A 69,569-nucleotide genomic window follows, 5' to 3' on the forward strand; every position below is an offset into this window, starting at 1 on the left:
TAGTTGAATGTATATTAGTAATTCACTTGACAAATGTCAGAACTTGGCAATAGTTCTACATATCATACACTTACAGCACTCTTTCCACAATATTTTCCCTTTATTCCAGATCAAATGGTATAATCCCCCACAGTAATTATTCCTGTTATAGTATAGTACAGTATGGTTGCTGGGGACGTCTTTAATGAAAAGAGAGGGAACATCTAATGTGTCTCCTTATGGGTAAAATACTTGCAAGCTAAGTGCTATGAATAGCATCAGCATGTAGATAAATGCTGAGTGTTAGGTGAGTAATGCAGATAAATAGGGATATCTAATAATTCTATAGAATAGTGGGTGAATTATTAGATATCCCTATTTATCTGCACCTCTAAGCACACTATTTGACTGTCCACACCCTGCTGTGCCTATTACCCATCTCCTCCACCACCCTCAACACTGACCCACACATCATTCACCCACAAAGATACAATAAAGGTAGTTTGGATAAATTAGCTAAATGAAATGGATTTAACCAATTTATCTAAATGACCATTTTTGGATGTTTTCCAGTGTTTGGGAGCAAATGGTCAATTGTCATTTGCTGCCACATATTAGCATAATTTTGTTTCAACTAGAAAAAATAAATGGACAGATAATCTAAGTGTGGATCCAGTTTAATGCTGATTTCAGAGCCAACTATAGACTTGATTGAGGTACTGTGTCCTCGGTACCAAATACCAATTAAAATAATATTGTGAGGTGTGAGGTGTTCAAAAAAGACTGAAAATGAGTGGAAATTATGGTTATTGAGGTTAATAATACTATGGGATCAAAATGACCCCCAAATTCTATGATTTAAGCTGTTTTTTAGGGTTTTTTGAAAAAAACACCCGAATCCAAAACACACCCGAATCCGACAAAAAAATTTCGGTGAGGTTTTGCCAAAACGCGTCCGAACCCAAAACACGGCCGCGGAACCGAACCCAAAACCAAAACACAAAACCCGAAAAATTTCCGGTGCACATCACTACTTAATTAGAACTTCGGTCAATGTGAATTAACCATTGGACTCAACCATGGTTATCCTTAAAACCCAGGGGTCTATTTAAGATCGATCTTAATCGATGTTGGGCTTCCAGGTTGAAAAAAACACACATTTACTAACATTTTAAAATTTATATAAAAAATCATCTGTTCGTAAATGCAGTGCACATGGTTTTGCCCAACTGCTAACAAAAATCCTGCTGCGATCAACTCAGAATTACCCCCCATGTGCACTGCAGGGAAGGCAGATTTAACATGTGCAGAGAGAGGCCCTCATTCCGAGTTGATCGCTCGCAAGCTGCTTTTAGCATCATTGCACACGCTAAGCCGCCGCCTACTGGGAGTGAATCTTAGGATCTTAAAATTGCGAAAGAAAGATTCGCAATATTGCGAAAAGACATCTCTGTGCAGTTTCTGAATAGCTCGAGACTTACTCTGCCAGTGCGATCAGTTCAGTGCTTGTCGTTCCTGGTTTGACGTCACAAACACACCCAGCGTTCGCCCAGACACTCCTCCGTTTCTCCAGCCACTCCCGCGTTTTTCCCAGAAACGGTAGCGTTTTTTCCCACACGCCCATAAAATGACCAGTTTCCGCCCAGAAACACCCACTTCCTGTCAATCACACTCCGATCACCAGAACGAAGAAAAAACCTCGTAATGCCGTGAGTAAAATTCCTAACTGTATAGCAAATTTACTTGGCGCAGTCACAGTGCGAACATTGCGCATGCGCAATAATCGGAAAATCGCTGCGATGCGAAGAAAATTACCGAGCGAACAACTCGGAATGACCACCAGAGTTAGATTTGGGTGTGGTGTGTTCAATCTGCAATCTGATTTGCAGTGTAAAAATAAAGCAGTCAGTATTTACCATGCACAGAAACAAATTAACTCACCCAAATCTAACTCTTTCAGCACATGTTATATCTGCCTCCCCTGCAGTACACATGGTTTTGCCCAACTGCTAACAAAATTCCTGCTGCGATCAACTTGGAATTACCCCCATCGATTGATGTTTTCACACTGCTCGTTCCAACCGCAAAAACTATGAAGAGGATGGGGGCATATACGCAGGGTCCATCCTGTGCATGTGCCTACATTTTCTCCGGGTGCCCCGCAGAAAATGCGAATGCCTCTGCCTGTCAATCAGTAGAGGGCGTACCTTCGCAGGTATATCGCGATCATGAGCCATGTCTCCCATTTTTGTCATTATAGGTGCTCTGTGAGCTGCTGACCATGCCCCAGCCCCTCTGTCTCCCGTGAATAGACATTGTGGCTTATTCAGACCAGATCGCTTCAATTTATTTTCACTCAGCGGGCAATCAGGTCTGCACTGCACATGCGTATGCGCCACAATGCGTAGGTGCGACGGTCCGGAGATCACAAGAAGATTGAGAAGAAGAGGGTGTTTGTGTGGGTGGCAACTGAATGTTTCTAGGGAGTGTCCGGAAAAACACTGGAGGGACCCGGCGTTTTGTGGGAGGATTTGTGACGTCACCTCAATGGCTGAGTAAGTGCTGAGCTGTGCAGCTCTTGTGCACATGTGATCACACACCTGCACAGCAAATTTTCCCTTCCGCTGTAGGCGTCAACTACCTGAGCACAGGGATGCAAAAAACACACCCTAGCGATCAGGTCTGAATTACCCACAATGTGCATATTTGCAGAGCAACAAGCTACAGGGAGCCTTCCACCCCCCCCTTCCCCATGACTATGGGACACTGGGGGGGGGGGGGTTGTTTGGGTTAGCTGGACATTCCCAAAAAAGTGACTGTCCTGCAAAAATTGGGTTAGTTGGGAGGTATGTGCAAATACATTTATTGTTTTGCATGCAGGGTAAATACTGGCTTCTTTGACATTTAGCCACAAATGCTGCACAGTTGAATTACAGTATTACACTGCAATTAACAGTTATGCTAGGACATTCCTTCTCCCAAAATCTACCTCTCTCTGCATGTTACATCTGTCCCACAGTGGCGTGCGGTGAGGTCAGTGGCTAGTGAGGCACTACAGCCATAATGTCCGCTGAATTCTGCCGATGACCCTTAGCCAATGCCCGCTACTGCCTCTGAGCCGATACCCACTGCCACCGCCAATGGCTTACAAACTCTCCCACAATCAACTGACCCAGCCCTCCACCACTAATTTCTATCTCAGTCCGATGCCGCCAATGCCCTGCTCATTGTTCTTGTGATATATTGTAAATTTTTAAAGAAAAAAAAAATGAGTGTTTGGGACTGGGAAGGGTGAGGGAGGAGGACATGAATGCACTTTTGTTGTCCAGGGCTTCCATTAACTTAAAGGAGAAGGGTCTGAATGGGTTAAAAAAAAATGTGTGAGGTCCCCCCTCCTTAGTATAACCAGCCTCTTTGAGCCGGTCCTGGTTATTTAAATACTGGGGGGAAAAATGGACAGAGGTTCCCCGTATTTAGACAACCAGCACCGGGCTCTTAGACGGGTCCTGGTTCCAAAAATACGTGGGACAAAAGATGTAGGGGTCCCCCATATTTTTAAAACCAGCACCGGGCTCCACTAGCCAGAGAGATAATGCCACAGACGGGGGACACTTTTATGTAGGTCCCTGCGGCCCTGGCATTACCCCTCCAACTAGTCACCCCTGGCCGGGGTTCCCTGGAGGAGTGGGGACCCCTTAAATCAAGAGGTTCCTCCCCTCGAGGCACCCAAGGGCCAGGGGTGAAGCCCGAGGCTGTCCCCAGCACCCCTGGGTGGTGGGTGCCGGGCTGATAGCCATAAGTGTAAAAAAAGAACATTGTTTTTTTTGTTGTGGAAGTACAAGGCCCAGCAAGCCTCCCCCACTTGCTGGTACTTGGAGAACCTCAAGTACCAGCAGGCGGGGAAATAACGGGCTCGCTGGTACCTGTAGTTCTACAACAACAAAAAAATACCCAAATAAAAACACAAACACACACACCGTGACAGTAAAATTATTGAGACAGGCTGTAGCATGTGGATGCATGTAACCCTATAAAAGTGATGGATTGGGTGACTATTACAATACCCACTGTTGCTGTCTGAAAAATGATGGATTTATAGATTGCTCTGCCGAGATATGTTTTTTTTCTAAAATGCACCACAGGTATGGATGGATAGTATACTTGATGACACAGAGGTAGGTAGAGCAGTGGCCTACTGTACCGTACTGCTATATATTATATTATTTATTATTATTATTATCCTTTATTTATATGGCGCCACAAGGGTTCCGCAGCACCCAATTACAGAGTACATAAACAAATAATCAAACAGGAAAACAGCAACTTACAGTTGATGACAATATAGGACAAGTACAGGGTAAATAAACATAGCTACATCAGCAGATGACACTGGAATAAGTATCAGGTGGCAGAAGACTGCTGGATTTGGTGCAGCTGAAGATTATTAAAGTAAGAAAAGAGTAAGCACATGAGGGAAGAGGGCCCTGCTCGTGAGAGCTTACATTCTAAAGGGGAGGGGTAGACAGACAGGGGTGAGACAGATGGGGTACATAGAGAGCGTGGAACAGAGGTTTAGGATGAGATTTGGCTGGGTTTGGTGAAGAAGTGGGTCTTGAGAGCCCATTTGAAGTTTTGTAGAGAGGTGGAGAGTCTGAGGGGGAGAGGTAGGGAATTCCAGAGAAGTGGTGCAGCACGTGAAAAATCTTGGAGGTAGGAGTGGGAGGAAGTAATCCGTAGGCAGGAGAGTCGGCGTGCATTAGCAGAGCGAAGAGGACGGGTGGGAGTGTAAAGCGAGATAAGATCAGAGATGTAGATGGGAGAGGAGTGGTTAGGGGCTTTGTAAGCAAGTGTGAGAAGCTTGAAATGGATTCTGAAAGGGAAGGGGAGCCAGGGAAGGACTAGTAAGAGAGGAGAGGTGGACGTAGTGCATTTGGTGAGGAAAATGAGCCGGGCAGCAGCATTGACGATATATTGGAGTGGAGAGAGGTATTTGTCAGGAATGCCAGTCAGGAGGAGATTACAGTAGTCCAGTCTGGAGATGACCAGTGAGTGGATAAGAGTCTTAGTAGCATCCTGGGTCAGAAAGGGTCTGATCCTGGAAATATTTTTTAGATGAAAACGGCAGGTTTGTAAGAGGTGCTGAATGTGTGGTTTGAAGGAGAGGGAGGAGTCAAGGATTACTCCAAGACAGCGCACTTGGGGGGTAGAGGAGATAGTAGTGCCATCAATAGATAATGAGATTGTAGGAGGTGAGGTTATGCGGGAGGGAGGGAAGATGATCAGCTCGATCTTAGACATGTTAAGTTTAAGAAAGCGCTGGGACATCCAGGAAGAGATAGCAGAGAGACAGTTGGAGATACGAGTGAGGAGAGTAGGGGAGTGGTCTGGAGAGGAAAGATAGATTTGAGTGTCATCAGCATAGAGATGATATTGGAAACCAAAAGAACTAATGAGCTTACCTAGTGAGGACGTATAGAGAGAGAAGAGGACCAAGGACAGAACCTTGGGGTACCCCTACAGTTAGTGGAAGTGAGGGGGAGGTGGAGTCATGAGAGGAGACAGAGAATGAACGGTCAGAAAGGTAGGACGACAACCAAGAGAGGGCAGTGTTACGCAGACCAATGGAGTGAAGGATTTGCAGTAGGAGAGGATGGTCCACAGTGTCAAAAGCAGCAGAGAGATCAAGTAGAATAAGTAGAGAGTAGTGTCCCTTAGATTTAGCAGCATGGAGGTCATTGCATACTTTTGTAAGGGCAGTTTCAGTGGAGTGGAGAGGACGGAAGCCAGACTGGAATGGGTCAAGCAGTGAGTGTGAGGAAAGAAAGGAAGTAAGGCGGTTGTAGACAATACGCTCAAGGAGTTTGGAGGCAAAAGGGAGAAGAGAGATGGGTCGGTAGTTGGAGAGAGTGTTTGGATCAAGGGTAGGTTTTTTAAGAATAGGAGAGATGAGAGCGTGGTTGAAGGCAGAGGGGACAGTGCCTGATGAGAGGGAGAGATTGAGAAGGTGGGAAAGATGGGAACAAGCAGAAGAAGAGATGTGGCAGAGGAGGCGGGAGGGGATAGGGTCAAGTGGGGAGGTGGTGAGGGGACAGGAACGAATGAGGGCCATGACTTCCTCTCCAGATGCATGGGAGAAAGATGACAGAGTTGGTGCGAGGGATGGGGAGGGTTGGTAAGGGATGGGAGAAGGCTGGTTACTGATAGTCTGGTGTGATGTGATGTCAGCTCTGGTAAAAGTCAGATTTCTTTGTCTCAGATCTTCCTCTAGCCTTGTTCTTATTTCGAGAGTTCCCTTGTGCTGCCTCAGTTGGATCTCCTTCACTTGACAGGGGGGTGCCCGAGCAGCGACCCTCCCCAGCTCTAGCCCAACTCCTACTAACCTGCCAGGTGAGATACTATAATCACGAAGGTGCTTCTCCCAGGGCAAGGCTCACCCATTGCACTCTGGGTGTGCTGCTCCTGCGATTTCCCCAAATGTGGGAAACTTGACTGCATAATTTGTGTTTCCCCTGGTCGGCTCTCGTATAATTCAGATCTCTTTGTCTCAGGTCTCTCTCCAGCCTAGTTTGCTGTCTGTTTCCACTTCTCTTTTCTTGAGCTGCTCCCTTCTATGCCCTTGCGCACTATCCTGACTTCTCCCGTCTGCTTACTTTGTGCCTTCCAACGCACAATGCGAACTACAGGTAGTGCTGCAGGTCCCACACCCTTTTATTTGCCTTACAGAGCAGCTCTGGAGCTGTTACAGTGCCCAGCTGCTGCAAGAAATCAGCTTGAATGCTTCGGGGCTGGGGCATAGCCAACATGAGCCCCACACCGAAGGAGGGTGGAGGTGTTTAATGCGAACTAGGGGTCATCCAAGCGCCGAAAAATGCTGCCATGCCCTGCACGCCCCTTTTCTCTTTTCATATGCAGACGAGGGTTGAAGCCAACTTTGACCCACTGCTTGGATGACATCACCATATGCAAATCCATCTGCTGCAGGCCTTCCCCCAGGAATGCTTGCACTAGTTGTTGCATTTGGTTTGTTGTTTGGGGGTGCTTCAGTATTAGGTAGCCTTCTGCCCTCCCATGTTCATCTGAAAATATGTGTTCTCCCTGCAGTTGTTGTCCCCAGATGAGAGTTCCCTTGTGCTGCCTCAGTTGAATCTCCTTTACTTGACAGAGATGTGCCTGAGCAGCGGCCCTCCCAAGCCCTATCCCAAATCATACTTATTTTGCATAGGAGATACCATGGTCATGAAGATTGTTCTCCCAGGGTGAGGTTCATTCATTGTATTCTGGGTATGCTGACCCGTATGATTTCCCCAAATGTGGGAAACTCGACTGCATTATTTGTGGTAGTGGGGGACTGTGTTTGTTCTTTCCTCTGGTCAGCTCTGGTAAAAGTCAGATTTATTTGTCTCAGATCTTCCTCTAGCCTTGTTCTTCTTTCGAGAGATTCCTTGTGCTGCCTCAGTTGGATCTCCTTCACTTGACAGGGGGGTGCCCGAGCAGCGACCCTCCCCAGCTCTAGCCCAACTCCTACTTACCTGCCAGGTGATATACTATGATCATGAAGGTGCTTCTCCCAGGGCAAGGCTCACTCATTGCACTCTGGGTGTGCTGCTCCTGTGATTTTTCCAAATGTGGGAAACTTGACTGCATAATTTGTTTTTCCCCTGGTCGGCTCTCGTATAATTCAGATCTCTTTGTCTCAGGTCTCTCTCCAGCCTAGTTTGCTGTCTGTTTCCACTTCTCTTTTCTTGAGCCGCTCCCTTCTATGCCCTTGCGCACTATCCTGACTTCTCCCGTCTGCTTAATTTGACTACAACCACCAATATATTCTGCTGCACTATATATATGCAAAGCTAATTCTGCTGGGTAATTACAACTGACTAAAACCACCAATATATTCTGCTGCACTATATCTATATTTGCAAAGCTAATTCTGCTGGGTAATTACAATTGACTACAACCACCAATATATTCTGCTGCACTATATCTATATATGCAAAGCTAATTCTGCTGAGTAATTACAATTGACTACAACCACCAATATATTCTGCTGCACTATATCTATATATGCAAAGCTAATTCTGCTGGGTAATGCAAATTGAAACATTATTGCATAGTATGTGATTTTGAAGTACTTTTTTAAAGTTTTGAATGATATAGACCCAGTTTAATCTTTGTGGAATGCCTGGTTGTTGTTTTTAAGGTAATTTATTGCCTGGCATTTGAGGGGGTGGGGTGTGGTTACAGATTTCAATTATTGGTTTCACTTGTAATAGTCTTCTACTTAAGTCCAATGGTGTAGGCTGTGCAAAGCCGTTTGGCTGTGCATTTATTGATCTAAGCATGCATTTTTATCAAAGCGTGATAAAATTGACACATAACAGCAGTGTTCAATCAGCATTAATTTATCTTCAGCTGATATCGATTGTGAATTGACGTTTCTTCTCTTCTTGTCACCTACAGGTAATTACAATTGACTACAACCACCAATATATTCTGCTGCACTATATCTATATATGCAAAGCTAATTCTGCTGGGTAATGCAAATTGAAACATTATTGCATAGTATGTGATTTTGAAGTACTTTTTTAAAGTTTTGAATGATATAGACCCAGTTTAGTCTTTGTGGAATGCCTGGTTGTTGTTTTTAAGGTAATTTATTGCCTGGCATTTGAGGGGGTGGGGTGTGGTTACAGATTTCAATTATTGGTTTCACTTGTAATAGTCTTCTACTTAAGTCCAATGGTGTAGGCTGTGCAAAGCCATTTGGCTGTGCATTTATTGATCTAAGCGTGCATTTTTATCAAACCGTGATAAAATTGACACATAACAGCAGTGTTCAATCAGCGTTCAATCGAAGTGAAAAAGAAGGAAAACAGAAGCACACCAATCTAACAAAACAAAGAAAACTGAAGAACTAATAACAAATGTGAGTCACTTACTCCTCAGATCACTCACCTCCTGATTGTTGCATCTGATTACATAGCACAGAACTACCTTACTTGGACATTTCATAAACCATCCATTTCACCTACAAATGCCTGTATCTGTATTATTGTAATTTTGTTTTTTAAGCACAGCTGCACCAATGCAATTTTACCTGCAAACACTTAAAACATCTAACATAATTACCATTGCTTCTTAAACCTCTCACAATCCTTTCATTTCTTACACTCCAAATACTTTTCTGCACCCACTTTATCTACGCTTTTGACTCATTTCATACTAAATCTACACCCCTTGAGCCTACACAGCTTTTCTCACCTGCATTTCTGCAATTCTTCTGCTCGGATTGCCTTACAGTCTCCTCTCCTACTTCCACTTTCCCTCAACCTATTTACCTACTTAACACTATGTCAAGGTTTTCTTATACTCCCCACATCACTAAGTGTCTACCTAATAATGTATCTTTAGCCTTCCCCCCTAGTCTCCTCCACCTCCTCCTCTCTCCCCTCCTCTGTCTCCCCTCCATCCCTCTGTTTCCTTCCCCCACCTTTCCTGTTACCCCACTTTCATTCACCTCTGCCCCATGGTCCTGCTACCCCACAACTCAGCCCTGCTCCCTCTCTCCCTTCCCTGTCACCTCCCCACACCCCCATCCACATCACACTGACCTCCCTCCCTGCCCACCTCCTGCAGTTTCCCCTCCTTGCTCAGGCACCCGTACCATCACTACTCTCTCATCATCCCTGCCCTCAAAGTTAATCCCACCTCATCGCTACAGCAACCCTGAAAATCTAATTCACATCTCTCCCACAAACTCATACCCCCTATCCTGTGCCCTCTGGAATGCCAGATCTGTTTATAACAAACTGGTCCCCACTCATGACCTTTTCATTTCCAACTCCCTACACCTACTAGCCATTACTGAAACTTGGATTACGCCCTCTGACACTACTTCTGCTGCTGCTCTCTCTGCTGGGGGCCTTACATTCACACACACACCCCGACCTGGGGGTCGCCATGGGGGTGGTGTTGGGGTCCTTTTACCTTCTAGTTACTCCTACCAACTCATACCACCAGAACCATCCCTTATATTCTTTACATTTGAGGTCCACGCCATATGCCTCTTCCAACCAGTTTATCTTAGAGTAGCTGTCATTTACCGCCCCCCTGGCACTGCTTCCAAATTAATCGACAACTTTGCTTCCTGGCTTCCTCACTTCCTCTCTTCTGACATTCCCACCATTATCCTAGGCGATTTCAACATCCCTATTGACATCCCCACACAATCCCCTGCCTCTAAACTCCTTAACCTCACCTCTTCACTTGGTCTCTCCCAGTGGACCTCCTCACCCTCCCATGTGAATGGGAGCTCACTGGATCTGGTCTTCACTCACCGCTGTGATATTTCTGATTTTTCCAACTCCCCATTTCCCCTCTCTGACCACCACCTGCTCTCCTTCAACCTATCTCTCTCGACTTCCCCATCTCTACCTCCTAAGGCTACCATCACTAAGCGTAACATTGAAGCTATTGACACCACATTCCTTTCCTCCCTGTTTGACTCACTTCTCTCTCCTATTCTCTCTCTCTCATGCCCTGAACAAGCCACTTCCACATACAATGCTTCCCTTACTTCTGCTCTTGACTCTGTTGCTCCACCAACCACTATTCACCCTCACAAATTAACACCTCAACCCTGGCACACCAAATGCACCAGATATCTGCAAAAATGCTCACGTACGGCTGAGCGACACTGGAGGAAATCACGCTCTAAGGCAGACTTCCTCCATTTCAAACTTATGCTCTCATCCTTCAGTGCTGCCCTTTCTCTTGCTAAACAGTCATACTTCAAGAACCTCATCTCCTCCCAGTCTTCCAACCCCCGGCGCCTCTTTGCCACTCTCAACTCACTCCTCTGCCCACCTCCACCTCGTCTCCCTTCCTCACTCTCTGCTCTTGACTTTGCCACTTACTTCACATCCAAAATTGACTCCATACGTCAGGACATCACATCACACCAGACTATCAGTAACCAGCCTTCTCCCAACCCTTACCAACCCTCCCCATCCCTCGCACCAACTCTGTCATCTTTCTCCCATGCATCTGGAGAGGAAGTCATGGCCCTCATTCGTTCCTGTCCCCTCACCACCTCCCCACTTGACCCAATCCCCTCCCGCCTCCTTTGCCACCTCTCTTCTTCTGCTTTTTCCCATCTTTCCCACCTTCTCAATCTCTCCCTCTCATCAGGCACTGTCCCCTCTGCCTTCAAGCACGCTCTCATCTCTCCTATTCTTAAAAAACCTACCCTTGATCCAAACACTCTCTCCAACTACCGACCCATCTCTCTCCTCCCTTTTGCCTCCAAACTCCTTGAGCGTATTGTCTACAACCGCCTTACTTCCTTTCTTTCCTCACACTCACTGCTTGACCCATTCCAGTCTGGCTTCCGTCCTCTCCACTCCACTGAAACTGCCCTTACAAAAGTATGCAATGACCTCCATGCTGCTAAATCTAAGGGACACTACTCTCTACTTATTCTACTTGATCTCTCTGCTGCTTTTGACACTGTGGACCATCCTCTCCTACTGCAAATCCTTCACTCCATTGGTCTGCGTAACACAGCCCTCTCTTGGTTGTCGTCCTAACTTTCTGACCGTTCATTCTCTGTCTCCTCTCATGACTCCACCTCCCCCTCACTTCCACTAACTGTAGGGGTACCCCAAGGTTCTGTCCTTGGTCCTCTTCTCTTCTCTCTCTATACGTCCTCACTAGGTAAGCTCATTAGTTCTTTTGGTTTCCAATATCATCTCTATGCTGATGACACTCAAATCTATCTTTCCTCTCCAGACCTCTCCCCTACTCTCCTCACTCGTATCTCCAACTGTCTCTCTGCTATCTCTTCCTGGATGTCCCAGCGCTTTCTTAAACTTAACATGTCTAAGACCGAGCTGATCATCCTACCTCCCTCCCGCATAACCTCACCTCCTACAATCTCATTATCTATTGATGGCACTACTATCTCCTCTACCCCCCAAGTGCGCTGTCTTGGAGTAATCCTTGACTCCTCCCTCTCCTTCAAACCACACATTCAGCACCTCTCACAAACCTGCCGTTTTCATCTAAAAAATATTTCCAGGATCAGACCCTTTCTGACCCAGGATGCTACTAAGACTCTTATCCACTCACTGGTCATCTCCAGACTGGACTGCTGTAATCTCTTCCTGACTGGCATTCCTGACAAATACCTCTCTCCACTCCAATCTATCCTCAATGCTGCTTCCCGGCTCATTTTCCTCACCAAACGCACTACGTCCACCTCTCCTCTCTTACTAGTTCTTCACTGGCTCCCCTTCCCTTTCAGAATCCATTTCAAGCTTCTCACACTTGCTTACAAAGCCCTCACCCACTCCTCTCCAATCTACATCTCTGATCTTATCTCGCTTTACACTCCCACCCGCCCTCTTCGCTCTGCTAATGCACACCGACTCCTGCCTACGGATTACTTCCTCCCACTCCTACCTCCAAGATTTTTCACGTGCTGCACCACTTCTCTGGAATTCCCTATCTCTCCCCCTCAGACTCTCCACCTCTCTACAAAACTTCAAACGGGCTCTCAAGACCCACTTCTTCACCAAACCCAGCCAAATCTCATCCTAAACCTCTGTTCCACGCTCTCTATGTACCCCATCTGTCTCACCCCTGTCTGTCTACCCCTCCCTTTTAGAATGTAAGCTCTCACGAGCAGGGCCCTCTTCCCTCATGTGCTTACTCTTTTCTTACTTTAATAATCTTCAGCTGCACCAAATCCAGCAGTCTTCTGCCACCTGATACTTATTCCAGTGTCATCTGCTGATGTAGCTATGTTTATTTACCCTGTACTTGTCCTATATTGTTGTCAACTGTAAATTGCTGTTTTCCTGTTTGATTATTTGTTTATGTACTCTGTAATTGGGCACTGCGGAACCCTTGTGGCGCCATATAAATAAAGGATAATAATAATAATAATAAATAATATAATATATAGCAGTACGGTACAGTAGGCCACTGCTCTACCTACCTCTGTGTCGTCAAGTATACTATCCATCCATACCTGTGGTGCATTTTAGAAAAAAACATGTCTCGGCAGAGCAATCTATAAATCCATAATTTTTCAGACAGCAACAGTGGGTATTGTAATAGTCACCCAATCCATCACTTTTATAGGGTTACATGCACCCACATGCTACAGCCTGTCTCAATAATTTTACTGTCACGGTGTGTGTGTTTGTGTTTTTATTTGGGTATTTTTTGTTGTTGTAGAACTACAGGTACCAGCAAGCCCGTTATTTCCCCGCCTGCTGGTACTTGAGGTTCTCCAAGTACCAGCAAGCGGGGGAGGCTTGCTGGGCCTTGTAGTTCCACAACAACAAAAACAATATTCTTTTTTTACACACATGGCTATCAGCCCGGCACCCACCACCCAGGGGTGCTGGGGACAGCCTCGGGCTTCACCTCTGGCCCTTGGGTGCCTCGAGGGGAGGAACCTCTTGATTTAAGGGGTCCCCACTCCTCCAGGGAACCCCGGCCAGGGGTGACTAGTTGGAGGGGTAATGCCAGGGCCGCAGGGACCTACATAAAAGTGTCCCCCGTCTGTGGCATTATCTCTCTGGCTAGTGGAGCCCGGTGCTGGTTTTAAAAATATGGGGGACCCCTACATCTTTTGTCCCACGTATTTTTGGAACCTGGACCGTTCTAAGAGCCCGGTGCTGGTTGTCTAAATACGGGGAACCCCTGTCCAATTTTCCCCCCAGTATTTAAAAAACCAGGACCAGCTCAAAGAGCCCGAGGCTGGTTATACTAAGGAGGGGGGACCTCACGCATTTTTTTTAACCCATTCAGACCCTTCTCCTTTAAGTTAATGGAAGCCCTGGACAACAAAAGTGCATTCATGTCCTCCTCCCTCACCCTTCCCAGTCCCAAACACTCATTTTTTTTTCTTTAAAAATGTATAATATATAACAAGAACAATGAGCAGGCAGGCAGCGGGCATTGGCGGCATCGGACTGAGATAGAAATTAGTGGTGGAGGGCTGGGTCAGTTGATTGTGGGAGAGTTTGTAAGCCATTGACGGTGGCAGCGGGTATCGGCTCAGAGGCAGTAGCGGGCATTGGCTAAGGGTCATCGGCAGGATTCGGCGGAAATTATGGCTGTAGTGCCTCACTAGCCACTGACCTCACCGCACGCCACTGTGGGACAGATGTAACATGCAGAGAGAGGTAGATTTGGGAGGGGGAATGTCCTAGCATAACTGTTAATTGCAGTGTAATACTGTAATTCAGCTGTGCAGCATTTGTGGCTAAATGTCAAAGAAGCCAGTATTTACCCCGCATGCAAAACAATAAATGTATTTGAACATACCTCCCAACTATACCAATTTTTGCAGGACAGTCACTTTTTTTGGGAATGTCCAGCTAACAACCCCCCCCCCCTGTGGGGGCCGCAGTGTCCCATAGTCATGGGGAAGGGGGGGGGGGTGGAAGGCTCCCTGTAGCTTGTTGCTCTGCAAATATGCACATTGTGGGTAATTCAGACCTGATCGCTAGGGTGTGTTTTTTGCATCCCTGTAATCAGGTAGTTGCCGCCTACAGCGGAAGGGAAAATTTGCTGTGCAGGTGTGTGATCACATGTGCACAAGAGCTGCACAGCTCAGCACTTACTCAGCCATTGAGGTGACGTCACAAATCCTCCCACAAAACGCCGGGTCCCTCCAGTGTTTTTCCGGACACTCCCTAGAAACATTCAGTTGCAACCCACACAAACACCCTCTTCTTGTCAATCTTCTTGTGATCTCCGGACCGTCGCACTTACGCATTGTGGCGCATACGCTTGTGCAGTGCAGACCAGATTGCCCGTTGGGTGAAAATAAATTGAAGCGATCTGGTCTGAATAAGCCTCAATGTCTATTCACGGGAGACAGAGGGGCTGGGGCATGGCCAGCAGCTCACAGAGCACCTATAATGACAAAAATGGGAGACATGGCTCATGATCGCGATATACCTGCGAAGGTACGCCCTCTACTGATTGACAGGCAGAGGCATTCGCATTTTCTGCGGGGCACCCGGAGAAAATGTAGGCACGCGCACAGGATGGACCCTGCGTATATGCCCCAATCCTCTTCATAGTTTTTGCGGTTGGAACGCGTATTACGATCCAAACTGAATTAGGCCCTATGTCTTATATACACGAGCAGTGTGAAAATGGGGGTAATTCGATGGGGGTAATTCCAAGTTGATCGCAGCAGGAATTTTGTTAGCAGTTGGGCAAAACCATGTGTACTGCAGGGGAGGCAGATATAACATGTGCAGAAAGAGTTAGATTTGGGTGAGTTATTTTGTTTCTGTGCAGGGTAAATACTGACTGCTTTATTTTTACACTGCAAATTAGATTGCAGATTGAACACACCACACCCAAATCTAACTCTCTCTGCACATGTTAAATCTGCCTTCCCTGCAGTGCACATAGGTGGTCATTCCGAGTTGTTCGCTCTGTAATTTTCTTCGCATCGCAGCGATTTTCCGCTTAATGCGCATGCGCAATGTTCGCACTGCGACTGCGCCAAGTAAATTTGCTATGCAGTTAGGAATATTACTCACCGTTTTTTCATCGTTCTGGTGATCGTAATGTGATTGACAGGAAGTGGGTGTTTCTGGGCGGAAACAGACCGTTTTAGGGGCGTGTGGGAAAAAATGCTACCGTTTCTGGGAAAAACGCGGTAATGGCTGGAGAAACGGAGGAGTGTCTGGGCGAACGCTGGGTGTGTTTGTGACGTCAAACCAGGAACGACAAGCACTGAACTGATCGCACTGGCAGAGTAAGTCTCGAGCTACTCAGAAACTGCACAGAGATGTCTTATCGCAATAGTGCAAATCTTTCGTTCGCAATTTTAAGATGCTAAGATTCACTCCCAGTAGGCGGCGGCTTAGCGTGTGCAATGCTGCTAAAAGCAGCTTGCGAGCGAACAACTCGGAATGAGGGCCATGGGGGGTAATTCTGAGTTGATCGCAGCAGGATTTTTGTTAGCAGTTGGGCAAAACCATGTGCACTGCATTTACGAACAGATGATTTTTTATATAAATTTTAAAATGTTAGTAAATGTGTGTTTTTTTTTCAACCTGGAAGCCCAACATCGATTAAGATCGATCTTAAATAGACCCCTGGGTTTTAAGGATAACCATGGTTGAGTCCAATGGTTAATTCACATTGACCGAAGTTCTAATTAAGTCACCCGTGCTCAAGCATGATATCCTTAAAATCTGGATTGCAATGACAGCATTTGGGAACTATGCCTAAGGGTTTAATTTTTACATTTATCCACTGACAATAAATCTACCTACAATATCCCTGTAACTGTTATGATTACAGTATTTCACTAAATAATTTAATTTGCTGAACCCTCTGTAAAAAGAAATATTAAGATGCTGTAATTCCCAGATGCAGCAAATTTGTTAGCTAGTGGGCAAAACCATGTGCACTGCAGGGATGGGGGGGGGGGGGGGGGGCAGATATAACATTTGCAGAGAGATTTAGGTGGGTTATATTGTTTGTGTGCAGGGTAAATACTGGCTGTTTTGTTTTTACACTGCAATGTAGATTTCAGTTTGAACACACCGCACCAAAATCTAACTCTCTCTGCACATATTATACACCCCCCCCCCCCTGCAGTGTACATGGTTTTAGCTAATAAATTTGCTGCTGTGATCAGATCTGAGTTAAGCCCTATGTATTTGGCACTGGCAAAGGGTTAGAGCCTTGCTGTAGAACTCACACCTTTCTTATCATGCATTGTAATATTTCCTATGTCCTGATGTTGTGCTCTCTGCTCCATCCAAGTAAACAGCAATGTAGCGTGGCTATCAAAGAGCGTGAAGATTGCAGATTTCCTGGGATTAATGCTAAAGAATGCTATTATAGAGGCTGCTGCTTTAATTCAAGTGTCACTGGGGTTAAATGGTGTTTTTACCTTAAAAACACAGGTAGAGTATACAGTACAGTGGTAGAGTGGGAGCATGTAGTGCTATTGATTACAGATTTGATGGAGCTTAAACATGGATAAGGTCAATAGCTATAAGAGTTTATCTTGTGTATCCTTTATTCTTAGTCATGGTCAGATAAGATTAGAAAATACCATTTAAGTGGAAATTTCCTGTTAGCTGTTTTTCAGTTTGCTCAACTGTCTGATTAACTGGTCCTAAAAAAGGACCAAAGGAGCTAAATTGCCCTGTGATCTAGCTAAATTGCACCAGTTAAAAAAAAAAAAAACTAAGCTGCTGTAATTCCTGGATGTTTCCTTACTGCATCAACAGGAAGTGACAAGAAACAATGTAATGTGGAACCGTACAGCAGAAGGGATTGCGGCTACCCCACAATAAGTGCAGCGGAATGTAAGAAGAGGAATTGTTGCTTTGACTGCAGCATTCCCGGGGTTAACTGGTGTTTCTTCAAGTCACAAGGTATGGAGCTGCTGTATAGTTACTCGCAAGTCAGTAGTTGTATGATGCTCACACCTGTTAAGCTGGATACACACAGAATGCCCTACACAGGGGGTGAAATGAGCGCCCCCCCACCCCCCGTACGCTCAGCACACATCACGCTGTGCTGAGCGGGGGGAGAGATGTGTGCTGAGCAGTTCGCTCAGCACACATCTCTCCCCAAAATCGGTCCGTGAATACGGACCTTTAAACTGGATCCACACTTAGATTATCTGTCCATTTTTTTTTTCTAGTTGAAACAAAATTATGCTAATATGTGGCAGCAAATGACAATTGACCATTTGCTCACAAACACTGGAAAACATCCAAAAATGGTCATTTAGATAAATTGGTTAAATCCATTTCATTTAGCTAATTTATCCAAACTACCTTTATTGTATCTTTGTGGGTGAATGATGTGTGGGTCAGTGTTGAGGGTGGTGGAGGAGATGGGTAATAGGCACAGCAGGGTGTGGACAGTCAAATAGTGTGCTTAGAGGTTCAGAGTCATTGTATGAGACTCTGGCAACAGTGAATTGATGAGTCTGGTGTCCATAGGGTGGGACGCACTAACCTTTTTATGCTATTGAAATAGTTCTCCTCCTGACCGACGCAGTTCCTTGCTCCGAGGTTGGTGTATTGTCCTGTTGCAGCGCCTCTCCACTGTGGTCACAGTGAGCTGTGTGGTGTTGCTGGCGCATGTCAATCTCCCCCCAACCTCCCTCTGGCATTTCAGACCTACGTACGCATGATGGGATCTTGTATGATATGCGCGTGTGCTGTAGAGATGAAAGTGGCGGTGAGGAGGCAGATCGTGAGATGGGGAAACTTTGTGGACTGTTAGCGAAGGGGAGCACTGGGCAATCTGAGTTGCAAAGAGGGCAGCAGAAGAGGTTATTGCATGTGCACTGGTGACAGGTCCATCCTTGGTGGCTAGCCTCAGTGGTAAAGGGGTACATGAGCTAGTGTCCCTTGGTCAGCCATGTACCATGGCCACCTCCCTACCTCCTATATATTCTCCCAAATCTGTCACTTTGTTACGGTCTGCTGCTGGCACTGGTGTATCGTCCTGCAGATGCCGTCTCCGCCCATTGCTGTGACTTCCCCCAGAGTTAGCCACACAGAGTGACAGATCTGGGAAAATATATAGGAGATCATTACTTTCACTTGCAGCCTACCTTATTTTTTGCAGCCTAGCATGCTCCTGACCCCTTCTCTCACTAATACTTATACAACATTCATGAACTCATCTTAAGGTTTCTTTATTATTCAGTCACACTGTCTTGGATCCAAACCATTTCCTGTGGCATTGCAGTCAAACAATTGAGCTATTTACCCTTGCATAGAAAGGTATAATCTAAGCTAGAGAATTCTATTTGGAGCTCACCTTGTACTTTGTGAAGAAATAATCAGCATTGTGGCTGAGCAGATATATGGAGTGTGTGGCTGCACACTGCATTGATCTGCTGAGTTGCAATGCTAATAATTTTTTTTTGCAAAGTACCAATAGCTTCATATAATGTTCACAATTTTTATGCAGGATCAAGTAGCTCAATGGGTAGGGTGTTTGATTAGAATTCAACAGGTTATAGGTTTGAATCCTGGGTATGGTAGTTTGAGGTGTTATTTAATAAAGTGTGTTTATATATTAGTCACACATGGCTTACTTGTACAAATGGCATGTCACCAGTTAGTGCTGACTGCTGATATGCCATTTGCACAAGCAAGCCATGTGTGACTGTATATGCATTTAAGGAGGGCCCCCCGGCAATACCACAAACCATTGAGTGTCAAGTATACTAGATATATCTTCATATCTCATGTGCTTTCTCTGAGACCAATCTTGTTATGCCCCTTCCCCACGAGGCATGCGCCTTTTGTCCATATTGCAAAAATAGTGGGGGGGGGGGGGGGCATATAATTCTCTGTCACAGGGCACTAAAAAGTCTAGTTATGGCTCTGGTATGCATTATGTAATCTGGCAGACCATCTCTCCAACACTGGCTGATTGGAATAGAAATCCGGTTATCTATGTGAGCAAATGACCATCAACGATTTACTCTCAAACACTAGAAAATGGACAAAAATGGTCCCCTAAACAAATTGGTTACATTTTGGGTTTAACCAATTTGTGTAATGACCATTTTTGACCACTTTTCTAGTGTTTGGGAGCAAATGGTTAATTGACATTTGCTCCTATACATTACCAGATTTTTATTCCATCCATCCAGACTGGATAGATAGCCTGACAGATAATTGTGTAGTGTACGCCCAGGATAACTGTCAGTTATGCTTTCTTTTATGATGGCACACAAATGGGTGGGCAGATCCAGGGCAAGCACTGCCCACTCATGCATAGTTGTCAACTGATGTGAAGTTCCAGGGGGCAATCTCAGTTATAAATAAAAGTATCTGGAAATTGTCCCTAGTTTAATAAAAAAAAAAAAAATTGATCAACTCCATTTATTTAGTATGATATCCCAGGTGATAGGATGCCGACATCTCAAACTACAATACCAAGGATTCAAACCTATAACCTGTTGAATTCTAATCAAACACCCTACCCATTGAGCTATTTGATCCTGCATAAAAATTGTGAACATTATATGAAGCTATTGGTACTTTGAAAAAAAAAGTATCAGCATTGCAACGCAGCAGATCCATGCAGTTTGCAGCCACACACTACATGTATCTGCTCAGCCACAATGCTGATTATTTCTTCACAAAGTACAAGGTGAGCTCCAAATAGAATTCTCTATCTTAGAATTATACCTTTCTATGCCAAACTTAGAAGTCGGGCCCCCCACCCTGGGATCCCCCAGAGGGAGGCCCGCCCCGTCATGCGGCAGGCTTGTCCGTTTTGGAAGCAGGCTGACGGGCAGCCCAGGCTTGCTTCAGTCTGGGCTTGGCAGGTCTGGAAGCATGAGCTTGCTTTGGGTATGCCTGACCATGGGTACGCTTTACCTGGAGGATGAAAGGGCCAAGGAAAAGTACTTTTAGCCTTCTACGTGGTAGGAGTCATACTAGGTAGGCAAGTTGTTTTAGCAGTAGCCAGATCAGCTACAATCTTATTGAGGTCTTCTCCAAAGAGAGTGTCTCCCTTGATAGGAAGCACCTCCAGGGTTTTCTTGGAATCCATATCCACCGACCAGGATCTCAACCAGCTGTATAAAGTATTACCTTGGAACTGGCTCTCCACTCCCCATTATCTGGTTATCATGACTTCCTCCGCCAGTTTCCAGACTCGCTTGCTGAAGCTCGGCCACTTCTTCCTAGCAGCAGGCTCCTGGATCACTGGGCAGCAGAGGTGCTTGGGAGCCGGATGGGGGAGGAGCAATAAGGCAGGCAGCCTTTGGCACACACACACACACACACACACACACACACACACACACACCAAAAAAGAACATATCCCAGTTTAACATAACGCTATGTGGTGCAAGGTATGGAGCTGGTCACTTGTATCAGACCTCTGACATTTGCCTTTTCACCCATATTGCATACTTTTTCTTGCAGGTTGTGTCTTAATTCAAGAAGTGTTCTAAGTACTTCAGCTTAGTATCTTTACTGACCCCTCTTTACCCCACACTACATAACTGACCCCTCTATACCCTACACTACATCACTGACCTTTCTATAACCATCACTGCATTACTGACCCCTCTTTACAGTACACTGACCTCTATATACCTGCTAGTACATCCCTGATGCCTATATTCCCTACGCTACATCCCTGACACCTCTATTCCCTACGCCACATCCCTGATGCCTCTATTCCCTACGCCACATCCCTGACGCCTCTATTCCCTACGCCACATCCCTGACGCCTCTATTCCCTACGCCACATCCCTGACGCCTCTATTTCCTACGCTACATCCCTGACGCCTCTATTCCCTACGCCACATCCATGACGCCTCTATTCCCTACGCCACATCCCTGACGCCTCTATTCCCTACGCCACATCCCTGACGCCTCTATTCCCTACGCTACATCCCTGACGCCTCTATTCCCTACGCTACATCCCTGACGCCTCTATACAGTACAATGCATTACTGATCCCTCTAGACCATACATCCTCATTACATCAGAGAGTTAGTGAAACACTGGAAAAAATAAGGGTATAAGTGGACTACAGAAACTGATGCTCTAAACAAAGGAGAGAGAGAGAGAGAGAGAGAGTAAAGCACAAGGGAAAGTGGGCAATTGGAACACCATAGAGAGAGGAGAGATAGAAATGCCTGAAAAAGTAAAGGGGGTTGGGTATGGCATCCGGCGCTCGGGATTCCAGAGGTCACATGATCCCCAATCCTAATACTAACCCTCTGGGGGGGTGGCGGATAGGGCTAACCCTCAGGGGGTGGCAGCTAGGGCTACCCCCCCCTCCTAGTGCCTTCCCTTACACCACCTCCCCTGGTCCGACTCCTAACCCTCCCTCCAATACTCACCTTCGGGATGTTGGCTGTCTGTGTGCCGGCACCAGTCTCCCAAGTGGTGTCAGGATTCCAACATCGGTCAAATGACCGCCGGTATACCATCTGCCGGGATGGTAAATGTATCCTGAGGACAGGTAGTGAGTGTGGAGGGATAGGTGGTTCAGTAAAATGTAACGGCTCAAACTGCGATCATTCACTGATAAATTGATTTATAGCTCTCCCTTTTTAACCATTGCAATTATAAAAGCAATGTTTTTTTAAACTTTTAAATAAAGCTTGTTAGCATCCCCAGCACACTGTATATGCTGGGAGATGTAGTTCTCAATATGAAAACATTTAATTACTGTATGAACTCTAATCCCACAACTGAAACCTGGATGGTGCTCCTGGCAAGTGACATCCTGGCCAAGGGGTAGATACGCCCCTGAGGGTCAGGGCCAGCAACAGAAATCTTGGGCCCCAGTACACTGATATCTCTGGGGCCCCCTTAAGCCCCCCTTAACTTGGCAGAGGGATCTTTAAAAAAAAAATGGAGCCTTTGACTCGGACCGTCAGTGAGGCCGGCAGGTGGTTTTCATACTGGGCTATCCAGCTCTTCGGTGGCGGTGGCAGGGACATTCAGAAAAGGGCCAGCACAGCAACATGCATAATAATGGCAATACAGTATGGACAACTGGGACTGGACAAAGTGATGGGGTAAAAGGAGGGGGGAGGGTTTAGTTGGCCTGTTGACACTGCAGCATACTTACGACTGCAAGGGATATAGGACTCTTGAGTTCACGGGCCAATTTCATGGCAGTCTCGGATAGGAGGGCATTGTGGATTCACCAAGGGAATGCTGATGCTGACTCCAAGAAGAAAGGGAGTCTCTTCCCTATGAAGGTGAAGCCTTGTTTGGCGACGGCCTAGTTAATTTGATCTCGGCAGCTCCCGCAGGTAAGCCAACCTTCTTGCCCTATGTTCCCTCTCAACGGATGAAGACGCATCATTATCTACCGCAGTCATTTTGGCCCAATAGATATGCAAGAAGTTAAGATTCCCCTTTCTTTGCAGGTAGAGGAAGGAGATGGAAGAGGTCTGTAGCCTCTTCAAGATCGCAGGAGCAGAGATTGTCCTCTGCTTCTGCCAAATCCACTGCGTGACGCTGGGGCTTTCTTGCAGGAGCCCACACCAGTGGGGGCACGTCTAAAACTCTTCAGTCAGTTCTGGATTCATTCGGACCTGGACTCGTGGGTTTTACAAATAGTGTCCCAAGGGTACAAACTGGGGTTTCAAGACGTTCCCCCTCACCGATTGTTCAAATCGGCCTTAGTCAGCAGGGAGAAGGTTTTTATTCAAGCCTCTTCGTGGTCCCGAAGCCGGACGGCTCAGTCAGACCAATCTAAATTCTGAAATCCCTCAATTTCTTCCTAAAGAAATTCAATTTCAAGATGGAATCTCTCAGGGTAGTGATCTCCAGTCCGGAGGAAAGAGATTTCATGGTTTTGGTAGACATAAAGGATGCCTACTTACATGTTCCCATTTAGCCACTGCATCAAGCTACCTAAGGTTTGCAATTCAGGATTGTCATTACCAATTTCAGACATTGCCGTTTGGTCTGTCCACGGCTCCGAGGATTTTCACCAGGGTGATGGCGGAAATGATGGTTCTCCTTCGCAAGCAAGGAGTCACAATTATCCCGTACTTGGATGATCTCCTGATAAAGGTGAGATCCAGGGACCAGTTGGTGCAAAACATTGCACTCTCCCTGACAGTTCTTCAACAACATGGTTGGCTCCTACACTTGCCAAAATCGCAGTTGGTCCCAATGACGCGGTAGTTGTTTTTGGGAGTCATACTGGACACAGAAGAGGTTTTCTTCCAGGGGAAAGGCTATGGAGATCCAGAGTCTGGTCAAACAAATTCTGAAACCAGCAAGAGTGTTAATCCATCAATGCATTCGGTTGCTGGGGAAGATGGTTGTGGCCTACGAGGCCATTCAGTTTGGCAGGTTCCATGCTAGAGTGTTCCAGTGGGACCTGTTGGACAAGTGGTCCGGATCCCACCTACACATGCACCGGAGGATAATCCTGTCTTCCAAGACCAGAATCTCACTCCATTGGTGGCTGCACAGTTCTCACCTCCTAGAGGGGCGATGGTTCGGGATCCAGCACTGGATCCTACGGACCACAGATGCAACCCTCCGAGGCTGGGGAGCAGTCACACAGGGGGAAAACGTCCAAGGAAGATGGTCAAGTCAGGAAAGTTGTCTCCACATAAATGTTCTGGAGTTAAGGGCCATTTAATAACTGCAGACACAGTACGCACTGGGACGGGTGCCCAGCATCCTCTACAGACTAAGAGAAAAGGATTTACCGGTAGGTATTAAAATTCTAGTTTCTCTAACGTCCTAGAGGATGCTGGGGACTCCGTAAGGACCATGGGGATAGACGGGCTCCGCAGAGTTCATGATCTTCACTGAGCACTGCAGCTGTGCGCCATTGCTCCCATACACCTCACATACTCCGGTCACTGTAAGGGTGCAGGGCGCAGGGGGGGCACCCTGGGCAGCAATATAAACCTCTTTTTGGCAAAAATATAACATATATACAGCTGGGCACTGTATATATGTATGAGCCCCCGCCAATTTTACAGTTTAAGCGGGACAGAAGCCCGCCGCCGAGGGGGCGGGGCTTCTCCCTCAGCACTCACCAGAGCCATTTTTTCTCCAGAGCACCGCTGAGAGGAAGCTCCCCGGACTCTCCCCTGCTTATACCACGGTAGAGAAGAGGGTTGAAAAGAGGGGGGGGCACAAAATTCGGCGCAAATTACATACAGCAGCGCTACTGGACAAACATTAAGTTATTGTGTTATTCCTGGGTTATATAGCGCTGGGGTGTGTGCTGGCATACTCTCTCTCTGTCTCTCCAAAGGGCCTTGTGGGGAAACTGTCTTCAGAAAAAGCATTCCCTGTGTGTGTGGTGTGTCGGTACACGTGTATCGACATGTCTGAGGAAGAAGGCTATATTAGAGAGGAGCGGGAGCAAATGAATGTGGTGTCTCCGCTGACACCTGATTGGATGGATATGTGGAATGCTTTAAATGCTAGTGTAAACTCATTGTACAAAAGATTAGACAAGGCTGAAGCTTTGGGACAGTCAGGGTCTCAACCCATGCCTGATCCTATGTTGCAGGGACTGTCAGGGTCTCATAAGCGCCCACTATCCCAGATTGTTGACACAGATACCGACATGGATTCTGACTCCAGTGTCGATTACGATGATGCAAAGTTACAGCCAAAATTGGCAAAATCCATTCGATATATGATTATGGCAATAAAAGATGTTTTGCACATCACAGAGGAACCCCCTGTCCCTGACAAGAGGGTACATATGTACAAGGGAAAGAAGCCTGAGGTAACCTTTGAGGGGGTCACACGAGCTGAACGAGTTATGTGAAAAAGCTTGGGAATCTCCAGATAAAAGACTGCAGATTTCCAAAAGGATTCTTATGGCGTATCCTTTTCCATCAACGGATAGGTTACGATGGAAATCCTCCCCTAGGATGGACAAAGCATTAACACGCACAGCTACAGTTGGAAAATCAAATTTTTTACCTTATGTTCCCTCAAAGCATAAGAAAGCTCCGCATTATCAAATGCAGTCCTTTCGGTCACAAAGAAACAAGAAAGTGCGAGGTGCGTCCTTTCTTGCCAGAGGTAGGGGCAGAGGAATAAAGCTGCACAACACAGCTAGTTTCCAGGAACAGAAGTCCTCCCCGGCCTCTACAAAATCTACCTCATGACGCTGGGGCTCCACTGGCAGAGTCCGGCCCATGTGATGTCATGCAGCTGCTCTGACCACACCTCCTGTTTCTCCGTTGCCGACCCCATTTTGAAACCATGCCCCCGCACCGCTCCATCTCCGACTTGGAAATGGAGTGTTGTTGACCCCCCTCCCACCCCCCCCTTCACCGATTCACAGACAGAGGCGATCGCATTATCTGCGGGGTGTCGCAGAAAATGCAGGCGGATGCGTATGCTCTTAGCAGTTTTTGCAGTTGGATTGCGATCCAACCTGAATCAGGCCCCATTACCTATCACAATGCACTGCGGGTAGTACAAAATGGGGTTAATATAGGAGAAAAAAACCCAACCTTAACTGTCCCTGGTGGCTAGTGGAGCGGCTGCCCAGTAATCAGTGTCCACGCCAGTGCGCACACGGCCCGCCCCCATCAGCGGCCTCGTGATCCCGGAGGGCGGTGTGTGTGTGTGACTGACCTTAGGAAGAAACCGGAGCCTCCGCTGCAGTGACCCAGCAACCGGGGCACAGGAGTATACTGCGCCATTGGGAGTGATGGAGCTGCAGTAAAGAAGTCTATTAGACCTAGCCTGCTGCAGCCCTTGTAGATTCTTATAAAAAAAGTTCTTCTTTTCTTGCCAAAATTAATAGCTAAGAATAGGCTGCCTGAGGCATCCCCCTGTTAAGTGGCCTGCTACTGAAGGCACCAACTACAAACTGAGCTCCCTGTTCATGGAAGCGAGGTTATAGAGGAGGGGGCGCTGAGCATCTTGGGAACAGTCAAAAGCTTTGAGCCTGTTGGTGCCTCAGATCAAGATCCTACTCTACACCCCAATGTGAATCCTTGTGGAGTCCAGTGTACCCCACAGAAGAAATTAATGTGTCACACCCATTGGCAGCAACATTAGAATAGCTGCTGATGGGCACAATTGAGAAAGGAAGGGGGGAAAACATTTGAATCCAGCACATATATGTAATTTGAATATGTAATTTGTACCTTCCTACTTTAAAATGTAATGGATGAACCTCACCCTGTGAGAACTATCTTCATGATCAAGAGACCTCATATGCAAGATAAGTATGTGTTGGGATAGGGCTGTGGAGGGCGGCTGCTCGGGCACACCCCTGTCAAGTTAAGGAGATTCAACAGAGGCAGCACAAGGGAACTCTCATCTGGGGACAACAACTGCAGGGAGAACACATTTTCAGACGAATGTGGGAGGGCAGAAGGCTGCCTAATACTGAAGCACCCCCAAACAACAAACCAAATGCAGCAACTAGTGCAAGCATTCCTGGGGGAAGGCCTGCAGCAGATGGATTTGAATATGGTGATGTCATCCAAGCAGTGGGCATAGTTGGCTGCAACCCTCGTCTGCATATGAAAAGAGAAAAGGGTCACGCAGGGCATGGCGGCCTTTGTGGGGTTGCGCTTGGATGACGCCTAAATCGCTTTATACACCCCCACCCCCCATCAGTGTGGGCTCATGTTGGCCATGCCCCAGCCCCTGAAGCATTCAAGCTGATTTCTTGCAGCAGCTGGACCCAGTAACAGCTCCAGAGTTGTTCTACAAGACAAGTAAAAGGGTGTGAGCCCTGCAGCACCACCTGTAGTTTGCATACACACATATATAGGACAGCATCTCTTATATGCCCCAGGGTCAATAAAATAGTATCCTTATCTAGGGTATCCATCCCCTCAGATAAGGTATCCGTCCATGCCGCTACAGCACTACACACCCAGGCCGACGCAATTGCCGGTCTGAGTAAGGTACCTGAATGTGTATAAATGGACTTCAGGGTAATCTCCTGTTTGCGGTCAGCAGACTCTTTGAGGGTAGCCGTATACTGGGACGGGAGGGCTACCTTCTTGGATAAGCGTGTTAATGCTTTGTCCACCCTAGGGGAGGATTCCCATCGTAACCTATCCATTGATAGGAAAGGATACGCCATAAGAATCCTTTTGGAAATCTGCAGTCCTTTATCTGGAGATTCCCAAGCTTTTTCACATAACTCGTTCAGCTCGTGTGACCCCCTCAAAGGTTACCTCAGGCTTTTTTCCCTTGTACATATGTACCCTCTTGTCAGGGACAGGGGATTCCTCTCTGATGTGCAAAACATCTTTTATTGCCATAATCATATATCGAATGGATTTTGCCAATTTTGGCTGTAACTTTGCATCATCGTAATCGACACTGGAGTCAGAATCCGTGTCGGTATCTGTGTCAACAATCTGGGATAGTGGGCGCTTATGAGACCCTGACAGTCCCTGCAACATAGGATCAGGCATGGGTTGAGACCCTGACTGTCCCAAAGCTTCAGCCTTGTCTAATCTTTTGTGCAATGAGTTTACACTAGCATTTAAAACACTCCACATATCCATCCAATCAGCTGTCGGTGGAGACACCACATTCATTTGCTCCTGCTCCTCTCTAATATAGCCTTCTTCCTCAGACATGTCGACACACGTGTACCGACACACCACACACACAGGGAATGCTTTTTCTGAAGACAGTTTCCCCACAAGGCCCTTTGGAGAGACAGAGAGAGAGTATGCCAGAACACACCCCAGCGCTATATAACCCAGTAATACACAGTAACTTAATGTTTGCCCAGTAGTACTGCTGTATGTAATTTGCGCCGAATTATGTGCCCCCCCCCCCCTCTTTTCAACTCTCTTGTCTACTATGGTATAAGCAGGGGAGAGTCCGGGGAGCTTCCTCTCAGCGGTGCTGTGAAGAAAAAATGGCGCTGGTGAGTGCTGAGGGAGAAGCCCCGCACCCTCGGCGGCGGGCTTCTGTCCCGCTTAAACTGTAAAATTGGTGGGGGCTCATACATATATATAGTGCCCAGCTGTATATGTGTTATATTTTTGCCAAAAAGAGGTTATATTGCTGCCCAGGTGCCCCCCCCCCCCCTGCGCCCTGCACCCTGCAGTGACTGGAGTGTGTGAGCTGTATGGGAGCAATGGCGCACAGCTGCAGTGCTGTGCGTTACTTCAGTGAAGATCATGAAGTCTTCTGCCACCTCTGAAGTCTTCTTTTCTTCTCATACTCACCCGGCTTCTATCCTCCGGCTCTGCAAGGGGGACGGAGGCGCGGCTCTGGGACGGACGGCGATGGTGAGATCCTGCGTACCAATCCCTCTGGAGCTAATGGTGTCCAGTAGCCTAAGAAGCAGGACCTTGCAACTCAGAGTAGGGCTGCTTCTCTCCCCTCAGTCCCTCGATGAGGGAATCTGTTGCCAGCAGTGCTCCCTGAAAATTAAAAACCTAACAAAATACTTTCTGTCAGAAAGCTCAGGAGAGCTCCTGAAAGCATCCAGTCTCCACTGGGCACAGTATCAAACTGAGGTCTGGAGGAGGGGCATAGAGGGAGGAGCCAGTGTACACCAAGAACTAAAGTCTTTCTTAAAGTACCCATGTCTCCTGCGGAGCCTGTCTATCCCCATGGTCCTTACGGAGTCCCCAGCATCCTCTAGGACGTTAGAGAAAATAGGATTTTAATACCTACCGGTAAATCCTTTTCTCTTAGTCCGTAGAGGATGCTGGGCACCCGTCCCAGTGCGTACTGTGTCTGCAGTTATTAAATGGCCCTTAACTCCAGAATATTTATGTGGAGACAACTTTCCTGACTTGACCATCTTCCTTGGATGTTTTCCCCTGTGTGACTGCTCCCCAGCCTCGGAGGGTTGCATCCGTGGTCCCTAGGATCCAGTCCTGGATCCCGAACCATCGCCCCTCTAGGAGGTGAGAACTGTGCAGCCACCAATGGAGTGAGATTCTGGTCTTGGAAGACAGGATTATCCTCCGGTGCATGTGTAGGTGGGATCCGGACCACTTGTCCAACAGGTCCCACTGGAACACTCTGGCATGGAACCTGCCAAACTGAATGGCCTCGTAGGCCGCAACCATCTTTCCAAGCAACAGAATGCATTGATGGATTAACACTCTTGCTGGTTTTAGAATTTGTTTGACCAGACTCTGGATCTCCATAGCCTTTCCACTGGAAGAAAGCCTCTTCTGTGTCCAGTATGACTCCCAAAAACAACAACCGCGTCATTGGGACCAACTGCGATTTTGAATAGAACCTCACCCTGGGAGAACAATCTTCATGACCATGGTATCTCCTATGCAAAATAAGTATGATTTGGGATAGGGCTGGGGAGGGCCGCTGCTCAGGCACATCTCTGTCAAGTAAAGGAGATTCAACTGAGGCAGCACAAGGGAACTCACATCTGGGGACAACAACTGCAGGGAGAACACATATTTTCAGATGAACATGGGAGGGCAGAAGGCTGCCTAATACTGAAGCACCCCCAAACAACAAACCAAATGCAACAACTAGTGCAAGCATTCCTGGGGGAAGGCCTGCAGCAGATGGATTTGCATATGGTTGTGTCATCCAAGTAGTGGGTCAAAGTTGGCTTCAACCCTCGTCTGCATATGAAAAGAGAAAAGGGGCGTGCAGGGCATGGCGGCCTTTTGCGGCGCTTGGATGACCCCTAGTTCACATTAAACACCCCCACCCTCCTTCGGTGTGGGGCTCATGTTGGCAATGCCCCAGCCCCTGAAGCATTCAAGCTGATTTCTTGCAGCAGCTTGGCACTGTAACAGCTCCAGAGCTGCTCTGTAAGGCAAGTAAAAGGGTGTGGGCCCTGCAGCACTACCTGTAGTTCGCATTGTGCGTTGGAAGGCACAAAGTAAGCAGACAGGAGGAGAAGTCAGGATAGTGCACAAGGGTATAGAAGGGAGGGGCTCAAAAAAAAAGAAGTGGAAACAGACAGCAAACTAGGCTGGAGAGAGACCTGAGACAAAGAGATCTGAATTATATGAAAGCCGACCAGTGGAAACACAAATTATGCAGTCAAGTGTCCCACATTTGGGGAAATCGCAGTAGCAGCACACCCAGAGTGCAATGGGTGAGCCTTGCCCTGGGAGAAGCACCTTCCTGATCATAGTATCTCACCTGGCAGGTAAGTAGGAGTTGGGCTAGAGCTGGGGAGGGTCGCTGCTCGGGCACCCCCCTGTCAAGTGAAGGAGATCCAACTGAGGCAGCACAAGGGAACTCTCGAAAGAAGAACAAGGCTAGAGGAAGATCTGAGACAAAGAAATCTGACTTTTACCAGAGCTGACCAGAGGAAAGCACAAACACAGTCCCCCACTACCACAAATAATGCAGTCGAGTTTCCCACATTTGGGGAAATCACAGGGGTCAGCATACCCAGAATGCAATGAATGAACCTCACCCTGGGAGAAGAATCTTCATGACCATGGTATCTCCTATGCAAAATAAGTATGATTTGGGATAGGGCTGGGGAGGGCCGCTGCTCAGGCATATCTCTGTCAAGTAAAGGAGATTCAACTGAGGCAGCACAAGGGAACTCTCATCTGGGGACAACAACTGCTGGGAGAACACATATTTTCAGATGAACATGGGAGGGCAGAAGGCTGCCTAATACTAAAGCACCCCCAAACAACAAACCAAATGCAACAACTAGTACAAGCATTCCTGGGGGAAGGTTTGCAGAAGACGCATTTGCATACAGTGATGTCATCCAAGCAGTGGGACAAAGTTGGCTGGAACCCTCATCTGCATATGAAAAGAGAAAAGGGGTATGCAGGGCATGGCGGCCTTTTGCGGCGCTTGGATGACCCTTAGTTCGCATTAAATACCCCCACCCTCCTTTGGTGTGGGGCTCATGTTGGCAATGCCCCTGCCCCTGAAGCATTCAAGCTGATTTCTTGCAGCAGATTGGCACTGTAACAGCTCCAGAGCTGCTCTGTAAGGCAAGTAAAAGGGTGTGGGCCCTGCAGCACTACCTGTAGTTCGCATTGTGTGTTGGAAGGCACAAAGTAAGCAGACGGGAGAAGTCAGGATAGTGCGCAAGGGCATAGAAGGGAGCGGCTCAAGAAAAGAGAAGTGGAAACAGACAGCAAACTAGGCTGGAGAGAAACCTGAGAAAAAGAGATCTGAATTATACGAGAGCCGACCAGGGGAAACACAAATTATGCAGTCAAGTGTCCCACATTTGGGGAAATCGCAGGAGCAGCACACCCAGAGTGCAATGGGTGAGCCTTGCCCTGGGAGAAGCACATTCATGATCATAGTATCTCACCTGGCAGGTAAGTAGGAGTTGGGCTAGAGCTGGGGAGGGTCGCTGCTCAAGCACCCCCCTGTCAAGTGAAGGAGATCCAACTGAGGCAGCACAAAGGAACTCTCGAAAGAAGAATAAGGCTAGAGGAAGAAATGAGACAAAGAAATCTGACTTTTACCAGAGCTGACCAGAGGAAAGCACAAACACAGTTCCCCACTACCACAAATAATGCAGTCAAGTTTCCCACATTTGGGGAAATCACAGGGGTCAGCATACCTAGAATGCAATGAATGAACCTCACCCTGGGAGAACAATCTTCATGACCATGGTATCTCCTATGCAAAATAAGTATGATTTGGGATAGGGCTGGGGAGGGCCGCTGCTCAGGCACATCTCTGTCAAGTAAAGGAGATTCAACTGAGGCAGCACAAGGGAACTCTCATCTGGGGACAACAACTGCAGGGAGAACACATATTTTCAGATGAACATGGGAGGGCAGAAGGCTGCCTAATACTGAAGCACCCCCAAACAACAAACCAAATGCAACAACTAGTGCAAGCATTCCTGGGGGAAGGCCTGCAGCAGATTGATTTGCATATGGTTATGTCATCCAAGCAGTGGGTCAAAGTTGGCTTCAACCCTCGTCTGCATATGAAAAGAGAAAAGGGGCGTGCAGGGCATGGCGGCCTTTTGCGGCGCTTGGATGACCCCTAGTTCGTATTAAACACCTCCACCCTCCTTCGGTGTGGGGCTCATGTTGGCTATGCCCCAGCCCCTTAAGCATTCAAGCTGATTTCTTGCAGCAGCTGGGCACTGTAACAGCTCCAGAGCTGCTTTGTAAGGCAAGTAAAAGGGTGTGGGCCCTGCAGGACTACCTGTAGTTTGCATTGTGCATTGGAAGGCACAAAGTAAGCAGACGGGAGAAGTCAGGATAGTGCGCAAGGGCATAGAAGGGAGCGGCTCAAGAAAAGAGAAGTGGAAACAGACAGCAAACTAGGCTGGTGAGAGACCTGAGACAAAGAGATCTGAATTATACGAGAGCCGACCAAGGGAAACAAAAATTATGCAGTCAAGTTTCCCACATTTGGGTAAATCGCAGGAGCAGCACACCCAGAGTGCAATGGGTGAGCCTTGCCCTGGGAGAAGCACCTTCATGATCATAGTATCTCACCTGGCAGGTAAGTAGGAGTTGGGCTAGTGCTGGGGAGGGTCGCTGCTCGGGCACCCCCCTGTCAAGTGAAGGAGATCCAACTGAGGCAGCGCAAGGGAACGCTCGAAAGAAGAACAAGGCTAGAGGAAGATCTGAGACAAAGAAATCTGACTTTTACCAGAGCTGACCAGAGGAAAGCACAAACACAGTCCCCCACTACCACAAATAATGCAGTCGAGTTTCCCACATTTGGGGAAATCACAGGGGTCAGCATACATAGAATGCAATGAATGAACCTCACCCTGGGAGAACAATCTTCATGACCATGGTATCTCCTATGCAAAATAAGTATGATTTGGGATAGGGCTGGGGAGGGCCGCTGCTCAGGCACATCTCTGTCAAGTAAAGGAGATTCAACTGAGGCAGCACAAGGGAACTCTCATCTGGGGACAACAACTGCAGGGAGAACACATATTTTCAGATGAACATGGGAGGGCAGAAGGCTGCCTAATACTGAAGCACCCCCAAACAACAAACCAAATGCAACAACTAGTACAAGCATTCCTGGGGGAAGGCCTGCAGCAGATGGATTTGCATATGGTGATGTCATCCAAGCAGTGGGTCAAAGTTGGCTTCAACCCTCGTCTGCATATGAAAAGAGAAAAGGGGTGTGCAGGGCATGGCGGCCTTTTGCGGCGCTTGGATGACCCCTAGTTCGCATTAAACACCTCCACCCTCCTTCGGTGTGGGGCTCATGAGTGCTATGCCCCAGCCCCTTAAGCATTCAAGCTGATTTCTTGCAGCAGCTGGGCACTGTAACAGCTCCAGAGCTCCTCTGTAAGGCAAGTAAAAGGGTGTGGGCCCTGCAGCACTACCTGTAGTTCGCATTGTGCGTTGGAATGCACAAAGTAAGCAGACGGGAAAAGTCAGGATAGTGCGCAAGGGCATAGAAGGGAGCGGCTCAAGAAAAGAGAAGTGGAAACAGACAGCAAACTAGGCTGGAGAGAGACCTGAGACAAAGAGATCTGAATTATACGAGAGCCGACCAGGGGAAACACAAATTATGCAGTCAAGTGTCCCACATTTGGGGAAATCGCAGGAGCAACACACCCAGAGTGCAATGGGTAAGCCTTGCCCTGGGAGAAGCACCTTCATGATCATAGTATCTCACTTGGCAGGTAAGTAGGAGTTGGGCTAGAGCTGGGGAGGGTCGCTGCTCGGGCACCCCCCTGTCAAGTGAAGGAGATCCAACTGAGACAGCACAAGAGAACTCTCAAAAGAAGAACAAGGCTAGAGGAAGATCTGAGGCAAAGAAATCTGACTTTTACCAGAGCTGACCAGAGAAAAGCACAAACACAGTCCCCCACTACCACAAATAATGCAGTCGAGTTTCCCACATTTGGGGAAATCACAGGGGTCAGCATACCCAGAATGCAATGAATGAACCTCACCCTGGGAGAACAATCTTCATGACCATGGTATCTATTATGCAAAATAAGTATGATTTGGGATAGGGCTGGGGAGGGCCGCTGCTCAGGCATATCTCTGTCAAGTAAAGGAGATTCAACTGAGGCAGCACAAGGGAACTCTCATCTGGGGACAACAACTGCAGGGAGAACACATATTTTCAGATGAACATGGGAGGGCAGAAGGCTGCGTAATACTGAAGCACCCCCAAACAACAAACCAAATGCAACAACTAGTGCAAGCATTCCTGGGGGAGGGCCTGCAGCAGATGGATTTGCATATGGTGATGTCATCCAAGCAGTGGGTCAAAGTTGGCTTCAACCCTCGTCTGCATATGAAAAGAGAAAAGGGGCGTGCAGGGCATGGCGGCCTTTTGCGGCGCTTGGATGACCCCTAGTTCGCATTAAACACCTCCACTCTCCTTCGGTGTGGGGCTCATGTTGGCTATGCCCCAGCCCCTTAAGCATTCAAGCTGATTTCTTGCAGCAGCTGGGCACTGTAACAGCTCCAGAGCTGCTTTGTAAGGCAAGTAAAAGGGTGTGGGCCCTGCAGCACTACCTGTAGTTTGCATTGTGCATTGGAAGGCACAAAGTAAGCAGACGGGAGACGTCAGGATAGTGCGCAAGGGCATAGAAGGGAGCGGCTCAAGAAAAGAGAAGTGGAAACAGACAGCAAACTAGGCTGGAGAGAGACCTGAGACAAAGAGATCTGAATTATACGAGAGCCGACCAAGGGAAACAAAAATTATGCAGTCAAGTTTCCCACATTTGGGGAAATCGCAGTAGCAGCACACCCAGAGTGCAATGGGTGAGCTTTGCCCTGGGAGAAGCACCTTCATGATCATAGTATCTCACCTGGCAGGTAAGTAGGAGTTGGGCTAGAGCTGGGGAGGGTCACTGCTCGGGCACCCCCCTGTCAAGTGAAGGAGATTCAACTGAGGCAGCGCAAGGGAACTCTCGAAAGAAGAACAAGGCTAGAGGAAGATCTGAGACAAAGAAATCTGACTTTTACCAGAGCTGACCAGAGGAAAGCACAAACACAGTCCCCCACTACCACAAATAATGCAGTCGAGTTTCCCACATTTGGGGAAATCACAGGGGTCAGCATACCCAGAATGCAATGAATGAACCTCACCCTGGGAGAACAATCTTCATGACCATGGTATCTCCTATGCAAAATAAGTATGATTTGGGATAGGGCTGGGGAGGGCCGCTGCTCAGGCACATCTCTGTCAAGTAAAGGAGATTCAACTGAGGCAGCACAAGGGAACTCTCATCTGGGGACAACAACTGCAGGGAGAACACATATTTTCAGATGAACATGGGAGGGCAGAAGGCTGCCTAATACTGAAGCACCCCCAAACAACAAACCAAATGCAACAACTAGTGCAAGCATTCCTGGGGGAAGGCCTGCAGCAGATGGATTTGCATATGGTTCTGTCATCCAAGCAGTGGGTCAAAGTTGGCTTCAACCCTCGTCTGCATATGAAAAGAGAAAAGGGGCGTGCAGGGCATGGCGGCCTTTTGCGGCGCTTGGATGACCCCTAGTTCGCATTAAACACCTCCACCCTCCTTCGGTGTGGGGCTCATGTTGGCTATGCCCCAGCCCCTTAAGCATTCAAGCTGATTTCTTGCAGCAGCTGGGCACTGTAACAGCTCCAGAGCTGCTCTGTAAGGCAAGTAAAAGGGTGTGGGCCCTGCAGCACTACCTGTAGTTCGCATTGTGCGTTGGAATGCACAAAGTAAGCAGACGGGAGAAGTCAGGATAGTGCGCAAGGGCATAGAAGGGAGCGGCTCAAGAAAAGAGAAGTGGAAACAGACAGCAAACTAGGCTGGAGAGAGACCTGAGACAAAGAGATCTGAATTATACGAGAGCCGACCAGGGGAAACACAAATTATGCAGTCAAGTGTCCCACATTTGGGGAAATCGCAGGAGCAACACACCCAGAGTGCAATGGGTAAGCCTTGCCCTGGGAGAAGCACCTTCATGATCATAGTATCTCACTTGGCAGGTAAGTAGGAGTTGGGCTAGAGCTGGGGAGGGTCGCTGCTCGGGCACCCCCCTGTCAAGTGAAGGAGATCCAACTGAGACAGCACAAGAGAACTCTCAAAAGAAGAACAAGGCTAGAGGAAGATCTGAGGCAAAGAAATCTGACTTTTACCAGAGCTGACCAGAGAAAAGCACAAACACAGTCCCCCACTACCACAAATAATGCAGTCGAGTTTCCCACATTTGGGGAAATCACAGGGGTCAGCATACCCAGAATGCAATGAATGAACCTCACCCTGGGAGAACAATCTTCATGACCATGGTATCTATTATGCAAAATAAGTATGATTTGGGATAGGGCTGGGGAGGGCCGCTGCTCAGGCACATCTCTGTCAAGTAAAGGAGATTCAACTGAGGCAGCACAAGGGAACTCTCATCTGGGGACAACAACTGCAGGGAGAACACATATTTTCAGATGAACATGGGAGGGCAGAAGGCTGCGTAATACTGAAGCACCCCCAAACAACAAACCAAATGCAACAACTAGTGCAAGCATTCCTGGGGGAGGGCCTGCAGCAGATGGATTTGCATATGGTGATGTCATCCAAGCAGTGGGTCAAAGTTGGCTTCAACCCTCGTCTGCATATGAAAAGAGAAAAGGGGCGTGCAGGGCATGGCGGCCTTTTGCGGCGCTTGGATGACCCCTAGTTCGCATTAAACACCTCCACCCTCCTTCGGTGTGGGGCTCATGTTGGCTATGCCCCAGCCCCTTAAGCATTCAAGCTGATTTCTTGCAGCAGCTGGGCACTGTAACAGCTCCAGAGCTGCTTTGTAAGGCAAGTAAAAGGGTGTGGGCCCTGCAGCACTACCTGTAGTTTGCATTGTGCATTGGAAGGCACAAAGTAAGCAGACGGGAGACGTCAAGATAGTGCGCAAGGGCATAGAAGGGAGCGGCTCAAGAAAAGAGAAGTGGAAACAGACAGCAAACTAGGCTGGAGAGAGACCTGAGACAAAGAGATCTGAATTATACGAGAGCCGACCAAGGGAAACAAAAATTATGCAGTCAAGTTTCCCACATTTGGGGAAATCGCAGGAGCAGCACACCCAGAGTGCAATGGGTGAGCTTTGCCCTGGGAGAAGCACCTTCATGATCATAGTATCTCACCTGGCAGGTAAGTAGGAGTTGGGCTAGAGCTGGGGAGGGTCACTGCTCGGGCACCCCCCTGTCAAGTGAAGGAGATTCAACTGAGGCAGCGCAAGGGAACTCTCGAAAGAAGAACAAGGCTAGAGGAAGATCTGAGACAAAGAAATCTGACTTTTACCAGAGCTGACCAGAGGAAAGCACAAACACAGTCCCCCACTACCACAAATAATGCAGTCGAGTTTCCCACATTTGGGGAAATCACAGGGGTCAGCATACCCAGAATGCAATGAATGAACCTCACCCTGGGAGAACAATCTTCATGACCATGGTATCTCCTATGCAAAATAAGTATGATTTGGGATAGGGCTGGGGAGGGCCGCTGCTCAGGCACATCTCTGTCAAGTAAAGGAGATTCAACTGAGGCAGCACAAGGGAACTCTCATCTGGGGACAACAACTGCAGGGAGAACACATATTTTCAGATGAACATGGGAGGGCAGAAGGCTGCCTAATACTGAAGCACCCCCAAACAACAAACCAAATGCAACAACTAGTGCAAGCATTCCTGGGGGAAGGCCTGCAGCAGATGGATTTGCATATGGTTCTGTCATCCAAGCAGTGGGTCAAAGTTGGCTTCAACCCTCGTCTGCATATGAAAAGAGAAAAGGGGCGTGCAGGGCATGGCGGCCTTTTGCGGCGCTTGGATGACCCCTAGTTCGCATTAAACACCTCCACCCTCCTTCGGTGTGGGGCTCATGTTGGCTATGCCCCAGCCCCTTAAGCATTCAAGCTGATTTCTTGCAGCAGCTGGGCACTGTAACAGCTCCAGAGCTGCTCTGTAAGGCAAGTAAAAGGGTGTGGGCCCTGCAGCACTACCTGTAGTTCGCATTGTGCGTTGGAATGCACAAAGTAAGCAGACGGGAGAAGTCAGGATAGTGCGCAAGGGCATAGAAGGGAGCGGCTCAAGAAAAGAGAAGTGGAAACAGACAGCAAACTAGGCTGGAGAGAGACCTGAGACAAAGAGATCTGAATTATACGAGAGCCGACCAGGGGAAACACAAATTATGCAGTCAAGTGTCCCACATTTGGGGAAATCGCAGGAGCAACACACCCAGAGTGCAATGGGTAAGCCTTGCCCTGGGAGAAGCACCTTCATGATCATAGTATCTCACTTGGCAGGTAAGTAGGAGTTGGGCTAGAGCTGGGGAGGGTCGCTGCTCGGGCACCCCCCTGTCAAGTGAAGGAGATCCAACTGAGACAGCACAAGAGAACTCTCAAAAGAAGAACAAGGCTAGAGGAAGATCTGAGGCAAAGAAATCTGACTTTTACCAGAGCTGACCAGAGAAAAGCACAAACACAGTCCCCCACTACCACAAATAATGCAGTCGAGTTTCCCACATTTGGGGAAATCACAGGGGTCAGCATACCCAGAATGCAATGAATGAACCTCACCCTGGGAGAACAATCTTCATGACCATGGTATCTATTATGCAAAATAAGTATGATTTGGGATAGGGCTGGGGAGGGCCGCTGCTCAGGCACATCTCTGTCAAGTAAAGGAGATTCAACTGAGGCAGCACAAGGGAACTCTCATCTGGGGACAACAACTGCAGGGAGAACACATATTTTCAGATGAACATGGGAGGGCAGAAGGCTGCGTAATACTGAAGCACCCCCAAACAACAAACCAAATGCAACAACTAGTGCAAGCATTCCTGGGGGAGGGCCTGCAGCAGATGGATTTGCATATGGTGATGTCATCCAAGCAGTGGGTCAAAGTTGGCTTCAACCCTCGTCTGCATATGAAAAGAGAAAAGGGGCGTGCAGGGCATGGCGGCCTTTTGCGGCGCTTGGATGACCCCTAGTTCGCATTAAACACCTCCACCCTCCTTCGGTGTGGGGCTCATGTTGGCTATGCCCCAGCCCCTTAAGCATTCAAGCTGATTTCTTGCAGCAGCTGGGCACTGTAACAGCTCCAGAGCTGCTTTGTAAGGCAAGTAAAAGGGTGTGGGCCCTGCAGCACTACCTGTAGTTTGCATTGTGCATTGGAAGGCACAAAGTAAGCAGACGGGAGACGTCAAGATAGTGCGCAAGGGCATAGAAGGGAGCGGCTCAAGAAAAGAGAAGTGGAAACAGACAGCAAACTAGGCTGGAGAGAGACCTGAGACAAAGAGATCTGAATTATACGAGAGCCGACCAAGGGAAACAAAAATTATGCAGTCAAGTTTCCCACATTTGGGGAAATCGCAGGAGCAGCACACCCAGAGTGCAATGGGTGAGCTTTGCCCTGGGAGAAGCACCTTCATGATCATAGTATCTCACCTGGCAGGTAAGTAGGAGTTGGGCTAGAGCTGGGGAGGGTCACTGCTCGGGCACCCCCTGTCAAGTGAAGGAGATCCAACTGAGGCAGCGCAAGGGAACTCTCGAAAGAAGAACAAGGCTAGAGGAAGATCTGAGACAAAGAAATCTGACTTTTACCAGAGCTGACCAGAGGAAAGCACAAACACAGTCCCCCACTACCACAAATAATGCAGTCGAGTTTCCCACATTTGGGGAAATCACAGGGGTCAGCATACCCAGAATGCAATGAATGAACCTCACCCTGGGAGAACAATCTTCATGACCATGGTATCTCCTATGCAAAATAAGTATGATTTGGGATAGGGCTGGGGAGGGCCGCTGCTCAGGCACATCTCTGTCAAGTAAAGGAGATTCAACTGAGGCAGCACAAGGGAACTCTCATCTGGGGACAACAACTGCAGGGAGAACACATATTTTCAGATGAACATGGGAGGGCAGAAGGCTGCCTAATACTGAAGCACCCCCAAACAACAAACCAAATGCAACAACTAGTGCAAGCATTCCTGGGGGAAGGCCTGCAGCAGATGGATTTGCATATGGTTCTGTCATCCAAGCAGTGGGTCAAAGTTGGCTACAACCCTCGTCTGCATATGAAAAGAGAAAAGGGGCGTGCAGGGCATGGCGGCCTTTTGCGGCGCTTGGATGACCCCTAGTTCGCATTAAACACCTCCACCCTCCTTCGGTGTGGGGCTCATGTTGGCTATGCCCCAGCCCCTTAAGCATTCAAGCTGATTTCTTGCAGCAGCTGGGCACTGTAACAGCTCCAGAGCTGCTCTGTAAGGCAAGTAAAAGGGTGTGGGCCCTGCAGCACTACCTGTAGTTCGCATTGTGCGTTGGAATGCACAAAGTAAGCAGACGGGAGAAGTCAGGATAGTGCGCAAGGGCATAGAAGGGAGCGGCTCAAGAAAAGAGAAGTGGAAACAGACAGCAAACTAGGCTGGAGAGAGACCTGAGACAAAGAGATCTGAATTATACGAGAGCCGACCAGGGGAAACACAAATTATGCAGTCAAGTGTCCCACATTTGGGGAAATCGCAGGAGCAACACACCCAGAGAGCAATGGGTGAGCCTTGCCCTGGGAGAAGCACCTTCATGATCATAGTATTTAACCTGGCAGGTAAGTAGGAGTTGGGCTAGAACTGGGGAGGGTCGCTGCTCGGGCACCCCCCTGTCAAGTGAAGGAGATCCAACTGAGACAGCACAAGAGAACTCTCAAAAGAAGAACAAGGCTAGAGGAATATCTGAGACAAAGAAATCTGACTTTTACCAGAGCTGACCAGAGGAAAGCACAAACACAGTCCCCCACTACCACAAATAATGCAGTCGAGTTTCCCACATTTGGGGAAATCACAGGGGTCAGCATACCCAGAATGCAATGAATGAACCTCACCCTGGGAGAACAATCTTCATGACCATGGTATCTCCTATGCAAAATAAGTATGATTTGGGATAGGGCTGGGGAGGGCCGCTGCTCAGGCACATCTCTGTCAAGTAAAGGAGATTCAACTGAGGCAGCACAAGGGAACTCTCATCTGGGGACAACAACTGCAGGGAGAACACATATTTTCAGATGAACATGGGAGGGCAGAAGGCTGCCTAATACTGAAGCACCCCCAAACAACAAACCAAATGCAACAACTAGTACAAGCATTCCTGGGGGAAGGCCTGCAGCAGATGGATTTGCATATGGTGATGTCATCCAAGCAGTGGGTCAAAGTTGGCTTCAACCCTCGTCTGCATATGAAAAGAGAAAAGGGGTGTGCAGGGCATGGCGGCCTTTTGCGGCGCTTGGATGACCCCTAGTTCGCATTAAACACCTCCACCCTCCTTCGGTGTGGGGCTCATGAGTGCTATGCCCCAGCCCCTTAAGCATTCAAGCTGATTTCTTGCAGCAGCTTGGGCACTGTAACAGCTCCAGAGCTCCTCTGTAAGGCAAGTAAAAGGGTGTGGGCCCTGCAGCACTACCTGTAGTTCGCATTGTGCGTTGGAATGCACAAAGTAAGCAGACGGGAAAAGTCAGGATAGTGCGCAAGGGCATAGAAGGGAGCGGCTCAAGAAAAGAGAAGTGGAAACAGAGAGCAAACTAGGCTGGAGAGAGACCTGAGACAAAGAGATCTGAATTATCTCAGAGCCGACCAGGGGAAACACAAATTATGCAGTCAAGTGTCCCACATTTGGGGAAATCGCAGGAGCAACACACCCAGAGTGCAATGGGTAAGCCTTGCCCTGGGAGAAGCACCTTCATGATCATAGTATCTCACTTGGCAGGTAAGTAGGAGTTGGGCTAGAGCTGGGGAGGGTCGCTGCTCGGGCACCCCCCTGTCAAGTGAAGGAGATCCAACTGAGACAGCACAAGAGAACTCTCAAAAGAAGAACAAGGCTAGAGGAAGATCTGAGGCAAAGAAATCTGACTTTTACCAGAGCTGACCAGAGAAAAGCACAAACACAGTCCCCCACTACCACAAATAATGCAGTCGAGTTTCCCACATTTGGGGAAATCACAGGGGTCAGCATACCCAGAATGCAATGAATGAACCTCACCCTGGGAGAACAATCTTCATGACCATGGTATCTCCTATGCAAAATAAGTATGATTTGGGATAGGGCTGGGGAGGGCCGCTGCTCAGGCACATCTCTGTCAAGTAAAGGAGATTCAACTGAGGCAGCACAAGGGAACTCTCATCTGGGGACAACAACTGCAGGGAGAACACATATTTTCAGATGAACATGGGAGGGCAGAAGGCTGCCTAATACTGAAGCACCCCCAAACAACAAACCAAATGCAACAACTAGTACAAGCATTCCTGGGGGAAGGCCTGCAGCAGATGGATTTGCATATGGTGATGTCATCCAAGCAGTGGGCCAAAGTTGGCTGGAACCCTCATCTGCACATGAAAAGAGAAAAGGGGTATGCAGGGCATGGCGGCCTTTTGCATTGTGCGTTGGAATGCACAAAGTAAGCAGACGAGAGAAGTCAGGATAGTGCGCAAGGGCATAGAAGGGAGCGGCTCAAGAAAAGAGAAGTGGAAACAGACAGCAAACTAGGCTGGAGAGAGACCTGAGACAAAGAGATCTGAATTATACGAGAGCCGACCAAGTTCAATCCCACCCAGGAACGTAATTGACCTTGTTATCAGATTTTGGTGATCTTTAAGTAGACAAGTCAAAATTTCAAACCCCCTCTTATGGTGTAGGGTACCTGGCCTTCTCTGATGTAATCAGAGTTAGATTTGATTCAGTGATTTTATAAAAACAGCTAGGAAGCACAATTTAGCAGTGGGTTGCAGAGAAAAAGAAATATGCTGGCAAAAAAATCCAATTGAGTGATTAAACAGCTCTTCATTTTCTGGCTTTATTTTTATGCTAACAAATTTGTTCTCCTGAAAAGTGTCCACAAAGCCAAGTCTCTGATTAACACCTTTGTAAGGATGGTTTTTCACCTATTACTAAATTAAACTTGCTTCATTGGAAAGGCAGCAAGATGCATCCTCATTTCAATGTCTACTGAAATAATACGGGTTGACACCAGGAAACATTAACGCCACTGCATCCTTGCTGCTTTCTCATGTGGAAGTCTGTTTAATGTGAAAACAAGGTGATATCTAATTAGCACACAGGTAAGGAATTAAGAAAATCTTTATTTAAGGGTGAAGATGTTGCTAACAAAATCGTTGCCCCAATGCATCATTGAAATTCAAGCTGAAAAGATGATTTTAATATATCACTTGTACATTTTGTATTGCTCTTCTGGTGACAATGTAGTTTGTTTTTGTCAATTACCATTTTAATAATAGGGTAAAGAAAATTAAGTGGATTTTTGAAAGAAAACAATACTGTCAATATACTATTAAAACAAATTAAAATGGTAAAAGTTATTGTACTTTAAGTAAAAATAAAAGAACCAAAATATCAATCCCAGTTTTGGATTACTTTAATTAACAAAAAAAAAATGCATATAGCAAAGGATAGTTTCAATCTGCCTACCTCTGGGTTATGGGCCCAGCATGCTTCCATTGCAGTACTCTGCTGCACATGTAAGTGCAAGAGAACCTGAAGCACTCACTCATCATGGAAAAGTACCAATGTGTTTCTTCGTTGGTTGGTGGAAGAAACATCTTACAAAAACTCTCCAGATTATTGACTTTTTAAAGTTTTTCTAGGAAACGTTCTAGATAAATGCTTATTAGCCTTTGTCAGTATGTACTTTTTGCAAAGTGTCTCTGTGGCGCAATCGGTTAGTGTGTTCGGCTATTAACCAAAAGGTTGGTGGTTCAATCCCACCCAGGGACGTAATTGACCTTTTGATCAGATTTTGGTGATCTTTAAGTAGACAAGTCAAAATTTCAAACCCCCTGTTATGGTGTAGGGTACCTGGCCTTCTCTGATGTAATCAGAGTTAGATTTGATTCAGTGATTTTATAAAAACAGCTAGGAAGCACAATTTAGCAGTGGGTTGCAGAGAAAAAGAAATATGCTGGCAAAAAAATCCAATTGAGTGATTAATAGAGATGAGCGGGTTCGGTTCCTCGGAATCCGAACCCGCCCGAACTTCAGCTTTTTTTACACGGATCCGAGCGACTCGGATCTTCCCGCCTTGCTCGGTTAACCCGAGCGCGCCCGAACGTCATCATGACGCTGTCGGATTCTCGCGAGGCTCGGATTCTATCGCGAGACTCGGATTCTATATAAGGAGCCGCGCGTCGCCGCCATTTTCACACGTGCATTTAGATTGATAGGGAGAGGACGTGGCTGGCGTCCTCTCCATTTAGATTAGAAGAGAGAGAGTGAGATTGAGACAGAGACACTTGATTTACTGGAGCTTAGGAGTACTAGAGAGTGCAGAGTTTACTAGTGACTGACCACTGACCAGTGACCACCAGTGCAGTTTTATTTAATATAATCCGTTCTCTGCCTGAAAAAAAACGATACACAGTGACTCAGTCACATACCATATCTGTGCTCAGCCCAGTGTGCTGCATCATCTATGTATAATATCTGACTGTGCTCACACAGCTTAATTGTGGGGGAGACTGGGGAGCAGTTATAGGTTATAGCAGGAGCCAGGAGTACATACATATTATTAAAATTAAACAGTGCACACTTTTGCTGCAGGCAGGAGTGCCACTGCCAGTGTGACTGACCAGTGACCTGACCACACTGACCACCAGTATAGTATACTATATTGTGATTGCCTGAAAAAGTTAAACACTCGTCGTGTGACTTGTGTGGTGTTTTTTTATTCTATAAAAAACTCATTCTGCTGACAGACAGTGTCCAGCAGGTCCGTCATTATATAATATATACCTGTCCGGCTGCAGTAGTGATATATATATATTTTTTATATCATTATTTATCATCCAGTCGCAGCAGACACAGTACGGTAGTTCACGGCTGTAGCTACCTCTGTGTCGGCACTCGGCAGTCCATCCATAATTGTATACCACCTACCCGTGGTTTTTTTTTCTTTCTTCTTTATACATACTACATCTCATTATCAACCAGTCTATATTAGCAGCAGACACAGTACAGTACGGTAGTCCACGGCTGTAGCTACCTCTGTGTCGGCACTCGGCAGTCCGTCCATAATTGTATACCACCTACCCGTGGTTTTTTTTTCTTTCTTCTTTATACATACTACATCTCATTATCATCCAGTCTATATTAGCAGCAGACACAGTACAGTACGGTAGTCCACGGCTGTAGCTACCTCTGTGTCGGCACTCGGCAGTCCGTCCATAATTGTATACCACCTACCCGTGGTTTTTTTTTCTTTCTTCTTTATACATACTACATCTCATTATCAACCAGTCTATATTAGCAGCAGACACAGTACAGTACGGTAGTCCACGGCTGTAGCTACCTCTGTGTCGGCACTCGGCAGTCCATCCATAATTGTATACCACCTACCCGTGGTTTTTTTTTCTTTCTTCTTTATACATACTACATCTCATTATCAACCAGTCTATATTAGCAGCAGACACAGTACAGTACGGTAGTCCACGGCTGTAGCTACCTCTGTGTCGGCACTCGGCAGTCCATCCATAATTGTATACCACCTACCCGTGGTTTTTTTTTCTTTCTTCTTTATACATACTACATCTCATTATCATCCAGTCTATATTAGCAGCAGACACAGTACAGTACGGTAGTCCACGGCTGTAGCTACCTCTGTGTCGGCACTCGGCAGTCCATCCATAATTGTATACTAGTATCCATCCATCTCCATTGTTTACCTGAGGTGCCTTTTAGTTGTGCCTATTAAAATATGGAGAACAAAAATGTTGAGGTTCCAAAATTAGGGAAAGATCAAGATCCACTTCCACCTCGTGCTGAAGCTGCTGCCACTAGTCATGGCCGAGACGATGAAATGCCAGCAACGTCGTCTGCCAAGGCCGATGCCCAATGTCATAGTACAGAGCATGTCAAATCCAAAACACCAAATATCAGTAAAAAAAGGACTCCAAAACCTAAAATAAAATTGTCGGAGGAGAAGCGTAAACTTGCCAATATGCCATTTACCACACGGAGTGGCAAGGAACGGCTGAGGCCCTGGCCTATGTTCATGGCTAGTGGTTCAGCTTCACATGAGGATGGAAGCACTCAGCCTCTCGCTAGAAAACTGAAAAGACTCAAGCTGGCAAAAGCACCGCAAAGAACTGTGCGTTCTTCGAAATCCCAAATCCACAAGGAGAGTCCAATTGTGTCGGTTGCGATGCCTGACCTTCCCAACACTGGACGTGAAGATCATGCGCCTTCCACCATTTGCACGCCCCCTGCAAGTGCTGGAAGGAGCACCCGCAGTCCAGTTCCTGATAGTCAGATTGAAGATGTCAGTGTTGAAGTACACCAGGATGAGGAGGATATGGGTGTTGCTGGCGCTGGGGAGGAAATTGACAAGGAGGATTCTGATGGTGAGGTGGTTTGTTTAAGTCAGGCACCCGGGGAGACACCTGTTGTCCGTGGGAGGAATATGGCCGTTGACATGCCTGGTGAAAATACCCAAAAAATCAGCTCTTCGGTGTGGAAGTATTTCACCAGAAATGCGGACAACATTTGTCAAGCCGTGTGTTCCCTTTGTCAAGCTGTAATAAGTAGGGGTAAGGACGTTAACCACCTCGGAACATCCTCCCTTATACGTCACCTGCAGCGCATTCATAATAAGTCAGTGACAAGTTCAAAAACTTTGGCCGACAGCGGAAGCAGTCCACTGACCAGTAAATCCCTTCCTCTTGTAACCAAGCTCACGCAAACCACCCCACCAACTCCCTCAGTGTCAATTTCCTCCTTCCCCAGGAATGCCAATAGTCCTGCAGGCCATGTCACTGGCAATTCTGACGAGTCCTCTCCTGCCTGGGATTCCTCCGATGCATCCTTGCGTGTAACGCCTACTGCTGCTGGCGCTGCTGTTGTTGCTGCTGGGAGTCGATGGTCATCCCAGAGGGGAAGTCGTAAGCCCACTTGTACTACTTCCAGTAAGCAATTGACTGTCCAACAGTTCTTTGCGAGGAAGATGAAATATCACAGCAGTCATCCTGCTGCAAAGCGGATAACTGAGGCCTTGACAACTATGTTGGTGTTAGACGTGCGTCCGGTATCCGCCGTTAGTTCACAGGGAACTAGACAATTTATTGAGGCAGTGTGCCCCCGTTACCAAATACCATCTAGGTTCCACTTCTCTAGGCAGGCGATACCGAGAATGTACACGGACGTCAGAAAAAGACTCACCAGTGTCCTAAAAAATGCAGTTGTACCCAATGTCCACTTAACCACGGACATGTGGACAAGTGGAGCAGGGCAGGGTCAGGACTATATGACTGTGACAGCCCACTGGGTAGATGTATGGACTCCCGCCGCAAGAACAGCAGCGGCGGCACCAGTAGCAGCATCTCGCAAACGCCAACTCTTTCCTAGGCAGGCTACGCTTTGTATCACCGCTTTCCAGAATACGCACACAGCTGAAAACCTCTTACGGCAACTGAGGAAGATCATCGCGGAATGGCTTACCCCAATTGGACTCTCCTGTGGATTTGTGGCATCGGACAACGCCAGCAATATTGTGTGTGCATTAAATATGGGCAAATTCCAGCACGTCCCATGTTTTGCACATACCTTGAATTTGGTGGTGCAGAATTTTTTAAAAAACGACAGGGGCGTGCAAGAGATGCTGTCGGTGGCCAGAAGAATTGCGGGACACTTTCGGCGTACAGGCACCACGTACAGAAGACTGGAGCACCACCAAAAACTACTGAACCTGCCCTGCCATCATCTGAAGCAAGAAGTGGTAACGAGGTGGAATTCAACCCTCTATATGCTTCAGAGGTTGGAGGAGCAGCAAAAGGCCATTCAAGCCTATACAATTGAGCACGATATAGGAGGTGGAATGCACCTGTCTCAAGTGCAGTGGAGAATGATTTCAACGTTGTGCAAGGTTCTGATGCCCTTTGAACTTGCCACACGTGAAGTCAGTTCAGACACTGCCAGCCTGAGTCAGGTCATTCCCCTCATCAGGCTTTTGCAGAAGAAGCTGGAGACATTGAAGGAGGAGCTAACACGGAGCGATTCCGCTAGGCATGTGGGACTTGTGGATGGAGCCCTTAATTCGCTTAACAAGGATTCACGGGTGGTCAATCTGTTGAAATCAGAGCACTACATTTTGGCCACCGTGCTCGATCCTAGATTTAAAACCTACCTTGGATCTCTCTTTCCGGCAGACACAAGTCTGCTGGGGTTGAAAGACCTGCTGGTGAGAAAATTGTCAAGTCAAGCGGAACGCGACCTGTCAACATCTCCTCCTTCACATTCTCCCGCAACTGGGGGTGCGAGGAAAAGGCTCAGAATTCCGAGCCCACCCGCTGGCGGTGATGCAGGGCAGTCTGGAGCGACTGCTGATGCTGACATCTGGTCCGGACTGAAGGACCTGACAACGATTACGGACATGTTGTCTACTGTCACTGCATATGATTCTCTCAACATTGAAAGAATGGTGGAGGATTATATGAGTGACCGCATCCAAGTAGGCACGTCACACAGTCCGTACTTATACTGGCAGGAAAAAGAGGCAATTTGGAGGCCCTTGCACAAACTGGCTTTATTCTACCTAAGTTGCCCTCCCACAAGTGTGTACTCCGAAAGAGTGTTTAGTGCCGCCGCTCACCTTGTCAGCAATCGGCGTACGAGGTTACATCCAGAAAATGTGGAGAAGATGATGTTCATTAAAATGAATTATAATCAACTCCTCCGGGGAGACATTGACCAGCAGCAATTGCCTCCACAAAGTACACAGGGAGCTGAGATGGTGGATTCCAGTGGGGACGAATTGATAATCTGTGAGGAGGGGGATGTACACGGTGATATATCGGAGGATGATGATGAGGTGGACATCTTGCCTCTGTAGAGCCAGTTTGTGCAAGGAGAGATTAATTGCTTCTTTTTTGGGGGGGGTCCAAACCAACCCGTCATATCAGTCACAGTCGTGTGGCAGACCCTGTCACTGAAATGATGGGTTGGTTAAAGTGTGCATGTCCTGTTTTGTTTATACAACATAAGGGTGGGTGGGAGGGCCCAAGGACAATTCCATCTTGCACCTCTTTTTTCTTTTATTTTTCTTTGCGTCATGTGCTGTTTGGGGAGGGTTTTTTGGAAGGGACATCCTGCGTGACACTGCAGTGCCACTCCTAGATGGGCCCGGTGTTTGTGTCGGCCACTAGGGTCGCTTATCTTACTCACACAGTCAGCTACCTCGTTGCGCCTCTTTTTTTCTTTGCGTCATGTGCTGTTTGGGGAGGGTTTTTTGGAAGGGACATCCTGCGTGACACTGCAGTGCCACTCCTAGATGGGCCCGGTGTTTGTGTCGGCCACTAGGGTCGCTTATCTTACTCACACAGTCAGCTACCTCATTGCGCCTCTTTTTTTCTTTGCGTCATGTGCTGTTTGGGGAGGGTTTTTTGGAAGGGACATCCTGCGTGACACTGCAGTGCCACTCCTAGATTGGCCCGGTGTTTGTGTCGGCCACTAGGGTCGCTTATCTTACTCACACAGTCAGCTACCTCATTGCGCCTCTTTTTTTCTTTGCGTCATGTGCTGTTTGGGGAGGGTTTTTTGGAAGGGACATCCTGCGTGACACTGCAGTGCCACTCCTAGATGGGCCCGGTGTTTGTGTCGGCCACTAGGGTCGCTTATCTTACTCACACAGTCAGCTACCTCATTGCGCCTCTTTTTTTCTTTGCGTCATGTGCTGTTTGGGGAGGGTTTTTTGGAAGGAACATCCTGCGTGACACTGCAGTGCCACTCCTAGATGGGCCCGGTGTTTGTGTCGGCCACTAGGGTCGCTTATCTTACTCACACAGTCAGCTACCTCATTGCGCCTCTTTTTTTCTTTGCGTCATGTGCTGTTTGGGGAGGGTTTTTTGGAAGGGACATCCTGCGTGACACTGCAGTGCCACTCCTAGATGGGCCCGGTGTTTGTGTCGGCCACTAGGGTCGCTTATCTTACTCACACAGCTACCTCATTGCGCCTCTTTTTTTCTTTGCGTCATGTGCTGTTTGGGGAGGGTTTTTTGGAAGGGACATCCTGCGTGACACTGCAGTGACACTCCTAGATGGGCCCGGTGTTTGTGTCGGCCACTAGGGTCGCTTATCTTACTCACACAGCTACCTCATTGCGCCTCTTTTTTTCTTTGCGTCATGTGCTGTTTGGGGAGGGTTTTTTGGAAGGGACATCCTGCGTGACACTGCAGTGCCACTCCTAGATGGGCCCGGTGTTTGTGTCGGCCACTAGGGTCGCTTATCTTACTCACACAGCGACCTCGGTGCAAATTTTAGGACTAAAAATAATATTGTGAGGTGTGAGGTATTCAGAATAGACTGAAAATGAGTGGAAATTATGGTTTTTGAGGTTAATAATACTTTGGGATCAAAATGACCCCCAAATTCTATGATTTAAGCTGTTTTGTAGGGTTTTTTGAAAAAAACACCCGAATCCAAAACACACCCGAATCCGACAAAAAAAATTCGGTGAGGTTTTGCCAAAACGCGGTCGAACCCAAAACACGGCCGCGGAACCGAACCCAAAACCAAAACACAAAACCCGAAAAATTTCCGGCGCTCATCTCTAGTGATTAAACAGCTCTTCATTTTCTGGCTTTACTTTTATGCTAACAAAGTTGTTCTCTGAAAAGTGTCCACAAAGCCAAGTCTCTGATTAACACCTTTGTAGGGATGGTTTTTCACCTATTACTAAATTAAACTTGCTTCATTGGAAAGGCAGCAAGAAACACTAGACTAATTGGAGGTGCGCCCTAAAGCAAATTACAATGTTAGGATTAGGGGGTTCGGAAAGACCTCTAGTGTATACTGTCACGATCCGGGTATCTGGACGCCATAACTTACCTTTCAGATGCCTCCTAAGGCTGGCTCAGCGCTCCAGGACCGGATCCCATCTGTTATTCTGATGTCCCCATTCCTGCCTCCTCTCCTGTCACTCTGAGACGCTGTCACAGCGGCGCCATGTTACATCTTGAATGGCATCTCCCGCGGCCTCCGCCGCCGTCCCTGAGTTTCTGCATGCAGGATGTCAGAGTGGCGCTTATGTCAGCCGCGGCCTCCGCTGTTGCCCGCGTGGTTCAAATGTGCACTCATCAGTCTGGCGTCTCCTGTTTACTGTGGCCGGCGCCGCCATTGCTGTTAAAGTTCCCACATGGATTATCAAACCAATCTTCCCTCCAAGTGTCTGCATGGGCGCAGCCATGTTGGATTCTGTCACCTGTTCATTTCCACCTATCCGATGTTTCCATTGTAATCTGCATAATTGCCTAGCCAATCCCTTCCTTGCTGCAGGTATAAGTATTCTGTGCCTGAGCAAGGAAGGCGTCAGTGATTTGGTTGTCAAACCTAGTTCCAGTTTGTCTCTCTCCCGTGGTTGTTTTCCAGGTTCCAGTTACCATCTCCAAACCTCCACTAAAGAGACCCGCTCTAGTCTACCACCTGCGGTGCAGCCTGACTCTCCAGTCCTCTGGGACTCATCTGTTTCCAGTTACAGATTTACCTGCTTCCAGCCTAGCTTCCGGCAGAGATCAGCTCTTCTTAAAGTGCCGGTATCATTTCCGCAGATTACCACTCACCACCGGCACTATTATTTCACCGCTCTCAAACTCCATATATCAATCATATTTCATCGCTCTCAAGCTTCATTTATTATTTGGCTGGTTCCATCCAGCAATCCACTCCGTGCTTACATCAGTCTGGTTTCAGCCAGTACCCACAGCAGCCATTTTATCCACAGCAGCCCAGCTTTTCCTGGAACACCAGCTAGTATGATCCTGGGCTATCTCCATTGCTACAGTCGGGCCTAGTAAGGACTTTCCAACTAGAAGATAATAAGAACTGTCTCATACTACCAGAGCCCTGTGGTCCTTGCCCTCCTGTAGTACCCAGGAACTGTATTATTTCTCTGCTGATTTTATGTTTCTCTTTTATTACTGCGGTGATGCATGGAGTTTGTCAAAATAAACATCATTGACTTTTATCCTGGTTGTCGTGGGCACGCCTTCGGGCAATTCTTCTACATTTAACTTACATGTCCAGGGGTCTGATACAACCTCCCAGGTTCCACTACACCTCAGCCCCTACAACTGAGGCTGCCTCCAGTCAGCTCAGGCCCTCAGTTGTGACATATACACTGTATATACATTTTAAGATAGGAAGGTACAAATTACATATTCACATTGCATCTATGGGCTGGATTCAAATGTCCCTTTCCTCCCTCAATCGTGCCCGTCAGCAGCTATTCTATTCTATATAAGGAGCCACGCGTCGCCGCCATTTTCACTTGTGCATTGGAGATGATAGGGAGAGGACGTGCAGCGTTTTCTCAGTTTCTGTGTTCAGTGTGCTGCAAATATCTGTGCTCAGTGTGCTTGCAAATATCTGTGCTCAGTGTGCTTGCAAATATCTGTGCTCAGTGTGCTGAAAATATCTACGTTCTCTGCCTGAAAAATGCTCCATATCTGTGCTGCATTGTATTATATAGTATGAGGACAGGGCAGAATTTTGCTGACCACCAGTATATAATAATTAGCAGTACGGTACAGTAGGCCACTGCTCTACCTACCTCTGTGTCGTCAAGTATACTATCCATCCATACCTGTGGTGTATTTTAGTAGTTGTGCGCAGTATATATAGTAGGAGGACAGGGCAGAATTTTGCTGACCACCAGTATATAATATATAGCAATACGGTACAGTAGGCCACTGCTCTACCTACCTCTGTGTCGTCAAGTATACTATCCATCCATACCTGTGGTGTATTTTAGTAGTTGTGCGCACTATATATAGTAGGAGGACAGTGCAACATTTTGCTGACCACCAGACTTCTACTTAAGTCCAATGGTGTAGGATGTGCAAAGCTGTTTGGCTGTGCATTTATTGATCTAAGCATGCATTTTTATCAAAGCGTGATAAAATTGACACATAACGCAGCGTTCAATCAGCGTTAATTTATCTTCAGCTGATATCGATTGTGAATTGACGTTTCTTCTCTTCTTGTCACCTACAGGTAATTACAATTGACTACAACCACCAATCTATTCTGCTGCACTATATCTATATATGCAAAGCTAATTCTGCTGGGTAATTACAATTGACTACAACCACCAATCTATTCTGCTGCACTATATCTATATATGCAAAGCTAATTCTGCTGGGTAATGCAAATTGAAACATTATTGCATAGTATGTGATTTTGAAGTACTTTTTTAAAGTTTTGAATGATATAGACCCAGTTTAATCTTTGTGGAATGCCTGGTTGTTGTTTTTAAGGTAATTTATTGCCTGGCATTTGAGGGGGTGGGGTGTGGTTACAGATTTCAATTATTGGTTTCACTTGTAATAGTCTTCTACTAAAGTCCAATGGTGTAGGCTGTGCAAAGCCATTTGGCTGTGCATTTATTGATCTAAGCGTGCATTTTTATAAAAGCGTGATAAAATTGACACATAACAGCAGTGTTCAATTAGCATTCAATCGAAGTGAAAAAGAAGGAAAACAGAAGCACACCAATCTAACAAAACAAAGAAAACTGAAGAACTAATAACAAATGTGAGTCACTTACTCCTCAGATCACTCACCTCCTGATTGTTGCATCTGATTACATAGCACAGAACTACCTTACTTGGACATTTCATAAACCATCCATTTCACCTACAAATGCCTGTATCTGTATTATTGTAATTTTGTTTTTTAAGCACAGCTGCACCAATGCAATTTTACCTGCAAACACTTAAAACATCTAACATAATTACCATTGCTTCTTAAACCTCACACAATCCTTTCATTTCTTACACTCCAAATACATTTCTGCACCCACTTTATCTACGCTTTTGACTCATTTCATACTAAATCTACACCCCTTGAGCCTACACTGCTTTTCTCACCTGCATTTCTACAATTCTTCTGCTCGGATTCCCTTACAGTCTCCTCTCCTACTTCCACTTTCCCTCAACCTATTTACCTACTTAACACTATGTCAATGCTTTCTTATACTCCCCACATCACTCAGTGTCTACCTAATAATGTATCTTTATCCTTCCCCCCTAGTCTCCTCCACCTCCTCCTCTGTCTCCCCTCCATCCCTCTGTTTCCTTCCCCCACCTTTCCTGTTACCCCACTTTCATTCACCTCTGCCCCATGGTCCTGCTACCCCACAACTCAGCCCTGCTCCCTCTCTCCCTTCCCTGTCACCTCCCCACACCCCCATCCACATCACACTGACCTCCCTCCCTGCCCACCTCCTGCAGTTTCCCCTCCTATCTCAGGCACCCGTACCATCACTACTCTCTCATCCCTGCCCTCAAAGTTAATCCCACCTCATCGCTACAGCAACCCTGAAAATCTAATTCACATCTCTCCCACAAACTCATACCCCCTATCCTGTGCCCTCTGGAATGCCAGATCCGTTTGTAACAAACTGGTCCCCACTCATGACCTTTTCATTTCCAACTCCCTACACCTACTAGCCATTACTGAAACTTGGATTACGCCCTCTGACACTACTTCTGCTGCTGCTCTCTCTGCTGGGGGCCTTACATTCACACACACACCCCCCGACCTGGGGGTCGCCATGGGGGTGGTGTTGGAGTCCTTATACCTTCTAGTTACTCCTACCAACTCATACCACCAGAACCATCCCTTATATTATCTACATTTGAGGTCCACTCCATATGTCTCTTCCAACCAGTCCATCTTAGAGTAGCTGTCATTTACCGCCCCCCTGGCACTGCTTCCAAATTCATCGACAACTTTGCTTCCTGGCTTCCTCACTTCCTCTCTTCTGACATTCCCACCATTATCCTAGGCGATTTCAACATCCCTATTGACATCCCCACACAATCCCCTGCCTCTAAACTCCTTAACCTCACCTCTTCACTTGGTCTCTCCCAGTGGACCTCCTCACCCTCCCATGTGAATGGGAGCTCACTGGATCTGGTCTTCACTCACCGCTGTGATATTTCTGATTTTTCCAACTCCCCATTTCCCCTCTCTGACCACCACCTGCTCTCCTTCAACCTATCTCTCTCGACTTCCCCATCTCAACCTCCTAAGGCTACCATCACTAAGCGTAACATTGAAGCTATTGACACCACATTCCTTTCCTCCCTGTTTGACTCACTTCTCTCTCCTATTCTCTCTCTCTCTCATGCCCTGAACAAGCCACTTCCTCATACAATGCTTCCCTTACTTCTGCTCTTGACTCTGTTGCTCCACCAACCACTGTTCACCCTCGCAAATTAACACCTCAACCCTGGCACACCAAATGCACCAGATATCTGCAAAAATGCTCACGTACTGCTGAGCGACACTGGAGGAAATCACGCTCTAAGGCAGACTTCCTCCATTTCAAACTTATGCTCTCATCCTTCAGTGCTGCCCTTTCTCTTGCTAAACAGTCATACTTCAAGAACCTCATCTCCTCCCAGTCTTCCAACCCCCGGCGCCTCTTTGCCACTCTCAACTCACTCCTCTGCCCACCTCCACCTCGTCTCCCTTCCTCACTCTCTGCTCTTGACTTTGCCACTTACTTCACATCCAAAATTGACTCCATACGTCAGGACATCACATCACACCAGACTATCAGTAACCAGCCTTCTCCCATCCCTTACCAACCCTCCCCATCCCTCGCACCAACTCTGTCATCTTTCTCCCATGCATCTGGAGAGGAAGTCATGGCCCTCATTCGTTCCTGTCCCCTCACCACCTCCCCACTTGACCCTATCCCCTCCCGCCTCCTCTGCCACATCTCTTCTTCTGCTTGTTCCCATCTTTCCCACCTTCTCAATCTCTCCCTCTCATCAGGCACTGTCCCCTCTGCCTTCAAGCACGCTCTCATCTCTCCTATTCTTAAAAAACCTAACCTTGATCCAAACACTCTCTCCAACTACCGACCCATCTCTCTTCTCCCTTTTGCCTCCAAACTCCTTGAGCGTATTGTCTACAACCGCCTTACTTCCTTTCTTTCCTCACACTCACTGCTTGACCCATTCCAGTCTGGCTTCCGTCCTCTCCACTCCACTGAAACTGCCCTTACAAAAGTATGCAATGACCTCCATGCTGCTAAATCTAAGGGACACTACTCTCTACTTATTCTACTTGATCTCTCTGCTGCTTTTGACACTGTGGACCATCCTCTCCTACTGCAAATCCTTCACTCCATTGGTCTGCGTAACACTGCCCTCTCTTGGTTGTCGTCCTACCTTTCTGACCGTCATTCTCTGTCTCCTCTCATGACTCCACCTCCCCCTCACTTCCACTAACTGTAGGGGTACCCCAAGGTTCTGTCCTTGGTCCTCTTCTCTCTCTATACGTCCTCACTAGGTAAGCTCATTAGTTCTTTTGGTTTCCAATATCATCTCTATGCTGATGACACTCAAATCTATCTTTCCTCTCCAGACCTCTCCCCTACTCTCCTCACTCGTATCTCCAACTGTCTCTCTGCTATCTCTTCCTGGATGTCCCAGCGCTTTCTTAAACTTAACATGTCTAAGACCGAGCTGATCATCTTCCCTCCCTCCCGCATAACCTCACCTCCTACAATCTCATTATCTATTGATGGCACTACTATCTCCTCTACCCCCCAAGTGCGCTGTCTTGGAGTAATCCTTGACTCCTCCCTCTCCTTCAAACCACACATTCAGCACCTCTCACAAACCTGCCGTTTTCATCTAAAAAATATTTCCAGGATCAGACCCTTTCTGACCCAGGATGCTACTAAGACTCTTATCCACTCACTGGTCATCTCCAGACTGGACTACTGTAATCTCCTCCTGACTGGCATTTCTGACAAATACCTCTCTCCACTCCAATCTATCCTCAATGCTGCTGCCCGGCTCATTTTCCTCACCAAATGCACTACGTCCACCTCTCCTCTCTTACTAGTCCTTCACTGGCTCCCCTTCCCATTCAGAATCCATTTCAAGCTTCTCACACTTGCTTACAAAACCCTCACCCACTCCTCTCCCATCTACATCTCTGATCTTATCTCGCTTTACACTCCCACCCGTCCTCTTCGCTCTGCTAATGCACGCCGACTCTCCTGCCTACGGATTACTTCCTCCCACTCCTACCTCCAAGATTTTTCATGCGCTGCACCACTTCTCTGGAATTCCCTACCTCTCCCCCTCAGACTCTCCACCTCTCTACAAAACTTCAAATGGGCTCTCAAGACCCACTTCTTCACCAAACCCAGCCAAATCTCATCCTAAACCTCTGTTCCACACTCTCTATGTACCCCATCTGTCTCACCCCTGTCTTTCTACCCCTCCCCTTTAGAATGTAAGCTCTCATGAGCAGGGCCCTCTTCCCTCATGTGCTTACTCTTTTCTTACTTTAATAATCTTCAGCAGCACCAAATCCAGCAGTCTTCTGCCACCTGATACTTATTCCAGTGTCATCTGCTGATGTAGCTATGTTTATTTACCCTGTACTTGACCTATATTGTCATCAACTGTAAGTTGCTGTTTTCCTGTTTGATTATTTGTTTATGTACTCTGTAATTTGGTGCTGCGGAACCCTTGTGGCGCCATATAAATAAAGGATAATAATAATAAATAATATAATATATAGCAGTACGGTACAGTAGGCCACTGCTCTACCTACCTCTGTGTCGTCAAGTATACTATCCATCCATACCTGTGGTGCATTTTAGAAAAAAAACATATCTCGGCAGAGCAATCTATAAATCCATCATTTTTCAGACAGCAACAGTGGGTATTGTAATAGTCACCCAATCCATCACTTTTATAGGGTTACATGCATCCACATGCTACAGCCTGTCTCAATAATTTTACTGTCACGGTGTGTGTGTTTGTGTTTTAATTTGGGTATTTTTTGTTGTTGTAGAACTACAGGTACCAGCGAGCCCGTTACTTCCCCGCCTGCTGGTACTTGAGGTTCTCCAAGTACCAGCAAGCGGGGGAGGCTTGCTGGGCCTTGTAGTTCCACAACAAAAAAACAATATTCTTTTTTTACACATATGGCTATCAGCCCGTCGCCCACCACCCAGGGGTGCTGGGGACAGCCTCGGGCTTCACCCCTGGCCCTTGGGTGCCTCGAGGGGAGGAACCTCTTGATTTAAGGGGTCCCCACTCCTCCAGGGAACCCCGGCCAGGGGTGACTAGTTGGAGGGGTAATGCCAGGGCCGCAGGGACCTACATAAAAGTGTCCCCTGGCTGTGGCATTATCTCTCTGGCTAGTGGAGCCCGGTGCTGGTTTTAAAAATATGGGGGACCCCTACATCTTTTGTCCCACGTATTTTTGGAACCAGGACCCGTCTAAGAGCCCGGTGCTGGTTGTCTAAATACGGGGAACCTCTGTCCAATTTTTCCCCCAGTATTTAAATAACCAGGACCGGCTCAAAGAGGCTGGTTATACTAAGGAGGGGGGACCTCACACATTTTTTTTAACCCATTCAGACCCTTCTCCTTTAAGTTAATGGAAGCCCTGGACAACAAAATTGCATTCATGTCCTCCTCCCTCACCCTTCCCAGTCCCAAACACTCATTTTTTTTCTTTAAAAATTTATAATATATCACATGAGCAGGCAGGCAGCGGGCATTGGCGGCATCGGACTGAGATAGAAATTAGTGGTGGAGGGCTGGGTCAGTTGATTGTGGGAGAGTTTGTAAGCCATTGGCGGTGGCAGTGGGTATCGGCTCAGAGGCAGTAGCGGGCATTGGCTAAGGGTCATCGGCAGGATTCGGCGGACATTATGGCTGTAGTGCCTCACTAGCCACTGACCTCACCGCACGCCACTGTGGGACAGATGTAACATGCAGAGAGAGGTAGATTTTGGGAGAAGGAATGTCCTAGCATAACTGTTAATTGCAGTGTAATACTGTAATTCAACTGTGCAGCATTTGTGGCTAAATGTCAAAGAAGCCAGTATTTACCCTGCATGCAAAACAATAAATGTATTTGCACATACCTCCCAACTAACCCAATTTTTGCAGGACAGTCACTGTTTTTGGGAATGTCCAGCTAACCCAAACAACCCCCCCCCCCCCAGTGTCCCATAGTCATGGGGAAGGGGGGGGGGGTGGAAGGCTCCCTGTAGCTTGCACATTGTGGGTAATTCAGACCTGATCGCTAGGGTGTGTTTTTTGCATCCCTGTGATCAGGTGGTTGCCGCCTACAGCGGAAGGGAAAATTTGCTGTGCAGGTGTGTGATCACATGTGCACAAGAGCTGCACAGCTCAGCACTTACTCAGCCATTGAGGTGACGTCACAAATCCTCCCACAAAACGCCGGGTCCCTCCAGTGTTATTCCGGACACTCCCTAGAAACATTCAGTTGCCACCCACACAAACACCCTCTTCTTGTCAATCTTCTTGTGATCTCCGGACCGTCGCACCTACGCATTGTGGCGCATACGCATGTGCAGTGCAGACCTGATTGCCCGCTGGGTGAAAATAAATTGAAGCGATCTGGTCTGAATAAGCCCCAATGTCTATTCACGGGAGACAGAGGGGCTGGGGCATGGTCAGCAGCTCACAGAGCACCTATAATGACAAAAATGGGAGACATGGCTCATGATCGCGATATACCTGCGAAGGTACGCCCTCTACTGATTGACAGGCAGAGGCATTCGCATTTTCTGCGGGGCACCCGGAGAAAATGTAGGCACATGCACAGGATGGACCCTGCGTATATGCCCCCATCCTCTTCATAGTTTTTGGGGTTGGAACGAGCAGTGTGAAAACATCAATCGATGGGGGTAATTCCAAGTTGATCGCAGCAGGAATTTTGTTAGCAGTTGGGCAAAACCATGTGCACTGCATTTACGAACAGATGATTTTTTATATAAATTTTAAAATGTTAGTAAATGTGTGTTTTTTTCAACCTGGAAGCCCAACATCGATTAAGATCGATCTTAAATAGACCCCTGGGTTTTAAGGATAACCATGGTTGAGTCCAATGGTTAATTCACATTGACCGAAGTTCTAATTAAGTAGTGATGTGCACCGGAAATTTTTCGGGTTTTGGTTTTGGGTTCGGTTCCGCGGCCGTGTTTTGGGTTCGGACGCGTTTTGGCAAAACCTCACCGAAATTTTTTTGTCGGATTCGGGTGTGTTTTGGATTCGGGTGTTTTTTTCAAAAAACCCTAAAAAACAGCTTAAATCATAGAATTTGGGGGTAATTTTGATCCCATAGTATTATTAACCTCAATAACCATAATTTCCACTCATTTTCAGTCTTTTTTGAACACCTCACACCTCACAATATTATTTTAATTGGTATTTGGTACCGGGGACACAGTACCTCAATCAAGTCTATAGTTGGCTCTGAAATCAGCATTAAACTGGATCCACACTTAGATTATCTGTCCAATTTTTTTTTCTAGTTGAAACAAAATTATGCTAATATGTGGAAGCAAATGACAATTGACCATTTGCTCCCAAACACTGGAAAACATCCAAAAATGGTCATTTAGATAAATTGGTTAAATCCATTTCATTTAGCTAATTTATCCAAACTACCTTTATTGTATCTTTGTGGGTGAATGATGTGTGGGTCAGTGTTGAGGGTGGTGGAGGAGATGGGTAATAGGCACAGCAGGGTGTGAACAGTCAAATAGTGTGCTTAGAGGTGCAGATAAATAGGGATATCTAATAATTCACCCACTATTCTGTAGAATTATTAGATATCCCTATTTATCTGCATTACTCACCTAACACTCAGCATTTATCTACATGCTGATGCTATTCATAGCACTTAGCTTGCAAGTATTTTACCCATAAGGAGACACATTAGATGTTCCCTCTCTTTTCATTAAAGACGTCCCCAGCAACCATACTGTACTATACTACAACAGGAATAATTACTGTGGGGGATTATACCATTTGATCTGGAATAAAGGGAAAATATTGTGGAAAGAGTGCTGTAAGTGTATGATATGTAGAACTATTGCCAGGTTCTGACATTTGTCAAGTGAATTACTAATATACATTCAACTAATATTACATAGTGTCCAGTAATTCAATATCAGACTAATTGATATAGTCAATTTGGATCAATAATAAAGACACAACACAGGTAGCGAACCTTGATATTAATAAATGTATTTCCATTTATTATATATGGTAATTACATTATACAAACTTATTGTACTTTATTTCGTGTTTAGACAATTTTAACAAATTTATTAAAAGTTAATTTTTAAATCATCATTTGTGCGCCAGCAAAAGAGACATTCTTTTCTCTTCTCCTTTCCTGCATAACATTACTTGTCTCTGGTAGCACCCCCGAACGTCCTACAATTAATATTTAATATAACTGATGGACATTTATTGGGGCCTCTTCATACAAATATTTAGAATTTAATAGCTGGTGCAGAACACATCCCCTTCCCCCCATTCCCTGTATATCTGGATTCACCAAGGAAATGCTGATACTGACTCCAAGAAGAAAGGGAGTCTCTTCCCTATGAAGGTGAAGCCTTGTTTGGCGACGGCCTAGTTAATTTGATCTCGGCAGCTCCCGCAGGTAAGTCAACCTTCTTGCACTATGTTCCCTCTCAACGGATAAAGACGCATCATTATCTGATGCAGTCATTTCGGCCCAATAGATATGCAAGAAGTTAAGATTCCCCTTTCTTTGCAGGTAGAGGAAGGAGAAGAGGGAAGAGGTCTGTAGCCTCTTCAAGATTGCAGGAGCAGAGATTGTCCTCTGCTTCTGCCAAATCCACTGCATGACGCTAGGGCTTTCTTGCAGGAGCCCGCACCAGTGGGGGCACGTCTAAAACTCTTCAGTCAGTTCTGGATTCATTCGGACCTGGACTCATGGGTTTTATAAATAGTGTCCCAAGGGTACAAACTGGGGTTTCAAGACGTTCCCCCTCACCGATTGTTCAAATCAGCCTTAGTCAGCAGGGAGAAGGTTTTTATTCAAGCCGCTTCGTGGTCCCGAAGCCGGACTGCTCAGTCAGACCAATCTGAAATCTGAAATCCCTCAATTTCTACCTAAAGAAATTCAATTTCAAGATGGAATCTCTCACGGTAGTGATCTCCAGTCCGGAGGAAGGAGATTTCATGGTTTTGGTAAACTTAAAGGATGCCTACTTACATGTTCCGATTTAGCCACTGCATCAAGCTACCTGAGGTTTGCAATTCAGGATTGTCATTACTAATTTCAGACGTTGCCATTTGGTCTGTCCACGGCTCCGAGGATTTTCACCAGGGTGATGGCGGAAATGATGGTTCTCCTTCGCAAGCAAGGAGTCACAATTATCCCGTACTTGGATGTTCTCCTGATAAAGGCGAGATCCAGGGACCAGTTGGTGCAAAACATTGCACTCTCCCTGACAGTTCTTCAACAACATGGTTGGCTCCTAAACTTGCCAAAATCGCAGTTGGTCCCAATGACGCGGTTGTTGTTTTTGGGAGTGATACTGGACACAGAAGAGGTTTTCCTCCAGTGGAAAGGCTATGGAGATCCAGAGTCTGGTCAAACAAATTCTGAAACCAGCAAGAGTGTTAATCCATCAATGCATTCGGTTGCTGGGGAAAATGGTTTTGGCCTACGAGGCCATTCAGTTTGGCAGGTTTCATGCCAGAGTGTTCCAGTGGGACCTGTTGGACAAGTGGTCCGGATCCCACTTACACATGCACCGGAGGATAATCCTGTCTTCCAAGACCAGAATCTCACTCCATTGGTGGCTGCACAGTTCTCACCTCCTAGAGGGGCGATGGTTCGGGATCCAGGACTGGATCCTAGGGACCACGGATGCAACCCTTTCGAGGTGGGGAGCAGTCACACAGGGGGAAAACGTCCAAGGAAGATGGTCAAGTCGGGAAAGTTGTCTCCACATAGATGTTCTGGAGTTAAGGGCCATTTAATAACAGCAGACACAGTACACACTGGGACGGGTGCCCAGCATCCTCTACGGACTAAGAAAAAAAGGATTTACCGGTAGGTATTAAAATTCTAGTTTCTCTAATGTCCTAGAGAATGCTGGGGACTCCGTAAGGACCATGGGGATAGACGGGTTCCGCAGGAGACATGGGCACTTTAAGAAAGACTTTAGTTCTGGGTGTGCACTGGCTCCTCCCTCTATGCCCCTCCTCCATACCTCAGTTTGATACTGTGCCCAGTTGAGACTGGGTGCTTTTCAGGAGCTCTCCTGAGCTTTCTGACAGAAAGTATTTTGTTAGGTTTTTAATTTTCAGGGAGCACTGCTGGCAACAGACTCCCTGCATCGAGGGACCGAGGGGAGAGAAGCAGCCCTACTCTCTGAGTTGCAAGGTCCTGCTTCTTAGGCTACTGGACACCATTAGCTCCAGAGGGATTGCTACGCAGGATCTCACCCTCGCCGTCCGTCCCAGAGCCGCGCCGCCGTCCCCCTCGCAGATTCAGAAGATAGAAGCCGGGTGAGTATGAGAAGAAAAGAAGACTTCAGAGGCGGCAGAAGAGTTCATGATCTTCACTGAGGTAACGCACAGCACTGCAGCTGTGCACCATTGCTCCCATACACCTCACATACTCCGGTCACTGTAAGGGTGCAGGGCGCAGGGGGGGCGCCCTGGGCAGCAATATAAACCTCTTTTTGGCAAAAATATAACATATATACAGCTGGGCACTGTATATGTATGAGCCCCTGCCAATTTTACAGTTTAAGCGGGACAGAAGCCCGCCGCCGAGGGGGCGGGGCTTCTCCCTCAGCACTCAGCAGCGCCATTTTTTCTCCACAGCACCGCTGAGAGGAAGCTGCCCGGACTCTCCCCTGCTTATACCATGGTAGACAAGAGGGTTGAAAAGAGAGGGGGGGCACATAATTCGGCGCAAATGACATACAGCAGCGCTACTGGACAAACATTAAGTTACTGTGTTATTCCTGGGTTATATAGCGCTGGGGTGTGTGCTGGCATACTCTCTCTCTCTGTCTCTCCAATGGGCCTTGTGGGGAAACTGTCTTCAGAAAAAGCATTCCCTGTGTGTGTGGTGTGTCGGTACACGTGTGTCGACATGTCTGAGGAAGAAGGCTATATTAGAGAGGAGCGGGAGCAAATGAATGTGGTGTCTCCACCGACACCTCATTGGATGGATATGTGGAATGTTTTAAATGCTAGTGTAAACTCATTGCACAAAAGATTAGACAAGGCTGAAGCTTTGGGACAGTCAGGGTCTCAACCCATGCCTGATCCTATGTCGCAGGGACTGTCAGGGTCTCATAAGTGCCCACTATCCCAGATTGTTGACACAGATACCGACACGGATTCTGACTCCAGTGTCGATTACGTTGATGCAAAGTTACAGCCAAAATTGGCAAAATCCATTCGATATAGGATTATGGCAATAAAAGATGTTTTGCACATCACAGGGGAACCCCCTGTCCCTGACAAGAGGGTACATATGTACAAGGGAAAGAAGCCTGAGGTAACCTTTCCCCCCTCACACGAGCTGAACGAGTTATGTGAAAAAGCTTGGGAATCTCCAGATAAAAGACTGCAGATTTCCAAAAGGATTCTTATGGCGTATCCTTTCCCATCAACGGATAGGTTACGATGGGAATCCTCCCCTAGGATGGACAAAGCATTAACACGCACAGCTACAGCTGGAAAATCAAATTTTTTACCTTATGTTCCCTCACAGCATAAGAAAGCTCTGCATTATCAAATGCAGTCCTTTCGGTCACAAAGAAACAAGAAAGTGCGAGGTGCGTCCTTTCTTGCCAGAGGTAGGGGCAGAGGAAAAAAGATGCACAACACAGCTAGCTCCCAGGAACAGAAGTCCTCCCCGGCCTCTACAAAATCTACTGCATGACGCTGGGGCTCCACTGGCGGAGTCCGGCCCATGTGATGTCATGCAGCCGCTCTGACCACGCCTCCTGTTTCTCCGTTGCCGACCCAATATTGAAACCCTGCCCCCGCACCGCTCCATCTCCGACTTGGAAATGGAGTGTTGTTGACCCCCCCCCCCCCCCCCCCTGCACCGATTGACAGGCAGAATCGATCGCATTATCTGCAGGCGGATGCGTATGCTCTTAGCAATTTTTGCAGTTGGATTGCTTATTGCGATTGCAGTCCAACCTGAATCAGGCCCTATTACCTATCACAATGCACTGCGGGTAGTACAAAATGGGGTTAATATAGGAGAAAAACCCCCAGAGCTGTGCTCCTTAACTGTCCCTGGTGGCTAGTGGAGCAGCTGCCCAGTAATCAGTGTCCACGCCAGTGCGCACACGGCCCGCCCCCTACAGCCACGCTGGATCACGGTATAAAGTGGGCACAGAAGCCCCTTACCACCCTTTCATCAGCGGCCTCGTGATCCCGGAGGGCGGTGTGTGTGTGACTGACCTTAGGAAGAAACCGGAGCCTCCGCTGCAGTGACCCAGCAACCGGGGCACTGGAGTATACTGTGCCGCTGGGAGTGATGGAGCTGCAGTAAATATGTCTATTAGACCTAGCCTGCTGCAGCCCTTGTAGATTCTTATTAAAAAAGTTCTTCTTTTCTTGTCAAAATTAATAGCTAAGAATAGGATGCCTGAGGCAGCCCCCTGTTAAGTGGCCTGCTACTGAAGGCACCAACTACAAACTGAGCTCCCTGTTCATGGAAGCGAGGTTATAGAGGAGGGGGCGCTGAGTATCTTGGGAACAGTCAAAAGCTTTGAGCTTGTTGGTGCCTCAGATCAAGATCCTACTCTACACCCCAATGTGAATCCTTGTGGAGTCCAGTGTACCCCACAGAAGAAAAAAATGTGTCACAACCATTGGCAGCAACATAAGAATAGCTGCTGATGGGCACAATTGAGAAAGGAAGGGGGGAAAACATTTGAATCCAGCACATATATGTAATTCGAATATGTAATTTGTACCTTCCTACTTTAAAATGTAATGGATGAACCTCACCCTGTGAGAACTATCTTCATGATCAAGAGATCTCATATGCAAGATAAGTATGTGTTGGGATAGGGCTGTGGACAGAGCCGGATTAAGGGGGGGTCACAGGGGGTCAGTACCCCAGGCCCTCTAATCTTAGGGGGCCCCCCTGACCGACGATCATCAGCGCTGCTGAAAGATGTTTTTTTTTTTTTTTTTTCATTTCATTCGTTTAAAAAGTCAGGAGCCCGTAGCTTCGACACATTGGTATACCGTGACCTTGTATATAGTTTTTTTTTTTTTAAATAAAATCTGATTGCCCCTGCCTTTTTTTTTTACCAGGGGGAAAAAAAAGTAAAATCTATCTATCATATAGTGGGGGCGGCACTCAATGGACTTCATAACGCAAATACTAACGTATTAGAACTTTATTCCTTCATCAGAGTTCACTGATGAAGGCTTAATGTTCCGAAACGTTAGTGCTGTACATGTGGTTGGTACAGTGATTTTTGTTTGCCTCATGATGTCCGTTGAGTGCCGCCTCCACTATGTCTGCTATTAAATCCTTATGGGCCATTGTAAATATTGTTGAGAGTGCCGGGCACTGCTGCATCTGTATATGTATGTAACTATATATATATATATATATATATATATATCTATATCCTACAGTACATACATGTACGGAAACCCCCAACAAAAATCCTGCGTTTGCCACTGCCCCAGCTAGAGCTGTCCTGCCTCTGACACAACCGCCCCCTGCTGTCTTGCACACTGAAGTCATTCTGCATCGCTGAGTGGCAGCACGAAGGGTTACGCAGCTACTGTACAGTGTACAGCAGTAGCAGACCACACCTCCTCCCAGCGTCTCTCTGAGGAGAGACAGACCAAGCGGATTGAAGCAGAGAATGAACAGACCTCTGACTGCAGCTGATAAAAAGTGGCAAAGGTCAAACAAGTAAAGAAATCTGGATTTTGAAAAGGCGAGTGCCAATCCCACACAGTGTCATCTTCTGTGTGAATGTATGCAGGGCCGGTTCCGGGGCTTCTGGCGCCCCGGGCGGCATTGGGGGTGTGTGGCTTCATACAGGGGGCGTGCATTTACGCCCCCTGTACAGACTGGAATGATGCGCGGTGCGCGATGACATCATCGCGCACCGCACAGTAAAGGACCTCTCCACGAAGGGAAACTAGACGCGTACGCGTCTAGTTTCCCTTCCCAGAGGAAGGCGGCGCCCCGGGCAAAAGTCCTGCTTGCCCGTGGCAAGATCCGCTACTGAATGTATGCCATGAAGTGTGTATGTCAGTAAGTGTGTCAGTGTGTGTTTTTGTGTCAGTAAGTGTGTTAGTGTGTGCATGTCAGTAGGTTTGTGTGTCAGTAAGAGGTATCAGCCAATAAGTGGTGTCTATGTCAGACAGTCAGTCAGTCAGTCAGTCAGTCGTATCTGTGTGAATAAGTGTGTTGTGTGTGTCAGTAAGGGGTATCTGTGTTAGTAAGTTTTCTCTGTCAGTAAGGTGTGCCTGTAGATATGTATGATAATGTGTCAGTAAATAGTGTCAGTAGGGGATATCTGTCAGTAAGTGGACTCTGTGTCAATAAGTGTGTGTTTCAGTAAGTGTTTGTGTCAGTAAGGGTTGTCAGTAAATGTTTGTATCAGTAACTTGTATCTGTATCATTAAGGGGTGGCTCTAAGTATGCATATGCCAGTAAGTGGTGTGTAAGTAAGGTGTGTTTGTCTGTGTCAGTAAGGGTGTCTGTCAGTAAGCGGTGTCTGTGTCATTAAGTGTATGTGTGTCAGTGTTTGTATCAGTAAGATGCGTCTGTGACATGTCAGTAAGTGGTATCTGTCAGTAAGAGGTGTCCATGTCAGTAAGGCAGTGTGTGTGTGCAGCTATGGGGGCAGTATGTATGTGTTCAGCTATGGGGGCAGTATGTGTGTGTGTGTGTGTGTGTGTGTGTGTGTGTGTGTGTGTGTGTGAAACTGCATTCAATCGAGGGAGGGGGGACCTACACTGATGGTCTAAATCTGGCTCTGGATGTGGGTACAGCGAATTGCTGTAGTGGGAGGAGCAGGCACACACATAATGGACATTACCAGGGGGGTAGTTCTGATAAGAGGGCCCCCCTATCTAAAGTACCCCAGGCCCCCTGAAGGCTTAATCCGGCCCTGGCTGTGGAGGGCGGCTGCTCGGGCACACGCCCGTCAAGTTAAGGAGATTCAACTGAGGAAGCACAAGGGAACTCTCATCTGGGGACAACAACTGCAGGGAGAACACATTTTCAGATGAATGTGGGAGGGCAGAAGGCTGCCTAATACTGAAGCACCCCCAAACAACAAACCAAATGCAACAACTAGTGCAAGCATTCCTGGGGGAAGGCCTGCAGCAGATGGATCCAATAACAGCTCCAGAGTTGCTCTACAAGACAAGTAAAAGGGTGTGAGCCCTGCAGCACCACCTGTACTTTGCATACACACATATAGGACAGCATCTCTTATATGCCCCAGGGTCAATAAAATAGTATCCTTATCTAGGGTATCCATCCCCTCAGATAAGGTATCCGTCCATGCTGCTACAGCACTACACACCCAGGCCGACGCAATTGCCGGTCTGAGTAAGGTAGCCGAATGTGTATAAATGGACTTCAGGGTTATCTCCTGTTTGCGGTCAGCAGACTCTTTGAGGGTAGCCGTATCCTGGGACGGGAGGGCTACCTTCTTGGATAAGCGTGTTAATGCTTTGTCCACCCTAGGGGAGGATTCCCATCTTAACCTATCCATTGATGGGAAAGGATACGCCATAAGAATCCTTTTGGAAATCTGTAGTCTTTTATCTGGAGATTCCCAGGCTTTTTCACATAACTCGTGTGAGGGGAAAAGGTTACCTCAGGCTTCTTTCCCTTGTACATATGTACCCTCTTGTCAGGGACAGGGGGTTCCTCTGTGATGTGCAAAACATCTTTTATTGCCATAATCCTATATCGAATGGATTTTGCCAATTTTGGCTGTAACTTTGCATCATCGTAATCGACACTGGAGTCAGAATCCGTGTCAGTATCTGTGTCAACAATCTGGGATAGTGGGCGCTTGTGAGACCCTGACAGTCCCTGCGACATAGGATCAGGCATGGGTTCAGACCCTGACTGTCCCGAAGCTTCAGCCTTGTCTAATCTTTTGTGCACTGAGTTTACACTAGCATTTAAAACATTCCACATATCCATCCAATCAGCTGTCGCAGAGACACCACATTAATTTGCTCCCGCTCCTCTCTAATATAGCCTTCTTCCTCAGACATGTCGACACACATGTACCGACACACCACACACACAGGGAATGCTTTTTCTGAAAACAGTTTCCCCACAAGGCCCT

General features: G+C 47.3%; 24 non-coding genes and 1 pseudogene across 24 annotated transcripts; 3 read left to right on the plus strand and 22 right to left on the minus strand.

The window, feature by feature from the left end:
• Positions 1-6,351: 6,351 nt before the first annotated feature.
• Positions 6,352-6,514, plus strand: LOC135045555 (U1 spliceosomal RNA). The gene has a single exon (XR_010237994.1). It is a non-coding gene; the product is annotated as a U1 spliceosomal RNA (small nuclear RNA).
• A 670-nt stretch (positions 6,515-7,184) lies between these two features.
• Positions 7,185-7,348, plus strand: LOC135045545 (U1 spliceosomal RNA). Its single transcript, XR_010237984.1, has one exon. It is a non-coding gene; the product is annotated as a U1 spliceosomal RNA (small nuclear RNA).
• Positions 7,349-7,500: 152 nt separating this feature from the next.
• On the plus strand, positions 7,501-7,663 carry LOC135045562 (U1 spliceosomal RNA). The gene has a single exon (XR_010238000.1). It is a non-coding gene; the product is annotated as a U1 spliceosomal RNA (small nuclear RNA).
• Positions 7,664-30,454: 22,791 nt separating this feature from the next.
• LOC135045557 (U1 spliceosomal RNA) lies at positions 30,455-30,617 on the minus strand. The gene has a single exon (XR_010237996.1). It is a non-coding gene; the product is annotated as a U1 spliceosomal RNA (small nuclear RNA).
• A 152-nt stretch (positions 30,618-30,769) lies between these two features.
• LOC135045541 (U1 spliceosomal RNA) lies at positions 30,770-30,933 on the minus strand. Its single transcript, XR_010237980.1, has one exon. It is a non-coding gene; the product is annotated as a U1 spliceosomal RNA (small nuclear RNA).
• Positions 30,934-31,604: 671 nt separating this feature from the next.
• Positions 31,605-31,767, minus strand: LOC135045554 (U1 spliceosomal RNA). The gene has a single exon (XR_010237993.1). It is a non-coding gene; the product is annotated as a U1 spliceosomal RNA (small nuclear RNA).
• A 152-nt stretch (positions 31,768-31,919) lies between these two features.
• Positions 31,920-32,083, minus strand: LOC135045544 (U1 spliceosomal RNA). Its single transcript, XR_010237983.1, has one exon. It is a non-coding gene; the product is annotated as a U1 spliceosomal RNA (small nuclear RNA).
• Positions 32,084-32,754: 671 nt separating this feature from the next.
• On the minus strand, positions 32,755-32,917 carry LOC135045550 (U1 spliceosomal RNA). The gene has a single exon (XR_010237989.1). It is a non-coding gene; the product is annotated as a U1 spliceosomal RNA (small nuclear RNA).
• A 152-nt stretch (positions 32,918-33,069) lies between these two features.
• LOC135045542 (U1 spliceosomal RNA) lies at positions 33,070-33,233 on the minus strand. The gene has a single exon (XR_010237981.1). It is a non-coding gene; the product is annotated as a U1 spliceosomal RNA (small nuclear RNA).
• A 671-nt stretch (positions 33,234-33,904) lies between these two features.
• LOC135045558 (U1 spliceosomal RNA) lies at positions 33,905-34,067 on the minus strand. The gene has a single exon (XR_010237997.1). It is a non-coding gene; the product is annotated as a U1 spliceosomal RNA (small nuclear RNA).
• Positions 34,068-34,219: 152 nt separating this feature from the next.
• LOC135045546 (U1 spliceosomal RNA) lies at positions 34,220-34,383 on the minus strand. Its single transcript, XR_010237985.1, has one exon. It is a non-coding gene; the product is annotated as a U1 spliceosomal RNA (small nuclear RNA).
• Positions 34,384-35,054: 671 nt separating this feature from the next.
• LOC135045556 (U1 spliceosomal RNA) lies at positions 35,055-35,217 on the minus strand. The gene has a single exon (XR_010237995.1). It is a non-coding gene; the product is annotated as a U1 spliceosomal RNA (small nuclear RNA).
• Positions 35,218-35,369: 152 nt separating this feature from the next.
• On the minus strand, positions 35,370-35,533 carry LOC135045536 (U1 spliceosomal RNA). Its single transcript, XR_010237975.1, has one exon. It is a non-coding gene; the product is annotated as a U1 spliceosomal RNA (small nuclear RNA).
• Positions 35,534-36,204: 671 nt separating this feature from the next.
• On the minus strand, positions 36,205-36,367 carry LOC135045559 (U1 spliceosomal RNA). Its single transcript, XR_010237998.1, has one exon. It is a non-coding gene; the product is annotated as a U1 spliceosomal RNA (small nuclear RNA).
• A 152-nt stretch (positions 36,368-36,519) lies between these two features.
• LOC135045547 (U1 spliceosomal RNA) lies at positions 36,520-36,683 on the minus strand. Its single transcript, XR_010237986.1, has one exon. It is a non-coding gene; the product is annotated as a U1 spliceosomal RNA (small nuclear RNA).
• Positions 36,684-37,354: 671 nt separating this feature from the next.
• Positions 37,355-37,517, minus strand: LOC135045551 (U1 spliceosomal RNA). Its single transcript, XR_010237990.1, has one exon. It is a non-coding gene; the product is annotated as a U1 spliceosomal RNA (small nuclear RNA).
• A 152-nt stretch (positions 37,518-37,669) lies between these two features.
• LOC135045537 (U1 spliceosomal RNA) lies at positions 37,670-37,833 on the minus strand. Its single transcript, XR_010237976.1, has one exon. It is a non-coding gene; the product is annotated as a U1 spliceosomal RNA (small nuclear RNA).
• A 671-nt stretch (positions 37,834-38,504) lies between these two features.
• Positions 38,505-38,667, minus strand: LOC135045560 (U1 spliceosomal RNA). The gene has a single exon (XR_010237999.1). It is a non-coding gene; the product is annotated as a U1 spliceosomal RNA (small nuclear RNA).
• A 152-nt stretch (positions 38,668-38,819) lies between these two features.
• On the minus strand, positions 38,820-38,983 carry LOC135045548 (U1 spliceosomal RNA). The gene has a single exon (XR_010237987.1). It is a non-coding gene; the product is annotated as a U1 spliceosomal RNA (small nuclear RNA).
• Positions 38,984-39,654: 671 nt separating this feature from the next.
• On the minus strand, positions 39,655-39,817 carry LOC135045552 (U1 spliceosomal RNA). Its single transcript, XR_010237991.1, has one exon. It is a non-coding gene; the product is annotated as a U1 spliceosomal RNA (small nuclear RNA).
• A 151-nt stretch (positions 39,818-39,968) lies between these two features.
• On the minus strand, positions 39,969-40,132 carry LOC135045538 (U1 spliceosomal RNA). The gene has a single exon (XR_010237977.1). It is a non-coding gene; the product is annotated as a U1 spliceosomal RNA (small nuclear RNA).
• A 671-nt stretch (positions 40,133-40,803) lies between these two features.
• On the minus strand, positions 40,804-40,966 carry LOC135045563 (U1 spliceosomal RNA). Its single transcript, XR_010238001.1, has one exon. It is a non-coding gene; the product is annotated as a U1 spliceosomal RNA (small nuclear RNA).
• Positions 40,967-41,118: 152 nt separating this feature from the next.
• Positions 41,119-41,282, minus strand: LOC135045539 (U1 spliceosomal RNA). Its single transcript, XR_010237978.1, has one exon. It is a non-coding gene; the product is annotated as a U1 spliceosomal RNA (small nuclear RNA).
• A 693-nt stretch (positions 41,283-41,975) lies between these two features.
• Positions 41,976-42,117, minus strand: LOC135045561 (U1 spliceosomal RNA; annotated as a pseudogene).
• Positions 42,118-42,269: 152 nt separating this feature from the next.
• LOC135045540 (U1 spliceosomal RNA) lies at positions 42,270-42,433 on the minus strand. The gene has a single exon (XR_010237979.1). It is a non-coding gene; the product is annotated as a U1 spliceosomal RNA (small nuclear RNA).
• Positions 42,434-69,569: the final 27,136 nt, after the last annotated feature.

Source organism: Pseudophryne corroboree, unplaced genomic scaffold, assembly GCF_028390025.1.
Source record: "Pseudophryne corroboree isolate aPseCor3 unplaced genomic scaffold, aPseCor3.hap2 scaffold_910, whole genome shotgun sequence".
NCBI lineage: Eukaryota > Metazoa > Chordata > Amphibia > Anura > Myobatrachidae > Pseudophryne > Pseudophryne corroboree.